The 72,089-nt window shown below is 43.6% G+C and overlaps 1 protein-coding gene across 2 annotated transcripts; it reads right to left on the bottom strand.

Moving 5' to 3' along the window:
* Positions 1–26,233: 26,233 nt before the first annotated feature.
* Positions 26,234–28,235, bottom strand: C1H11orf87 (chromosome 1 C11orf87 homolog). Of its 2 annotated transcripts, none has more exons than XM_063444908.1 (2): positions 28,097–28,235; positions 26,234–27,282 (listed from the first exon to the last, which is right to left on the bottom strand). In XM_063444908.1, the coding sequence occupies exon 2, from the start codon at positions 27,239–27,241 to the stop codon at positions 26,684–26,686; it is 558 nt and encodes a 185-aa protein (XP_063300978.1). In that variant the 5' UTR covers positions 27,242–27,282; positions 28,097–28,235; the 3' UTR covers positions 26,234–26,683. The 2 variants fall into 2 exon arrangements, with proteins under 2 accessions (XP_063300978.1, XP_063300979.1); XM_063444909.1 differs by lacking the exon at positions 28,097–28,235 and adding an exon at positions 27,558–27,678.
* Positions 28,236–72,089: the final 43,854 nt, after the last annotated feature.

The following is a 72,089-nucleotide window of genomic DNA, read 5'->3' on the forward strand; positions in this document are numbered from 1 at the left end:
GAAGTGACGCGAATGCAGGAAGTCCTGCACCCCTTCCCCCATTGCCCCCATCCACTTCCGCTTCCTCCTCCAGTACAGAATCCACCCCCTCTCGTACTAAATCTCCCCTTCCGGAACCAGAACCAACCCCCATTAGATCTGAATATCCTGATTTGGCGCCACTTCAGACTTCAAGCTTCTTCTAGCTCGGCTCGAAGTGTTCTATTTACTAACTTTTCCCAAAACCAAGCTCCCACATCCTCATGCTTTATTACCCCCCGACCGGAACCTCTAACTGACGCCCCTCCACGTAGCCCCATACTAACCCGACAACTGACCGGTACCCAACAATTAAAACATTATCAGATGCCTCTTCGTCTGAATCCCGGGTCAGCCTATATCGATGCCGCAGGTCAAATGGCACATGCTGACCCAGTCTTCGTATATGTCCCGTTCACGACTACCGATCTCTTGAATTGGAAGACCCACAATTCCTCGTACACTGAGAAACCACAAGCTATGACCGATCTGTTCACCTCGATAGTTCAGACACATAACCCGACATGGGCTGATTGCCAGCAGATATTAATGACTTTGTTTAATAATTAGGAAAGGACAAGGATTAACCAAGCGGCCATTAAAGCGCTAGAGGATAGAGCCCGTGCTTTGAATCAAGCCAATCCAGCAGCATGGGCCGCAACACATTATCCTAACACCGATCCCGATTGGAATGTAAATGGTGCAGATATGGTTCAACTCAGAGCCTATAGAGATGCTATAATTGCTGGCATGAAAGCCGGAGGAAAGAAAGCTATTAACATGTCGAAGACAGTTGAGGTGATTCAGAAAAGTGATGAAGCGCCCAGTGTCTTTTATGACCGATTATTGGAGGCATACCGCTTGTATACCCCCTTTAATCCGGAAGACGCAGATAATTCCCGAATGGTGAACTCCGCCTTTGTCAGCCAAGCTTACGGAGATATTAAGCGCAAGCTACAGAAGTTAGAAGGGTTTGCAGGTATGTCTATCACCCAACTAATGGAGGTAGCGAATAAAGTGTATATGAATAGGGAAACAGAAAGTAAGAAAGAGGAAGAGCGCAAGATGCGTAAAAAGGCTGATATGCTAGCGGTAGCGATCGCAGGCGTAGATAGACGGGGCCCAGATAGAGGCGATAGTAAGTGGAATGAGGAACCTCTGAGTAGAAATCAGTGCGCATACTGTAGGGAAGAAGGGCATTGGAGAAATGAGTGTCCGCGAAGAGAACAGTATGAGAGAGACAGACCTAGGACAGGTTACGGAAACTTTAGAGGCAGAGCGAGAGGTAGAGGAGGCCCCGGAGGGAGCAATGGTAATAGAGGGAGTAATGGGAACAGAGGAAGTGTTAGGGAAGATAGGTATTTTCCAGCAGCGCAAAGGTCCCGCGATAGAGAAGGTAGGGACTTTGTAGGATTGGCTGACACGGTCATGGAGGACTATTGATACCGACCGGGCTCCATCCCCCTTGGTCGAGCGGAGCCTATGGTCGATGTATCAATAGGGGGAAAAAGGAGTGCGTTCATGATCGACACTGGTGCTGAACATTCGGTGGTGACTGACCTAGTTGCTCCTCCATCTGGAAGAACTATTACTGTAATAGGAGCAACTGGAAGAAGTGCTGCAAAACCGGTTCTTAAAAGTCGACTCTGTACATTGGGAGGCCACGTAGTAAAACATCAATTCCTTTATATGCCTGAATGTCCAGTCCAATTGCTGGGACGTGATATGCTATCTAAGTTACAAGCGCAGATTACGTTCCTACCAAATGGAACAACATCCTTAAAGTTTAATGGACCTTCAGGTATTATGACATTATCCGTACCAAAGGAAGAAGAGTGGCGACTTTATACAGCGTTGACTAGCCAAAACCCTAGGAGTGATGAGTCCTTATTCAACATACCAGGAGTTTGGGCAGAGAACAACCCACCAGGACTGGCCCGCAATATTCCACCTATTAAAATCGAACTAAAACTTGGGGTTTATCCAGTGAGCCTAAGACAATATCACATCCCGCAGAAGGCTAAGAAGAACATCCAATCTTATCTGGATAAGTTCATACGGTATGGTATCCTGAAATTCTGTACTTCCCCCTGGAACACCCCATTGCTGCCTGTTCAAAAGCCCGGTACAGATGAGTATCGACCTGTGCAGGACTTGAGAGCAGTCAATGATGCGGTTGTTAGTATACATCCAGTTGTGCCCAATCCATATAACCTGCTTGCTTTAATTCCGGGCGGGGCTACTTATTTTACAGTCTTAGACCTCAAAGATGCCTTCTTTTGCCTCCGAATTGCCGCAGAAAGTCAATGTATCTTCGCTTTCCAATGGGAAAACGCTGTAACGGGCTCAAAACGCCAAATGACCTGGACAAGACTGCCCCAAGGGTTTAAAAATTCACCTACCCTATTTGGTTCAGCTCTAAGTCAAGATCTACTGGATTTCGAGTCTATCCCAGGAGAGTGTGTACTGTTACAATATGTAGATGACTTGTTGATAGCAGCAGTTACAAAGGAAATATGTCAGCAAGCAACGCACGATCTACTACACATTCTCTGGAAGGCAGGATACAAGGTGTCTAGAAAGAAGGCTCAGTTGTGTTTGCCAACTGTCAAATATCTGGGATTCCATATCTCTGAAGGTCAAAGAATTATGGGGCCAGAGAGAAAAGAAGCTGTGTGCCAAATACCGATACCCAAGAATAGAAGACAAGTGCGAGAATTCTTGGGGGCAGCAGGCTTCTGTAGGATATGGATTCCCAGCTACGCAATAAAGCAAAACCTCTGTATGCAGCTATCAAAGGTACAGAGCACGACCCCTTCTTATGGACTCAAGAACAGCAAACGGCATTTGAAGATGTGAAGAAGGCTTTGATGAGTGCCCCAGCATTAGGTCTACCTGATCACACACGACCATTCTACCTGTATGTACATGAGCAAAGAAGAATGGCTGTGGGAGTATTGACACAGTACTTGGGATCATGGCAAAGACCTGTTGCCTACATGTCTAAGCAACTGGATGCAGTGGCCAGCGGACTTCCACCTTGTCTAAGAGCCGTAGCTGCAGCCGCCCTGCTAGTAGCTGAAGCCGATAAACTCACTCTAGGTCAAGAACTTTATGTACGAGTCCCACATGCAGTACAGACGTTGTTGGATTACAAAGGAAATCATTGGTTTAGTAACAGCCGTATGACCAAGTATCAAGCAATGTTGTGTGAAAACCCAAGAGTGCATTTAAAGACTGTAAACACCTTAAATCCAGCTACCCTTTTGCCACAACCTACTGAAAGTCAACATGATTGTTTGGAAGTAATGGATGAAGTATTTTCAAGTAGACCCGATCTTCGTGATTTTCCCATCCAGAATCCCGATGTTCAATATTACACCGACGGCAGTAGTTATGTGAAAGAAGGGATCCGCTATGCAGGATATGCAGTAACAACAATAGACAAGGTGATAGAAGCTCGGCCACTGGCAAAAGGAACATCAGCACAAAAGGCAGAATTGATAGCACTGACACGAGCGTTACAATTGGCTGAAGGTTTAAGAGTGAACATCTACACGGACTCCAAGTATGCGTTTTTAACCACTCATGCCCACGGAGCTTTGTATAAAGAATATTGAATTCAGAAGGCAAAGAAATCAAGTATGCAGCTGAAATCCTACAACTATTGGAAGCAGTGTGGGAGCCGAAAGAAGTCGGTATTAAACATTGTCGAGCGCATCTGAGAGGAGATGGTGATGTAACCAAAGGAAATCGGATGGCAGACAGTACAGCTAAGCGTGCCGCTGAATCGGGAAGACAGGAGTATGTGGGGCATATAGCTGCTCTTATACCAACTCCACTGTCTCAATGGACTCCAGTTTATACAGCTCAAGAAGAGGAGTGGTTAAAGACTGAACCTGGAAAGTATTTGGAGAACAAATGGTATCAGCTAGAAGATGGAAGAATAGTCATTCCAGCATCACTAGCGGTAGAAATTGTCCAAAACTATCACAACGGGACACATTCTGGGAGAGACAGCACAGAAGAATCTCTCAGAAAACATTTCTACATACCAAGATTGTCCAACTTGACTCAGGCCATTGTACGAAGATGTGTAACGTGTGCTAAGAATAATGCAAGGCAAGGACCAGTAAAGCCACCAGGAGTCCAGTTTATGGGGGGACTCCCCATGTCCGATTTACAAATTGACTATACAGTGATGCCTGAATCGGGTGGACATCGTTACCTGCTGGTAATTGTGTGCCCCTATTCAGGCTGGGTAGAAGCATGTCCTACTCGTACAGAGAAAGCAGGAGAAGTTGTGAGATTCCTGTTACGAGAAATAATACCCCGATATGGACTACCCTGCTCTATAGGATCGGACAATGGTCCAGCTTTTGTTCATCAGTGCCTACAACAACTGACTCATATGCTTGGTATAAAGTGGAGGCTTCATACGGCATATAGACCCCAGAGTTCTGGTAAGGTAGAGAGAATGAATAGAACTATTAAGAATCAGTTGGCTAAAATGTGTCAGGAAACCCAACTTAAGTGGAACGTTCTCCTGCCCATAGCTCTATTGCGAATCCGCAGTACGCCTACCAGAAGGATGGGCCTCTCTCCTTTTGAAATCATGTATGGGCGACCACCTCCCGTACTTGGTAACTTAAGGGGGGATTTGAGTCAGTTGGGAGAAGGAATTACCCGGCAGCAGGTTGTAGAGTTGGGTAAGACTATGGAGGAGGTACAGAAATGGGTACAAGATAGATTACCTGTGAATATTTATCCCCCAGTTCATAGTTACCACCCAGGAGACCAAGTGTGGATTAAAGAGTGGAATAATGTACCGTTAGGGCCCAAGTGGAGAGGTCCTTATGTTGTTCTTTTGTCTACCCCTACAGCGATAAAAGTAGCCGAAGTGACTCCGTGGATACATCACTCCAGGGTTAAACCAGCAGCAGTCGATTCTTGGCAAGTTACAGCAGATCCAGAGAATCCCTGCAAGATCCGGTTAAAGCGCACGACTCAGTCGGAGTGACGAGGAACCTTGTGGATTACAAATTTTATTGTTTCAGAGATTTGGTAAGTGAGTGAGAGGGCCATAATAAAGCCTGTCCGCTCACCGACGTATAGTATATAAGCCAGGAAAAGTCTCGAAGGGACTCCTGTGAAGACGAGCAGAACTCCATTCCCTGCAGCCCTTACATCCTGGAAGCTGAGGTGCCTTCGCACGGACGAAGACTGAGGATGACGACGAAAGATGTGTTTATGATAATGTTTATTTATGTGTATTTTTATATTCAGGAAGGTAGAGGTACCGACACTCCTAGCTGTGAGGTATGCATTAAGACTACAAGAACAGGTAACCATATTTCCCAAACCCTAATTTGGCATTCACAATACGAGTGTAAAGGAGATGTATCAAGATGTAGATACCTAAATATAGAATATAGTGTGTGCCATTTAGGAGTAGGAGAACCTAAGTGCTTCAGTCCAGAGTATCAACCCCGTACAATTTGGTTGACTCTCAGGAATGGAGATCCACAGGGGACCCTAATTAATAAGACGGTATTAGAATCCGTACATTCTTCGGGTGTTCTGCTATTTGATGCGTGTAAGGCGATATCAAGTGGTAGAAAGCCGTGGAATGTATGTGGGGATCTTAGATGGGAGAGGACGTATGGGTCTAACGATAAATATATTTGTCCCAGTAGTAAAAATAAATATGTGAGTCCTAGATGCCCAAATAGAGATTATAACTTTTGCCCATATTGGTCTTGTGTGGGGTGGGCAACTTGGGGACAGACACTAGACAAGGACATGATTGTGACTAAGTTGCCTACCAGCCCATATTGTAAGTCTATGGAATGCAATCCAGTCCATATACTTATAAATAACCCCGACAAGTTCTTAGATACATATGGTAATTTATTTGGGTTTCAAATATATGGGACGGGTTTAGATCCTGGGACAGTATTGTTTATAGGGATAGAGACTGATACGGTATCCTCCCAGACTCATCAAGTATACCATTCCTTTTATGAAGAGATGAGCATAGATAATAAGATCCCCCATAATGCTAAAAACCTGTTTATTGATTTAGCCGAAAGTATTGCCGGTAGTCTTAATGTTACCAACTGCTATGTGTGTGGAGGTACTAACATGGGAGACCAATGGCCTTAGGAAGCAAAGGAGGTAATGTCCGGTTCTGAGGCAGTTGACCAATTAATATCTACACAAGCCGATTATCATATGGGTGTTAGAGGTAAATCTGAGTGGAGATTAAAGACCTCCATCATAGGTTATGTTTGCATAGCAAGGAAAGGAATGATGTATAATACTTCTGTAGGAGAATTAACTTGTCTAGGGCAAAAAGCTTATGATGATGATACAAAGAATACAACTTGGTGGTCGGCTTCAAATGTCTCAGAACCATCTAACCCGTTTGCTAGATACGCCAATTTAAAGGATGTGTGGTTTGACCTATCCATCACATCTACCTGGAGAGCCCCAGCAAATTTGTACTGGATCTGTGGTAAGAAAGCCTATTCGGAGTTGCCACAGGACTGGGAAGGGGCATGTGTGTTGGGTATGCTCAAACCATCCTTCTTCTTGTTACCTATTGAAACAGGTGAGACTTTAGGTGTTAAAGTGTATGATGTGAATCATAGGAAGAAAAGGGGACCCATAGAGATAGGCGCCTGGGAAGATAATGAATGGCCTCCCCAGCGTATTATAGATTATTATGGGCCAGCCACGTGGGCAGAAGATGGTACCTTTGGTTATAGAACCCCTATTTATATGCTCAACCGTATTATACGATTACAGGCGGTGGTTGAGATCATTACTAACGAGACATCACAAGCGCTCAATCTTCTAGCGAAGCATAATACCAGGATGAGGACAGCAGTATACCAAAATAGATTAGCCTTGGATTACCTTTTGGCAGTAGAGGGAGGTGTATGTGGGAAGTTTAACCTGAGCAATTGCTGTCTTCAAATAGATGACGAAGGGCAAGCAATAGCTGAGCTTACTAGCCATATGGTTAAACTAGCGCATGTGCCTACTCAGGTATGGAAAGGGTATAATCCAAGCAGTTGGTTTGGTAGCTGGTATGAGTGGTTTGGAGGGCTTAAGGCAGTGGTAGGTGGAGTCCTACTGATTTTAATGTTGTGTCTACTCCTGCCGTGTCTTATACCCTTAGTAGTTAGGTCTGTGCAAAGCCTGATAGAAAATATAGCAGAGAGGAAGGCTGCTGCACAGATAATGGCAATTTATAAATATAAGGCTCTAGATCAGGGAGAACCAATGCAGGAAGATGAGTGTTGAAGATTCACATCATAAGATAAGTCTGGTCTGGTTCAAGGTAACTTGCGGTGTATGCAAACCAAGGTTAAGTGATGCCTCAAGTAATTGTGAAATATCAAGAGGCATCAAAGGGGGGAATGTGGTGGAATCTCGGTAAAAATAAATTTAGTAGGCCGAGATTACCACGTGGCATGTGTACGTGCATATGCTGACGTATCGATCAGTTGGTTGCACGAGGCAAGATACGATCAGTAGTGTACGGAGCATGTGCAAGAATACAGGATGTAGTATTCCCCTCCTCCATTGTGCTGGACAGGCCATGCGGTCAAGCAGGAAGTTAATTCTTATTTGTATTGATTGGTCAAGAGAATGTGCGGGTGGAGCTTAATATGGGAGGAGTTATGTGCCTATATAAGGAGCCTGCACTATTGTCCGGGGCTCAGAACTTGCTGTATTTTGGTGACATTAGTCCCTCTGAGTCCCGATCAGTGATCCAATAAAGAATCTCTTCCTTCCTGAAGAAACCTGTGTCCATCTCTCTGTGCTTGGCTTCCATCAATTTCTCCGGTATCAACAGTAGTGTACATTTTTAAAAATAAATACAATTTTGACTGTAATAGATTGAATAGCAGTTAGTTGCCTGCCAGCGTGTGTGTCAGGCTCACAGCGTATACTGTGCCCACTTGCCCAGTGCCACCACTCATATCTGGTGTCACCAGGGGCGGACTGAGCACTCGGGCAAATCGGTCATGGACCAAGGGCCCGAGGCTCTGGGGGGCCCGCCCCTGCTGCAGTGCAGTAACGGCTGAGCTGGGGAGTTAATCTCCCCAGCCAGCCTGCACTCAGCAAGGGGCCCACACAGCCATCCGCGGGCCCCTGCTGCTACTAATTATCTCCTCCGTGCAGGGCACACTGAGGGACAGCTAAGGCAGGGCCGGCGCGTCCATAAGGCGGCACAGGCGGCCGCCTTAGGGCGCCAGAGGAGGGGGGGCGCAAAAATCCGAATCCCCTGCCTCTGGCTGGAGCCTTGGATTTGTAATCTCACCTCTCTCCCTGCAGCCAGCACACAGCAGGAGCCTGGCAGTGAAGTCAGCCGTCCTCCTCTGATGATGTCAGAAGGGGGCGGGACTTCTACTGCTCCCAGACTCCCCAGCGGTCCTGATTGCAGCTCCAGCCTCCAGTGCAGCCTGTCCCAGCCGACCACCAGGGGTAAGGCTCTCCCTCCTGGCCCAAGGTAAGCCTCTGGGATGGGATGGGATGGGATGGGATGGGAAGGGGGTGGGGGAAGAACTTTTAGCATTTTTGTATTTTTTTTTTTTTTTAAACAAAACGTTTTTTTTTTCCCAGACCCTTTCTACAGCCCCTGCCCCCACCATACTATCCCTGCCCCCACCAAACGGCCCCTGCCCCCACTATACTATCCCTGCCCCCACCATACTGCCCCTGCCCCCACCATACAGCCCCTGCCCCCACCATACAGCCCCTCTACAGCTCCTCTATTTCCCTCTACAGCCCCTCTATTTCCCTCTACAGCCCCTCTTTCCCTCTAAAGCCTCTGCCCCACCATACTGCCCATGCGCCCCCTATACAGCCCATGCCCCCCTCTACAGCCCCTGTCCCCACTATACTGCCCATGCCCCCCCCTATTGCTTTTGTGCCCCCCTCTTTATCCCCTGTGCCTCCTCTATTTCCCTCTACAGCCCCTGCCCCCTGCCTCTGCCCCCCTTTCACACGCCTCTACTGCCCCTGTCTACTCCCTCTACCCACCTCAACAGCCCCTGTCCCGCCTGTACTTCCCATTTAGCCCCTACCATACTGTCCCTGTGACACCACTTTATTGCCTCAGTGTCCCTCGTTACAGCCTGTGCCCACACCATACTGCCCCTGTGTCCCCCTCTACTGCCCCTGTTTCCCACCATACTGCCCGTTTCCAACCACATTGCCCCTTTGCTCCCACCACAGCCCCTATACTCCCTTCTACAGCATCTAACTCCCTTACTTCACATCCCTTCCACTCCCTTTTACCCCATAACTCCAGTACAGCCCCTTTTCCCTTACTACAGTCCTTACCCCCACTACAGCCCCTCTCCCCCAATTGCTGCCCATATCCCCCACACTACAGCCCCTGTTTCCACTTGCAGCCATCAACCTACTTCGGTCCCTAACCCCCTACTACAGCCCCAATTCCCCACTACATTTCCTAAGCCCCCAATTACAGCCCCTAACTCTCAACTACAGCCCCTGTCCCCCTACTACAGCCCTTAACTCCTTAATTAGAGTCCCTATTACCCCACTAAAACTCACTACCACCCCCCCCCCCCCCCCCCAACCAAGATTAGGTTCTGGATCTGCCCCTGCTCTGTATACCTGTCTGCATGTCTCTGTATGACTATGTCTGTCTGTGTATGAAGACTGCATCTTCATGTCTCTGTATGCCTGTTTGTATAACTGTGTCTTTATTTATCTATATGCCAGTGTCTGCACGTCTGTGTGTGTGTGTCTGTATGACTGTATGTCTGTGTACCTGTATGTGTTGATTGTATGACTGTGTGCCTGTATGGCTGTGTTTGTTTGATTGTGTGCCTGCATATTTCTGTGACTATGTGCCTGTATGTGTGTGTAGCTATATATCTATGTCTATATGGCTTGGGAGGGAAAAGTTACACAAAGGAGCCTGAGGGGAAGAGAGACACACAAAAAACAGGCTGAGGGGAGAGACCCACAGAAAAGGGCTGTGGGAAAGAAAGACACACAAAGGGGCTGGGGGGAAAGGAGATACACATGGGGGTTGTAAGAGACATACAAGGGGGTATAAGACACACTAAAGGGGGGTACAATACACTACATGGGGATTTCAAAAGGCTGGATATGAGACACCGCTAAAGATACATCTTATTCGTGTGTGTGGGGGGGGGGGGGCAAAATTCATCTTCGCCTGTGTAGCCAAAAATCCTTGCACCGGCCCTGAGCTAAGGGGCCTTCCAAAGACCCCACTAAGCTGCCCCTCAGTGTGCCTGTCTCCAAACACAGCCTCACTGAGCTGCCTGCAACTGCTCAGGGCAGCTCCGTGCGGCTTGTTCTGCAGGAAGTGACATCACCAGTCACAGTGCAGAGTGAGCTGTGCGGAGCTGCCCTGATTAGAGTTACAGACAGCATGTCAAGATCCTGTGCTGGAGCTGTGAAGGACTTTCCAGGAGAGGATGTCTGGACCACCAGAGAGGTAAGACTTGTAAGGGGGGCTTTAATTTTTTTTTTTTAAATCATTTTTTTTATTACAAATATGTTAATGATATTTCCCCCACTACTGCCCCTACCCCCTGCACCCTCTGCCACCACAACCCCCCTGCTCCCTCTGAAGCCCCTACCCCCCTACTCTCTCTGAAGCCCAACCCCCCTGCTCCCTCTGAAGCCCCTACCCCCCGCTCCCTCTGAAGCCCCTACCCCCCTGCTCTCTCTGAAGCCCAACCCCCCTGCTCCCTCTGAAGCCCCTACCCCCCCCTGCTCCCTCTGAAGCCCCTACCCCCCCCTGCTCCCTCTGAAGCCCCTACCCCCCTGCTCCCTCTGAAGCCCCTACCCCCCCTGCTCCCTCTGAAGCCCCTACCCCCCCTGCTCCCTCTGAAGCCCCTACCCCCCCTGCTCCCTCTGAAGCCCCTACCCCCCCTGCTCCATCTGAAGCCCATACCCACCCTGCTCCCTCTGAAGCCCCTACCCCCCTGCTCCCTCTGAAGCCCCTACCCCCCTGCTCCCTCTGAAGCCCCTACCCCCCCTGCTCCCTCTGAAGCCTCGACCCCCCCTGCTCCCTCTGAAGCCCCTACCCCCCTCTCCCTCTGAAGCCCTACTCCCCCTGCTCCATCTGAAGCCCTACCCCCCCTGCTCCCTCTGAAGCCCCTATCCCCCCTGCTCCCTCTGAAGCCCCTATCCCCCTGCTCCCTCTGAAGCCCCTATCCCCCCTGCTCCCTCTGAAGCCCCTATCCCCCCTGCTCCCTCTGAAGCCCCTATCTCCCCTGCTCCCTCTGAAGCCCCTATCCCCCCCGCTCCCTCTGAAGCCCCTATCCCCCCTGCTCCCTCTGCAGCCCATATCCCCCCTGCTTCCTCTGCAGCCCCTATCCCCCCCTGCTCCCTCTGCAGCCCCTATCCCCCCTGCTCCCTCTGCAGCCCCTATCCCCCCTGCTCCCTCTGCAGCCCCTATCCCCCCTGCTCCCTCTGCAGCCCCTGCTCCCTCTGCAGCCCCTATCCCCCCTGCTCCCTCTGCAGCCCCTATCCCCACTGCTCCCTCTGCAGCCCCTATCCCCACTGCTCCCTCTGCAGCCCCTACCCCCACTGTAACTCCTTCCTTTACACTTACAACTCCTATCATGCCAAGACACTTTAAACTTACAAATCCTATCATCCATACCCCCAGCTCCCTCTGCACACCCTACCCCACTGCACCTTCTGCTGCCCCTACCCCATGCTCCCTTTGCAGCCCCTACCCCCTGCTCCCTTTGCAGCCCCTACCCCCTGCTCCCTCTGCAGCCCCTGCTTCCTCTGTAACTCCTTCCTTTACACTTACAACTCCTATCATGCTAAGGCACTTTACACTTACAACTCCTATCATCCCTACTCCCTCTGCAGCCCCTACCCCACTAAACCTTCTGCAGCCCCTAACCCATGCTCCCTCTGCAGCCCCTACACCCCACTCCCTCTGCAGTCCTTACACCACCCCCCCCCCTCCCTCTGTAGCCCCTACCCACTGCAGAGATCCTACCCCACTGCTACCCCTGCACCTTCGGCTGCCTCTCACCCTCTGCTGCCCCTCACCCCCAGGCACCCACTACAACTCCTATATCCTACGCATCCACTACAGCCTCTATACCCTATGCACCAACTGCAGCCCCTACACTCCCTGCACTTACTACAGCTTATTTTTCCCGTTGCAATCACAACAGCACCTATTACCCTACCCCCTGCTCCCTCTGCATCCCCTACCCCCCTGCTCCCTCTGCAGCTCCTACCCCTCCCCTCTCTGCAGCTCCTACCCCCCCTCTCTGCAGCACCTACCCCCCTGCTCCCTCTGCAGCACCTACCCCCCTGCTCCCTCTGCAGCACCTACCCCCCTGCTCCCTCTGCAGCACCTACCCCCTGCTCCCTCTGCAGCACCTACCCCCTGCAGAGATCCTACCCTCTGCTACCCCTGCACCCTCTGCTGCCCCTGCACCCTCTGCTGCCCCTCACCCCCTGCATTCACTTTAGCCCCTACCCCCAGGCACCCACTACAACTCCTATATCCTATGCACCAACTGCAGCCCCTACACTCCCTGCCCTTACTACAGCTTATATTTCCCTTTGCAATCTCAACAGCACCCTTTACCCTATGCACCCACTACAGCCTCTCTTCCCCCCGTGCCATCTGCAGTCCCTTCCCCCTGTACCCTCTGCAGCCTCTTCCTCCCAGCACCCTCTGCAGTCCCTACCCCTTTGCACGCACAACCATAAAGGAACGCTATAGTTACCAGAACAACTACAGCTTAATGTAGTTATTCTGGTGAGTATAGTCTGCCCCTGCAGGGTTTTTGCTGTAAAGGCTGCCTTTTCAGTGAAAAAGCAATGTTACCTTGCTGCCTAGGAACATCTAGGTCAGGGCTGTCCAACCTGCGGCCCCCCAAATGTTGCTGAACTACAACTCCCACGATTCCCTGTCTGTCTTTTTAATGGAAAGAATCATGGTAGTTGTAGTTCAGCAACATCTGGGGGGCCGCAGGTTGGACAGCCCTGATCTAGGTGCTTCCTGTCAGTGTTGCAAAATGTGCAGCACTGACATTCCGCATCTCCATGCTCCGTCTGGAGACGCTGAACACTTGTCATAGAGAAGCACTGATTCAATGCATCTCTATGAGGAGATGGTGATTGGCACAGCGTAGTGTTTTGCCGCACATGCACAATAGCTTTCCAGTGCTTTCCTATGGTAGAGCATTGGGCTGGCTGAGATCATCTAAAATTGTTGAACTGTGCCAAGGAGTTTGGTCGGTGATGGGGAAAAAAGGTGAGTAAATCCCGTTTTTAAGGGGGGCCAGAAACCGATAGCGTCAGGAATACACTTTTGTATTCCTGACACTATAGTGTTCCGTTAAAGGGACACTATAGTCACCCAGACCACTTCAGCTCAATGAAGTGGTCTGGGTGCCAGGTCCCCCAGGTTTTAACCCTTCAGATGTAAACATAGCGTTTCTGCGGCGCTGCATGCGAAAATCACATTCATCATGCAGAACGTCAATACGAAAGCTTTGAGAAATTCTTTTCTATGGACTGTTTGAATGCACGCACGTTTCTTGCCGCGCATGCGCATTCCGCTGCACTTGGAAGCTGACGTCGGCGGGGGAGGGTAGGTCACCAGCACCGAGGGAGCCCAGCGCTGGATAGAAGTGAGTGGCTGAAGGAGTTTTAACCCCTTCAGCCCAGCGGGAAGGGGACCCTGAGGGTGGGGTGGACCTAAGGGTTATATAGTGTTAGGAAAACAAGTTTGTTTTCCTGACATTATAGTGATCCTTTAAGGTAGGTTGTAACATTTAACACTTGATGATCTGTAATTTAAGACGCAACATTTGGACCTCATACAAACACATTGCCAACATTCAGAAATACCCCTTTATACAAACTGCCATGCTACACAAACACATAAAAAAAAAACCTACCCTATTTATAAAACTCAAAACATGTATTCAAATATACTATGAATTCACATATCCTGACACTACACACAAAGACATACATATATTCACTCACACTAGCGCTTAGTTAATATACACAACATACATTCACTTTACACGTACATATAATCAAATACACGGTACACCTACACCAGCATATATATCGGTCTGCTTGGGGCCCAGTTGCTAATTTTGCCCGGGGGCCCAGGCCACTGTCAGTCCGTCCCTGGGTGTCACAATAGCTTGCATTTAACAAAAAAAAAAAACTTTTTAGACAGTAATATAATAGCAGTCAGTTTCCTTCACTAGTGTGCGTTTCAGGGCCTGCCCAGTGCCACCACTCACTCATATCTGGTGTCCCAATAGCTTGCATTTAAAAAAAAACTAAACTTTGTGGACTGTAATATAATAGCAGTCAGTTTCCTTCACGAGTGTGCATTTCAGGGCCTGCCCAGTGCCACCACTCACTCATATCTGGTGTCCCAATAGCTTGCATTTAAAAAAAACTAATCTTTTTGGACTGTTATATAATAGCAGTCAGTTTCCTTCACGAGGGTGCGTTTCAGGGCCTGCCAGGGCACAGTGTCACACCAGTGCCACTTATATCTGTTGTCACAGTAGCTTGCACGCATAGTACCACTAATCGGAAAAAAAATGACAGGCAGAGGCAGGCCACCCCGCAGGGGCCGTCGTGGTCTTGGTGCTGTGATTCCCTTTGGCCCTAGAATAATGCCCAGTGTTCAGAGGCCACGTACCCTGAACTTGAAAAGTTCTGAGGACATAGTTGACTGGCTAACACAGGACACCCAATCTTCTACAGCTTCCGCTCGGAACCTTGACGCACCATCCTCCTCCAGCTTAGCTTCGGGCACCTCTCAAGTTACCACTCGCCCGCCTGCCGCCACCACCAACACTAGTACCACAGCCACTTCACTTGATCTGTCAGAGGAGTTATTTACACATCAGTTGGAAGAAATGAGTGATGTGCAACCATTATTGCCAGAGGATGTAGATAACAGGGATATGTCTCAGTCAGGCAGCATTACACACGTACGGTGTGATGATGATGATGTTGTACCCGCTGCTGCTTCCTTTGCTGAGTTGTCAGATACAAGTGAAGCGGTTGATGATTACGATGCGTCCGTGGATGTCACGTGGGTGCCCACTAGAACAGAAGAAGAAGAGGGGGAAAGTTCAGATGGGGAGACAGAGAGGAGGAGGAGGAGACGAGTTGGAAGCAGGGGGAGGTTGTCGCAAGGAGCTAGTGGCACAGTCAGACAGCATGCATCGGCACCCGGGGTCAGCCAGACAGCACGCCAATCAACGCATGCTGTTGCACCACCAGAATGCCGTCATTGCAGAGCACATTGCAGTCTTTCATTTTTTTTTGTGTGTCTGCCTCTGACTGATACCGGAGAAACTGACGGAAGCCAAGCACAGAGAAGTGGACACAGGTTTCTTCAGGAAGGAAGAGATTCTTTATTCGATTCACTGACCGGGGCTCAGATGGACTAGCGTCACCACAACAAACAGTCTGAGCCCAGAACTGACTGTGTAAATGCATGATATAGACATATACCTCCTCCTGTAGTTAACTCTACCCACATATACTCTTTACCCAATCAGCTGAACAAAGCCTAACTTCCCTTACCTGTTAGACCACATGGCTCACCTAGAACAATGGAGGAGGGGAAGTGTTTTCAGTTCCTGCATTCCTGCACTTGCTCAGTACACTGTTGATTGTATCTTAGCTACGTGTAACTGACTAACTGATACACCAACATACGCATATGCCACGTGGAAATCTCGGCCTACTAAATTTAATTTCTACCGAGCTTCCACCACATGACAACAGCGATGCAATTTGCAACCTGTGCCAAAAGAAACTGAGTCGTGGGAAGTCCAACACCCACCTAGATACAACTGCTTTGCGAAGGCACATGATCGCACATCACAAACGCCTATGGGATCAACACATGAGTACAAACAGCACACAAACTCAAAGCCGCCATCCTCCTCCTGGTCCAGCATCTTCAGCCAAGTTAACCACTGCTGTCCTCCTTGCCCCCTCTCAACCATCCGCCCCTCTGTCTCTCGCCTTGAGCAGTTCCTGCTCATCTGCCCACAGTCAGGTGTCTGTCAAGGACATGTTTGAGCGTAAGAAGCCAATGTCACAAAGTCACCCCCTTGCCCAGCGTCTGACAGCTGGCTTGACTGAACTCTTAGCCTGCCAGCTTTTACCATACAAGCTGGTGGAGTCTGAGGCGTTCAAAAAATTTGTAGCTATTGGGACACCGCAGTGGAAGGTACCCGCCCGAAATTTCTTTGAACAAAAGGCAATCCCCAACCTGTACTCGATTGTGCAAAAGGAAGTAATGGCATGTCTGGCACACAGTGTTGGGGCAAGGGTCCATCTGACCACTGATTCCTGATCTGCAAAGCATGGTCAGGGCAGGTATATCACCTACACTGCGCATTGGGTAAACCTGCTGACGGCTGCCAAGCATGGAATGCGTGGCTCTGCAGACGAGTTGGTGACACAGCCACGACTTGCAGGCAGGCCTGCTGCCACCTCCTCTACTCCTCCTACTCCATCCTCTTCCATAACCTCCTCGGCTGAGTCATCTTCTGCTGCTGTGTCTTGCTCCACATCAACGGCACCCCCCCAGCTCCCCAGGTACTGTTCCACATCCGGATACGGCAGTGTCACGCCGTCTTGGGGTTGACTTGCCTGAAAGCAGAGAGACACATCGGACCAGAACTCCTGTCCGCCCTGAACACACAGGTGGATCAGTGGCTGACTCCGCACCAACTGGAGATCGGCAAAGTGGTTTGTGACGAAGAAAGCGGAAGAAATTTGTTGGCGGCATTGCATTTGGGAAAGTAGACACATGCCGTGCATGGCACATGTGTGTAATCTGATCGTAGAACTCTTTGTGCATAAGTACCCAGGCTTACAGGACGTACTTAAGCAGGCCAGGAAGGTGTGTGGCCATTTCAAGCGTTCCTACACGGCTATGGCGCACTTTTCCGATATCTAGCAGCGAAACAATGAAACAACATGCCAGTGAGTCGCTTGATTTGCGACAGCCCGACAAGTTGGAATTCAACACTCCTAATGTTCGACCGCCTGCTTCAACAAGGAAAAGCAGGTAACAAGTATTTGTATGACCGGGGTGCTAGGACAGCCTTTGCGGAGCTGGGAATTTTTTTGACACGTTACTGGACGCTCATGCGCAATGCCTGTAGGCTCATGCGTCCTTTTGAGGAGCTGACAAACCTAGTCAGTCGCACCGAAGGCACCATCAGCGACATCATACCATTTGTTTTCTTCCTGGAGGTTGCCCTGCGAAGAGTGCTAGCAGACTACCTCGCCTTAACTGCAGATATCGACACTCTGAGAAGCAATGAATCCCTTGACTACTGGGTGTGCAGGCTTGACCTGTGGCCTGAGCTATCCCAATTTGCGATAGAATTTCTGGCCTGCCCCGCTTCAAGTGTCCTGTCAGAAAGGACCTTCAGTGCAGCAGGAAGTATTGTCACTGAGAAGAGAAGTCGCCTAGGTCAAAAAAGTCTAGATTACCTCACCTTTATTAAGATGAATGAGGGATGGATCCCGAAGGGACTGACAGTGGGCGATATATTCGACTAAAAAAGGCCTGATGAGGGTGACTACTTAACACACCACTCCTATCTGGTGGCACATTAGATTGCACGCACATTGCCCCAAATTTGAAGTAGGAGGACCGACCAAGCATATTTTTCCATCTCCCGCTTCCTAAAATCGATGCCTTATATACACGTCCCCTGATAGGGGACGTAACAGGGATTAAATTGATAGGAATAGTACTACTTAACACACCACTCCTATCTGGTGGCACATTAGATTGCACGCGCAGTGCCCCAAATTTGAAGTAGGAGGACCGACCAAGCATCTTTTTCCATCTCCCGCTTCCTAAAATCGATGCCTTATATACACGTCCCCTGATAGGGGACGTAACAGAGATTAAACTGATAAGAATAGTACTACTTAACACACTACTCCTATCTGGTGGCACATTAGATTGCACGCGCAGTGCCCCAAATTTGAAGTAGGAGGACCAACCAAGCATCTTTTTCCATCTCCCGCTTCCTGGGTGGAGGAAGAGAGACCTTCCATGACATCAGTGAGGACAAGGAACTGGACATGGCTAGCTTGGTATCCAACCTTGTGCAAATGGGGAGTTTGTGGTTGTACAAATGTACTGTTTGCGGTTGTTTGCGGTGCGTTAAACGGGGAGTTTGGTCTTTCACTGTGAAGCGGGCGTAACCCTTACACTACCTGATCGATACAACATTATACCTGATGTTTTAAAGCACGTTATTCCAAACAATTTAGGAATGTTAGGTGATTTATGCCCTTTATGGATTAAAACCAGACTCTGCATCAACTATGTAATTTTCCATGGAAGTTTTGCCATGGATCCCCCTCCGGCATGCCACAGTCCAGGTGTTCGTCCCCTTGAAACAACTTTTCCATCACTATTGTAGCCAGAAAGAGTCCCTGTGGGTTTTAATATTCGCCTGCCCAGTGAAGTTTATGGCGGTTCGCCCGGTTTGCCCGTTCGCGAACATTTGCGTAAGTTCGCGTTCGCCATTCGCGAACCGAAAATGTTATGTTCGCAACATCACTAATTGTAATATTGCTCAGAATAAAATAGAGCTCTTCATAGGATATGCATTTAGATACACAGTTTAAGTAGCTATGATCAAGGTAATTCAAAAAGAAAATAAAGTATTTATTAACGTGATAATTTAGCATCCTGTTTTTCTATATTTGCCACAAAATAATAGTTTAGAATAAAAGGAATGGCTCTTCCTTAGGTGAAAACACCCATTTAATAATATAATGTTTCCAATGCAACCTTTTACTTAACTTTAAAAGAGAAATGAATGGCATTGGAGCACAACATGATTTATTTAAAAAATTAAAATTGGAAATAAATTGTGTATAAGGTCAAAAACTAATGCAGTGACATGTGAAAATGTACAGGTTTTATAAGTAATAAAACTAATGTTAAAGTATTTAGTCAAGAAGGGTACAATACAGTTTTTGACAGTTTTTAAATACTTGGTCCCCAAAACAGCAAAATGTACTAAGCCAGTGTCAATTTTCACTAATTTTGGCTTAACATATTAAATTCCCTGGCTATTCCAAGCAATGTACAGTTTGGAAAGTATCAAAACATGTATTTTTCCAGAAAAATAAAACAATGATCACAAAAGACAGACGTGTCTTTATATAATATGATCATAAAAGATCTGACTTGTATGTCAAATTCCACAAGTAGCCACAACTCTTCCAAATAATCTGTGTTAAATTGGCAAGCTGATTTCATTACTAAGTTGTAAGTCACGTTATTTATTGAAAGCTGTTAAAAGTTCATGAGATTTATGAAGACCAAAGGAACAGTGAAGATTGCTAGATTAGTGATTTGCTATTTAATTGTAATGTTACAGTGAGAACTCTAGAAACATATAAAAAAAACATATATTGTTTGGCAAAGTAAAACATATACACTCCTGTTAGTATCTTCTATTTGCTACTGTCCTTAATTCAGCCACTCTTGCCTTTGATGTGCCATTAGACAACCTGGAAAGAGAGGATAGCACTGTATCTGGCTCCCCAGCTGATCTCTCAGAAAAAAATATTCTTAAGTAGCCTCTTAAAAGGATGCAAATGCCCAGTCATCCTCTAACTACAGTGCCAAGGTTAACAAAAACACTTCAATGTAAACGTAACACAACACCCTGGTATACTGCCAAATCGGCATTCAGCAACGTTATCATCAATAGTGCCATTACATAGTACCCAGAAAATAGTAAAAAAGTGCTTTCCTGCTCCTATAAACCTTTAATATAATGGACCTCTCCCTAAAATCGGCCTAATTAATAAATGAGCTACAAGTTAAATATGTTATATCTTGAGTGAATGCCCTGCAGGGATCCCATGTATCTTTAGCTTTTGCATGCATGTTGCAATAAAAAAAAACACTTCCAATCTCCAAACAGTTTCAAATAAGTAAAATATTCTTACCAATGAAATAGATACCCTTTGAAAAAAAAAAGAAAAACAATTAACAACCATAGCTTTACATTTATATAAAAGCACAATAAGCCCACCCTCACAGCAGAAAGTTGTGTGAAAACATCTTCAGCTTTATAGATGAGGGGTCAATGTGATTGGTTAGGCTGGTCAAGTGCATTGTATCTGAAGATAGGATCAGAACGATGGAGTCTAGGCTCCACCACCACCACCACCACCATGCCACTCTTCTTTAATAAGCGAGATGGTGGCCTTTACATTTTCCAAACCCAGCTGTACAATGTTTAAACATAGGGTGTCTTGGGTGCTGCCACTATTTTAATATAAATATTCACTCACTTAACACTTGCCTTGGTGATAGGTAAGAACATGGGGAGCCCTCCTGTCTACTAGAAGGTACAGGAGACCCCAATGGCTTTGAATTTTATCAAAAATCCTAACTCATAGTACATCACGTTTCAAATTGTAGGTAGTCCAGCCTTTCTATAGTATAAGTCCTTCCACATTCTGCTAGTCACTGTATTCCACTTTGGATAGTGTAAATACTACAGCTTTTTGTGAATAGTACCTGTGGCTATGAGGTTTGAACAAATTCTAGAGTTAAATCCCTGTGCTATTTTACAAAATAGCATAATTTTACCCAATGGTTGTCTGACTGAATTGGAAATACCTTTTGCATATTGTAATATGTTAAATTAGTATGAAATACAAAGAAATGATATATAATTTCATTCACTGGAAAGCCATGTTTGTTTGTGCGCCAACTGGCACGGAGAACCTCTAACGCATAAATGGATACATTATTATCATTGTTATTATTATTATTATTATTATTATTATTGTTATTATTATTATGTATACTCTTACCTACTTAAGTAATACATAGAATATGAACATATAGATAAGGAACAATCTCAAGCTAGTGATATGGTCTATATTTAGCACACTGTAAGTTCAATTCTGCCTTTTAAATAAAAGAAAAGAATGCATCAATATTATATCAAAGCAAGAGTATCATGAGGAAAACAATTACATTTTTCAAATACGTTGAGATCATTTTCATCATTTATGCCAGAGAGCTAGGACTGTCTCTGTGATCAGTTACCCATACATTGTGGCTGTTCCTGTTGCTCTTTAGCTTTTTTTTGATCAATAATGATAATCCACATGTCATTCCGCTATTTATCTCTTAGTTTATATTCACATTGCTTCTGCTGTGCACAGAGGACATGACGTGATCGAAATATTGTTTTCTTTGTGTTATGCAACATATACTGTGCTTAATTTCAATGTGAGTTTTCTCTTTTAACAGCAAACTCTTGTGAAAATAAACCTTTGATGTGTTCTAGAGGATATTGATTTAACCCCTTAAGGACAGATGACGGATATATTCCGTCATGATTCCCTTTTATTCCAGAAGTTGTGTCCTTAAGGGGTTAAGCAACTTTGTAAAGTGGTCAGTGGTCATAAAAAAATAAATCTTTAGTTCACAAGATACTTTTATTGGTTAATAGTCCACTCTCAATCAGTCTTTCCTTCTTTCCTTAGTCTTCTGCAGGCAGTAGTCGACCTGTGTAAATGTTTGAAACATTGGCAGCAGCCTGATATGGACTGGGTCAAAGAGGGGCTCAAGTCTCTCATCACAAAAAAAGATTATCTGGATAGGGTGGAGGAGTACAAAAAAACAAACCCTTTTTAAAATGAATGGTTTGCCCATTACCTGTTTTCAAAGCAAGATATATTAATATAATCAAGACAATATAAAAAGATAACATTTGTGTGTTCCTCTTTACATTGCACCTTTTTCTGATCCATTTAACTAAAACCAAAACTAATACTTGCAGAAACGGTGCTCTCAGAGGAACAAGGAAGAAATGATGAAGTGGGGAAGGAGAATAACGACATAAAATAAAATTTATATAATTAGATTAAAATGATGAACGATGGAAATATAGATACATCACCCCTACGCTACCTAAACATACTTCACTACACTACATATTAAAGGGACACTCTCACTTTAAACTCACTGCTCAACTACAGAAAATAAATAAAAATCATTGTTTAATATGTATACCCCAATAAACATAAATACATTTAATTATGCATTTTTTTTTCATTGAGGGTGTATCTGACAACAGCTTGCAAAAACTGCTGTTCTCTTGTCTGAAGGATTTGCAAGTCTTCTCCTTCTAACCCCACCCAGACTTTCTGTGGTTGTCCAATCAAAGACTTCCCAGTATAGCTCAATGGGAAGTCTTTGCAAGACAGGTGCTCTTAGCAATTGTTGCCTCTTTAATTTAGCTCCACTGAGCTAAACAAACCAGGAAGTAACATATATACTGTTATCCGACTGATAGCCAGGGGGTGTAACAAGGTTAATTAATATGTGTCAATTTCTATAGAAATCTACACTTTTTGTAAAATGAAGAATGAGGACACACAGTTCATACACAAGGCACTTCAACAAGCTAAAATGTTTTAGGGGTCTGGTCTATTACTTTAATCCCTACATTGTCCTAACACAACACTGTCATTGAGTATTAACCCCTATAAAATCTTAATTATTTTATTAACTGAACATAAAATATCATGTCATTTAAAAGATACATATCTATGAAGCTTAGATTATGGGAAAATAATGCTGTTGAAGGGTTCTGGAGACATTTTTATGTCACTTGTTCTTCAGACTCATGGTTTTTTTTGATGTCTCCAAAACCGCCTGCTGGCATCCTTTTTCCATAATATGCTTTAGCTTTAAGTATAATATATGTATTTGTGTATATATGTGCGTGTGTGGCTGCCATTTCTATTATCAAGAAAAGTAAGGGTCCATCTAAACCACCATGGATGTGAGACCCCTCATAAAGCCTAGATTTTGGGTGATACTGTGCGAGATTGATTAGATAGATAGCTAGATACGTTAGATAGATGAATACATTAATAACACATTATAGTGAGATTTGCCAGGTTCCAAATTACATCACCTGTGGCACATGTCAGATGAACTGATCCATTCACGTCACCACATAATGACCTAATGGGAGTTATTAAACTAGTTCAATTCTGGGTCGAAGTTCCATCATGGAGCAATTAGTGGGGACATTTTATTGGTTTCCATGGTGATTGCTTCATTTTTAGAACTTTGCCCCAGGAATGCTTTTGGCAAAAAACCCTTTGAATGACTAAAGCCATGGCAGTTTTTAAATGCCTATTCAAATAGATTGTTAAATAGGTTATAAGCTTATTTCTTATTTAAGTCCATGGGAATACCAAAGGTTGTTTGTTTGTTTTTTAAATCAATTCAAGCATACAACATCCTATCAATGACAATGAATTAGTCATTATGCAGAGTAGCACTTGTAAATACTGGTTGTTAAGAATCCTTTCGTTTCACACAAGAAATACAACAAAATTGCATCTAATTGTCTTGGATGCCAACTGGGCTTTGTACATATTAATAACTAAATTAAACAAACCTGCCCTAGGGCCACATGGAACTAGCAAACAATAGAACTGGGCCTCTGTAATATACTCACATTAATTTTCTTAAACTGACACCCATCACGTTTTGAAACCAATTGTACAAATAAAAGAAAGTACAAATCAGGTACACTTTATTTGTTTTATATTATAACATAAATGTAGAAAACAATCTAAAAAACATAGGATTGAATGATGTATTTGTGTTTATATATCTATGTGCCTGCAAATATTCTATACATATATAACAAATATATATATATAAATGTATATGTAATATATGTGTACATAATTGCACGTTCATGGATCTACACTTTACTACTGACTAATTATTTTAAAGAACCAGATTGATTACAGACTGCTTTACATACAAGTCATGTGATATTTGTGTCTTTTTGTAATATCTCATAAGCTGATAGAGTCATTGAAGACAAGGAGTGATATATCTACTTTCTTACATCCTTTGTCATATCTTACATTATTACCAGCCTACCAGCTTGTTCTGTAATGTAACATGTGTTTCTCCACTTACACAACATCAGAGCATTTAATGTGTAGCTTTTCTCTAGAATCTATAGCATTGAAACCTCTTTCATTTTTAAAAGAGGTGAGTTCGACAAATTCAAAAGCGTGCAAATACAAAGACTCCAAAAAAATTGCCATGCAGTAAGAAAGGCAGTATTGAAGGTAACATTACAGCCGCACACAGAACCCCTCTCTGATTTAGACGTGACGAAACTTGGAATCAGCCGTTCCATAAGACTGTGAGTTTAGGTACAATTGGAGACAATCGACCACAGCAATCAATTAGTATGGATTTAACCCAAAGCCTTAGGAGATTTGTTACTGAGGTACTGTTTTTGGCTTGTAATTTACGAGTATCATCCTCTTCTCATTTTCTAGTACCCATCCCCATCTGACAATCCACAGCTGATCAAATCTGAAGTCAATGAAATACGACCATTGATTAACCAATATAACAGTTTAAGCAGTAATTACGTCAGACACTATTGTATAGAGAGAGAGAGAGATATACACACATTGGTATCGTGTGGTCTTCATTTAGCTACTTGCAAAAAATTTCCAGTGAAAATTAAATATGAGAAAATGCATTTTGCAATCTAAGTTGACTACATTGTGCATAAAGGAAATTTTGACGAATTTGTTTTTTAGTATTTTTAATAGTGTGTTTCCTTGCAGTTGTCTACTAGTCATTACCCTAAGGCAGGGATAAGCAACCTTCGCCACTCCAGATGTTGTGGACTACATCCTCCATAATGCTCTTGCACACATAATGCTGGCAAAGCATCATGGGACATGTAGTCCAAAACATCTGCAGTGGCGAATGTTGCCTATGCCTGCCCTAATGGATGGTTCATATGTTACAGTCCATTGAACTCACACAGCTGGCTAAGCATCTGGGAGCTTAGTATTGCTTAATCACATCATCGACACACCACATTCGCTTGTTGATCATTTCCATGCATTCACATCCTCACTGTGAAACTAAACCAGTCCAATGTAGTCATTGCATTAAGTCTAAGCTGAGCAAGGCAAATCTTGATCAAAGTTCTAAATTTAGAACATCCAGCACAACATTGCAGTAGGCGTATCTGTAGATAGTTGGCAAACCACAGCACTTCAACCTTAACATTTCTTTAGGCTTGTCTCAACATATATGGATGCTAACCCTAAGATTTCTAGTGAAAGCAAAATAAAATTTTCTTTGTTTCAAAATCTATGGATATCAGACATAAGCATTGTCTGTTAATTTCCAAACGACTCTTAAAAAAAAAAAAAAATATATATATATATATATATATATATAGATGTATTGTCAAGAACTGATTAAGATATAAAATTTATTCTTGTAACAATAGAAGCTAGGTCATGCTACTGGATTTAATTTCCTGCGAGATCTCTCACGTCAGTAGGCATGAAACAATAAACATACATTAAAGAGTGCATAGTACACAGCTATGTTTTGCTTCATCATCAATATATAAGTAAAATAAGGGCACAGGTTTTTTGTTTTTTTGTTTTTTAGTTTAAACAGAAGAACAACAAAATATAATTTAGGATTGGTAACTGCACTTCAGAACTGCACATCATCCAAAAATTGTTTACAAAAAGACTGTATCTGCATGTATAGGTACAGTTTATATAATAAGTTATGCAAAGAAAAACAGAAAGTAAACTTATAATGTAAGATTATACCTTAGCAGTGTTATTCAATATTGTCCTCTGGACCCAAGCCAGAATTCTAAAACATCCCTGCTTTTTGTCAGGTGATTTAATCAGTGGTCCTGTCACTTTGATTGAAGCACCTATACAGTGGAAGGAACAACCTTAAATCCAGACTTCTTAATGGGTTCTAAGGACAAGGTTTGAAAAACACTGTTAACACACCGTGTGGATAAATTTCAGCACCATCACATATGAACAGCTCCCTTCACCAATCATACAGTATTGCAGAAGTAAGCAAGGTGCATCGCTTGATTAACTGTTAAAGCCCCACAAGGCAAAAAAAGATGTTTCTATTAAAAAAGATTACCAAGCATTCTGAAACGAAATTAAAAGATGGCATATGCTGTTTGTTCTTTTTCCCCAAAAAAAAGGGTTGTCATTTTTTTTGTTTTGTTTTGTTTTTTAACAGAAAGAAATCCTCTCCATATTACAGTTCCGTATTTTTAGCACACAAGATCCAGCCATCTCTCTTCCAGTACATTGTGTTATGTTGTGCAATATTTGTCATTTTGGCAAGCTCATGTTTGTTAAATCCCTTATAATTGGTATATAGGTAAAGGAGATGATGCGGCTATCCTGTACGCTTTGTATATACAGCAAGGGTGAGTGTCCTCAGGCAAATTACAATATATTTGGTAGCATTTGTGCAGACTTGTCTCCAGAAAAAAAAAAAAGCATTACAAGGAATCCTTTTTTTTTTATTATTTGTTATCTCACACACTTAATGGTAGCAACGCAATATGGTTTTGTAATCATGCGCTTGACTCTTGTAAATATATTTTGCTCTTGTTAATTGAATTGAATTTATTTCTTTTTTCTCAGAGACAGTGTCACCAAATATGTACAAGAACATAGCCTTCTCTGTCATTTTGGATCATGACAACACTACAGACTGCAGCAGGTCCTCACTGGTTTTGTTCAAAACAGAAGGTTCTATTTGAGAATGCTCAATAATCCTGGAATCCAGGTTTAGGCTGGTGGATTCCTTCCTCTGAATGATTGGAGAAGGTGAAGAGCTACTGTCCTGGGGGGCACTTGGTTGTCTATTCTCCTTTCCATAGAAATGACTCCTCTCTGCCTTAGGACTGCAGTGGTCCCTCTCATACTCCTCCTGAGCCTTCTCAATCTTACGCTTTTTCATCTTGCTCTTGTGCATGTGAAAGGTGCTAAGTGATAGGACAACCAGGCAGAAAATGACCGTGGCCAGAACAATTAAGACCAAGGTTGAGGAGAAGGACTGGAACAGAGGTTCCACTTCTGTCACACAGTTGGTGGTGCTATTGGATGGAGATGTCCTGTTCAAGAGGCAAGGTGACATAGACAGCCTGAGCTGTTTGGAGAACCTTGGACTCATGGAGAAAGGTTGTTGATACCAAAAAGGAGAAGCACCTGTATGTTTTTCCACTGGAACTGAGATTAGATAATATCTCATAAAATCACAGAAGTTGAAGTTGGCTGGAAAAAGGCAACAACCTGTGAATAAAGTCAGAGGGGAAAACTGTTTAAATTATATAAATAGGCAATGAGTAACAAAAGACATCTTCTTCAAAGGATGGTTTGTCGACAAGTCCATTCAGCAGACCCTGGAAGTATGCCATAAATGATATGGATCCCATGTTAGAAAGCCCTGCTGTTAAAAAGGAATCTGGTACACAGTAGGTGAGGGAGAAAAAGATAAAAGAAAAAAAAAACTGTAGCTTGGGTAATCTTTAATTCAATTACTGAGCTCAGCAGAGGAAGAGACAGACTTGCAGATGCCAACTTGGAAGTAGAATTAAGACCATAACTGTCTGCCAGAGCCAGTTGCTCTATTCTATGTTCAGCCAGCCCAAGATCCACTAGAGAAACACAAGTAAATCACTGTAAACTGGTAACAGAAGAGGCACTGACTCCCAAAACAAATCAAGCCCATATCAAGGAAGGAGAGGGGGTGGGGGCATTTTTCACCCTATGAGTGCCAGGGGGGCAGTACTGCTTTACCACTCTGACACTTGAAGAGTTAATACCTACAGCTCATCAATCACCTTCTCCCAAAGTCAACAACACTGATTTTGATGAATGACTTACAGAGCCTCATCCCTCTATGTGCCCTTGAGAGTCACATCAGACAATGATGTAGGTACCCCTTGAAATGCACTACTTGCCTAGGTGACTGGCACAGCCTGGGTCTAAAGGGGCAGTAGGTGCTGGCAGTCCTTGGCACTGGGATGCTTATATTAATTAATTTTATTTTTAATTGTTTTTTGGTTTTTGTTGTTTTTTGCAGTGATGGAGCTCTGGCACTTACCTACTGAGGATGTCACTGATGCTGCGGTGAATGCTGCTGCTGCTGTACCGCTGGCTGGCTCCCGGCTGCAGACAAGGCATTGAATGAGGCTTGGGAGCTGCAGCCTATTGCCAGCCTGAGCTGCGCTGACGTCATTCTGCCCCTCTCCGCCTGGGCTCCAAGACCCCGGCGCCCGCAGCAAGCCCTGCACCCAGGACTGGGGGAGGAGAGGGGGGGAGGGAAGCCCTGTATGGGTAAGGGGAGAGCACCGCGGCTATCCGGATAGAGTGCAAGCTCTGCGGGTCCAGCCAGCCCTGACATGGGGGATACCTGCCAGAGAAGTGCTAGGGGGGGATAAGGGGGGTAGCCTTCTCAAACAAGGGACAGATTGCTGCACTAGCCTGCTGCAGCGCATTGCTGTGCACAGCTCGGCTAGAGCAAACCGACATAAACACATATTAAGGAAAAAGGAGCATGCTACTAAACAACGGTCTATGGGAATCCTCGCTCAACTGGGGCTCCCAAACTGCATGCACCAAGATTTTACATAAACTCCATCAATAGGGGTGTCAGACATCTCTGTGATAAAGCAGGATAGCCTTTAAATGGCTAGGAGGGGATAGCCTTTACATGGGGGGGGTGGGGGCTGTCTTTATATTGACGGGATAGCCTTTACATGGGGGGGGGGGGAGGGGTGCTGTCTTTATATTGAGGGGATAGCCTTTGCAATAGCGTATAGCTTTTATATTGAGGGGGTATCCTTTACATTGGGGGATAGTCTTTATATTGAGGGGGCATCCTTTACATTGGGGGGATAACCTTTATATTAAGGGGGTATCCGTTACATTGGGGGGTAGCCTTTATATTGGTGGGGTATCTTTTATATTGATGGAATACCCTTTATATTGAGGGGGATAGCCTTTATATTGAGGGGATAGTGTTTGTATTGAGGGGATAGTCTTTACATTTGGAGATATAGCCGTTGCATTGAGGGGATAGCTATTACATTAATGAAGGAGATAGCCTTTATATTGAGGGGGTTTCTAATCTATTGTTAGGAGGGCATACCATTTAAAATATTTGGAGGGGATAGCCTTTAAAATATGACAGCCTTTGTTAGGAGGAGATTGTTTTTACATTGTGAGTAGGGGATAGCCTTTAAAATATGAGGATGGGATAGCCTTCACATTCAAGTGATAACCTTTAGATGGCTAGGAGGTGATAGCCTTTACATCATTAGAAGGGAATAGCCTTGTACTGATCTCCATTATACTCCCATCTAGGCTGGGAAAGGGTTAATTTGGCAGTGTTTTTTAACATACTTTGTTATCAGCTTTCAGAATCTTGCCCTAAACAGTGGGTGGAAATGTAACATTGTAACCATTTGTAGATGCTGAATCCTGGAGACTGTTGGGTTTATCAGCAAGACTTCGAGTGTGGAGAATTGACAGATAATGCATTATTTTTAACCCTCAAGGCTAAAGCACAAGTGTCTGAATACTAATTAGTGTTGGAATTAGCAAATAACAACTTCAGCTGAATCCTATAAAGGACATACGTTAATTAACAATTAAATTGTTACACTGCTTTGACCATTCATCGTTATTATTCCAACATTAAGTGCATTGATTTATCATGGGGATTAGATGCATTTGTAACTACCTCCTTTTATTTCACAATGCATTCATCTAGAAGGGACATTCCAGAGGCTAGAGTTGATTTGTAACACAGTCTATTGATAACACATTAAAATTATCCAGATAATACATTTCCAAACACAAAAATATAATGTAAGTCACATTCGAAGTTCTTGCATTTTCTTCTTCAGTGAGCTCTCGCCAAACTAAGACATAACTCAGCCGGTCATGCAGACTTAAGTAAAACTATCGTGTTAGTAACACAAACCTGTATCCTAACTCTATAGTTCATTAGTAGCTAATTAGATTTAGCCTCTTCCCCCTTCCCCTGGTTTAATAAACTAAAATAAGTGAAAAAAAAAGCATTGAGAGGAGACTTGGGGACGGGGTGTGTGTATGCGATGAGTGCCGTCCTCGTCAAATCAAATGCTTCTAATAGACAACCATTGAATTCATTGCTTTCCTATGAGCTGCATCTGGTCGCATGGCCAGGTTTCACCTGGCTGTTGCTCAGAAATAGGGATTTACCATTAGGCAGACTAGGCACCTGCCTACAGGCACCTGTTGGGGGCAACTATTTACAACAGTTATTATGTGCTTTTTTAAAGCTTAGGTTTCCTCATAAGGGGAGACAAGCACGGCTGCCATCATTAATTTTGGGGCCCCTTACACAGCTCAATGCCTGGGCCTCCAGGGCTTGCTCCTCGGGCTGCTTACAAGGCCCACCCCCAGATTCTACCCAGAGGGCCAATCCCCAAGTCCACCCACAGGGCCAACACCTGAGTCTGCCCACAGGGCCAACATCCGAGTCTGCCCACAAGGCTAGTAAAGTTGATTTAGTATGTGTATATACCCGATGCAGTATGTGTGTGTGTAGTGAATGCAAAGTGTGTTTGTGTATTGGATGCAGTGTCTATGTTTGTGTAATGGATGGATTGTGTGTTTTGTAGTGGACGCAGAGTGTGTGTTTGTGTAGTGGATGCAGTGTCTGTGTAATGGATGGAGTGTGTGTTTTTTAGTGGATGTAGTGTGTGTGTGTGTGTGTGTGTTTGTGCAGTATATGCAGAATGTGTGTTTGTGTAGTCGTGTTGGATAGAGGCTGTGGGTGGGTGAGCAGTTTTGTTAAATGTATTAATCAGCTTATCCCCTCCATCATAGGAGGGTGATTGTTTGCAAATAACCCTTTAAACTCCACATGCCTGTATGCTATACAACCATATTTCACAATCCATAGATGTAACTCTTTCCAAACCATAATCAAACACCTTCCTTTTCCCCAAATTTAAGCATTCATAGCCTAAGCCTGAAACTAAAACCTTTACTTTAATCCTAGGTTTAACTCCTCTCAAAAATAAACCCCTCTTTAACCTAAACCTCCCCCCCTTCACCCCCCCACCCCACTTATATTACTCTAATAACATCTTTCAGTATTTTTAATCCTACAGGTATCTACATAACTGCATATTATAAACCAAAGTAGGAAAGAATATGGAAAAAAAAAACAGGCTGTTTTTTCTATATCTTTACTTAATTGGATTGTAATGTATTTTATGTAGGGGTTACCCCCTTTGTAGTCTCTCCAGCCTGACACACTCTCTCTCTGAATCTCTCTGACTTTACTTCTTATTTTAGATAGCTGCGCACACTCACTATACTCAAAGATTCAACACAATACATTATATGTAGAAATATGCACACACATACATATATACATATGCTACTGAAAATGAGGACAGAAATCCCAGTGTCACTCAAAATTGTGGGATACACTGGGAGGAAGCACAAAAGTATTGTAAGTGGCCAAAAAAAAAAACACCTTAAACTTTATTCTCAATGATACAAAAAATAATGGTCCACTTAAAAAGAAAATATAAGCAGTATTAAAACAGGGGTATAAGAGGTGGCTGGTGTTCACCTCTGGACAGGTAGGGAAGAGAGTATTTACAAAGAGAGGTCTGCATCCTTAAACTAAACTCATTCAAACCTCCCCTGTACACACACTGTGTCTCAAAATACATGTGCAGTTGTCAAATGCAAACACATCATGTTTTTTTGTGGGGAGGGGCGCAGGTTGCACCTTTAACTACAAAACTGCAATGCTTTACATTGCATGATTAAAACTACAAACCCACTGCACCCAGACCACTTCATTGAGATGAAGGAAGCGATTTGGGTGTATTAAGTGGTCCTTTGTATATCTTTAACAGCGCTAAATGTATCCCATATGTAGTGAAATATGGGTAGAGCAAGGGGTCCTAGCAGTTCGCTTACTAGCTTTCTTTTGCAGCCAGTAGCAATGCACTAAAACCTCAAATGTATTCTATCATGTATAGCAGTATGTTTGAAAAATTTGAAAACCACTGCAGTTTGGAAGGGGAGGGCAGAAAGGGTGGCATTATGAACCAAAACATAATTATTCTTGAAAAACAAACAAACACAAAAACTAAGGAGATAAACGCACAGGACAACTAGTCACATAGTAACATTCATTGCATCGAACAGTTGAGTGCCTGTAGTGTTTATGGCATATTCTGAAGAATACATGTACCCAGTCTTGCTAATAAAGTTTTCTTATAAACAAGACCATAAATAGGACTGGGAGAATATGGAAATGAGCAATTGTAAAAGAACATTTGGACTGTCCAATGTTTAAAGGAATACTCCATTGACTTTAGTTTTCAACAATTAGGTATAACCCCAAAGAAAGCATGCATGTATTTTTTCTTCTTGGTTTCTTTAGGGTATATGTAAAAACAGCTTGCAAAAGCTGCAGACCTTATAAGTAGCTAAAACAGAGCTTAGTTAGTGGTATATAAGTGTGTGTGCCAGTCCTTATACGTGTATGAAAGTGTGTGTGACAGTGTGTGCCTGTGGGTGTGTGGCAGCATGCATCTGTATACTTGTGTGGCAGTGTGTATCTGCTTGTGTGGCTATGTGTATGTGTGTATGTGCATGTGTCTGCTCCCCCTGGACACCATCTATGCCACCTTCATGTAACCAAAAGGCACACACATAGGAAGTGGCTGAAGTAAAATATTTACATATACTGCAGTAGAGGTGTGCGTTTGTGTCTGTACTCTTGGGAGTATGTATATATGTGTGTATGTGTATGATTGTTTGTGTGTGTCTTGTAGCATGTCTATCTGCCTGGGAGTGTGTATCTATAGGTGGGAATTTTTTTGTGTGTGTGTGTGTGTGTGTGTGCGTGCGCGTGCGTGAGTGCATGTGTGTTTGGGAGTATGCATGTCTGTATGTGTGTCTGGGAGTAAATTATTTCTGTAATTTTTGGTGATTATATAACTGTGTGTATCTGCGCACATGAAGTCCATGAACTAATGTTGGCACCAAATTTTACATTCTAGAATCCTTCCTGGTCAGTTCAGTTGCAAAAAGGCTCCATGAATAATTGCACAAAAATAGCAATATAGCATTCAACATAACTTAATGGAATAAAAAGATGGACATCGGGGGGCGGGGCTTGGAGGCCATGCTGAACGATCGCAGGTTGCATGAGCTCCTGCTTCCAACCGACTGAGCTGCAATCTGTGTCACTCTAAAGGTGACCTACAGCCACATAAAGGCCACCAAATGCAAGTGGACAACGGGGTGCACAAATCGATACCCATTAAGCGACGTTTCCACCGGTACGCACCCGACACCCCAGCGAGGCCTACTAGCATGGCGGGCACAGGGGAGACGGCCGCTCTCCTGCCGCCAACGACGGCGATAACTTTGACCCAGAGCCCTCGTTCCCCCCCCCCATGGTCCGACGGGGGTTATCGCGGACCACCCTTTTACAATCTCCCTAACGAAGGGCACCCAAGCGACAAGATCTCCGAACCGAGAAAACGCTACTGAGGCCTACAAAATGGCGTCTAGCCCACACGCCGTAGCCATGTACAGCGCCAGTGAAGAAACCGAGCGCCGTCTCAATGGCTTATTCAGCGCTCTATGGGAGAAGCTGGAGGCACTCTTCTGGCCAGCAACACAAGGTACGCCACCAGACAGCACACCGCAGGGCTCAATAGGGGAAGCCTGAAGGACGGAAGTAATTCCCCTCCCGGACCCCACTCCCAAGACGAGCAGGCATCCACACCGGGCCGCTCCAAAGGTGGCAAAAGAGAACTCCACAGAGAGCAGACATGGCCTGAAAAAGTCCATCATGGGGCAACCAGCAAGCAAACACCATAGGCTACACCGCCTACTTACCAACTCCAGGCGCAAGCCCCGGAGAGACAAATCCTTCCGAGACAGACCCAAAATGGCGGACACAGCGGACCGACCGCGCAGCAACCCAGGCAGCCCGCGACCGAGCCAAGCAAGGAGATCTGCAACTGGGACTACCCAATACTCATACAGTCAGACAAGTAAAACATGGCGCAGGTTTACAGCGTTACAACCCAGCGAACACCTTACCTACACCTGGCATCAGGGCCGGCGCATCCATAAGGCGGCACAGGCGGCCGCCTTAGGGCGCCAGAGAAGGGGGGGCGCAAAAATCCGAATCCCCTGCCTCTGGCTGGAGACTCGGATTTTTAATCTCACCTCTCTCCCTGCAGCCAGCACACAGCAGGAGCCTGGCAGTGAAGTCAGCCGTCCTCCTCTGATGATGTCAGAAGGGGGCGGGACTTCTACTGCTCCCAGACTCCCCAGCGGTCCTGATTGCAGCTCCAGCCTCCAGCCTCCAGTGCAGCCCATCCCATCCGACCACCAGGGGTAAGGTTCTCCCTCCTGGACCAAGGTAAGTCTCTGGGAGGGGGTGGGGGAAGAACTTGTAGCATTTTTTATTTTTTTTTTAAATCAAAACGTTTTTTTTTCTTCAGCCCCTGCCACCACCATACTCCCCCTGCCCCCACCATACTCCCCCTGCCCCCCACCATACTCCCCCTGCCCCCCACCATACTCCCCCCTGCCCCCACCATACTCCCCCTGCCCCCCACCATACTCCCCCTGCCCCCCACCATACTCCCCCTGCCCCCCACCATACTCCCCCTGCCCCCACCATACTCCCCCCTGCCCCCACCATACTCCCCCCTGCCCCCACCATACTTTCCCCTGCCCCCACCATACTCCCCCTGCCCCCCACCATACTCCCCCTGCCCCCCACCATACTCCCCCTGCCCCCCACCATACTCCCCCTGCCCCCCACCATACTCTCCCTGCCCCCCACCATACTCTCCCTGCCCCCACCATACTCGCCCTGCCCCCACCATACTCTCCCTGCCCCCACCATACTCTCCCTGCCCCTACTATACTCCCCCTGCCCCTACTATACTCCCCCTGCCCCCACCATACTATCCCTGCCCCCACCATACTATCCCTGCCCCCACCATACGGCCCCTGCCCCCACCATACGGCCCCTGCCCCCACTATACTCCCCTGGCACCTCTATAGCCCCTGCCCCCTCTATACTCCCCTGCCACCTCTATAGCCCCTGCCCCACCATACTACCCCTGACACCTCTATAGCCCCTGCCCCCTCTACAGCCCCTACCCCTCCAAACTGCCCCACCATACTACCCCTGCCCCCTTTACAGACCCTCTATAGCCCCTGCCCCACCATAGTGCCTCTGCCCCCTCTACTGCCCCATGTGCCCCTCTACAGCACTTCTATTTCCCTCTATAGACCCTGCCCCCACCATACTGCCCCCTTTACAGCCCCTGCCCCCACTATACTCCCCCTGCCCCCACTATACTCCCCTGCCCCCACCATACTCCCCCTGCCCCACCATACTACCCCTGCCCCCACCATACTACCCCTGCCCCACCATACTACCCCTGCCCCACCATACTACCCCCTGCCCCACCATACTACCCCCTGCCCCCACCATACTACCCCCTGCCCCCACCATACTACCCCCTGCCCCCACCATACTCCCCCCTGCCCCACCATACTCCCCCCTGCCCCCACCATACTCCCCCCTGCCCCCACCATACTCCCCCCTGCCCTCACCATACTCCCCCCTGCCCCCACCATACTCCCCCCTGCCCCCACCATACTCCCCCCTGCCCCCACCATACTCCCCCTGCCCCCACCATACTCCCCCTGCCCCCACCATACTCCCCCCTGCCCCCACCATACTACCCCTGCCACCTCTATAGCCCCTGCCCCACCATACTACCCCTGCCACCTCTATAGCCCCTGCCCCATCATACTACCCCTGCCCCCTTTACAGCCCCTCAATAGCCCCTGCCCCCTCTACTGCCCCATGTGCCCCTCTACAGCACTTCTATTTCCCTCTACAGCCCCTGCCCCCTGCCTCTGCCCCCCTTTCACACGCCTCTACTGCCCCTGTCTCCCACCTCTACTTCCTCTACCCGCCTCAACAGCCCCTGTCCCCCCTCTACTTCCCATTTACCCCCTACCATACTGTCCCTGTGACACCACTTTATTGCCTCAGTGTCCCTCGTTACAGCCTGTGCCCACACCATACTGCCCCTGTGTCCCCCTCTACTGCCCCTGTGTCCCCCCTCTACTGCCCATTTCCAACCACATTGCCCCTTTGCTCCCACCACAGCCCCTATACTCCCTTCTACAGCCTCTAACTCCCTTACTTCACATCCCTTCCACTCCCTTTTACCCCATAGCTCCAGTACAGCCCCTATTCCCTTAGCACAGTCCTTACCCCCACTACAGCCCCTCTCCCCCAAATTGCTGCCCATATCCCCCACACGACAGCCCCTGTTCCCACTTGCAGCCATCAACCTACTTCAGTCCCTAACCCCCTACTACAGCCCCAATTCCCCACTACATTTCCTAAGCCCCCAACTACAGCCCCTAACTCTCAACTACAGCCCCTAACTCTCAACTACAGCCCCTGTCCCCCTACTACAGCCCTTAACTCCTTAATTAGAGCCCCTATTACCCCACTAAAACTCACTACCACCCCCCCCCCACCCCCCACCCAAGATTAGGTTCTGGATCTGCCCCTGCTCTGTATACCTGTCTGCATGTCTCTGTATGACTGTCTGTCTGTGTCTGTATGTCTCTATATGACTGTGTCCGTGTGTTTCTGAATGTCCCTGTATGCCTGTATGTCGCTGTATGACTGTATCCATATGTCTCTGTATGCCTTGTTCTGTATATCTTTGTGTGACTGTCTGTGTATATATGTCTCTGTATGCATTGTTCGTTATGTCTCTGTATGCCTGCATCTTCATGTCTCTGTATGTCTGTGTTTGTATAACTGTGTTTTTATTTATCTATATGCCAGTGTCTGTATGACTGTATGTCTGTGTACCTGTATGTGTTGATTGTATGACTGTGTGCCTGTATGGCTGTGTTTGTTTGATTGTGTGCCTGCATATTTCTGTGACTATGTGCCTGTATGTGTGTGTGTAGCTATATATCTATGTCTATATGGCTTGGGAGGGAAAAGTTACACAAAGGAGCCTGAGGGGAAGAGGGACACACAAAAAACAGGCTGAGGGGAGAGACCCACAGAAAAGGGCTGTGGGAAAGAGACACACAAAGGGGCTGGGGGGGGGGGGGAAGGAGATACACATGGGGGTTGTAAGAGACATACAAGGGGGTGTAAGACACACTAAAGGGGGGTACAATACACTACATGGGGATTTCAAAAGGCTGGATATGAGACACCGCTAAAGATACATCTTATTTGTGTGTGGGGGGGCGGCAAAATTCATCTTCGCCTGTGTAGCCAAAAATCCTTGCACCGGCCCTGCCTGGCATGTTGCCATGTCTGGACTGCAGGCTCTCTGGACACTGACTGCATCATGGGGCGATGACCTACCCCGAACAGGCAAGGGCTGACCAGGCTCCAGGTCCCCCCCTTCTCAGCAAATAACCACCATAGGGGCTGCTGATATTCTCTTTATATTGTTATTTTCTCTCTATTTCTCATCTATAATTATTATTCTTCTCGGTGTAAGCATGGGTAACAGAACAGGCATGTAATGCAAGTCTTACAGATATTAGTTTTGTTTAGTAAGAATCTACTATGTATTGCCAACTTAGCCCATAGCTAGCTTAGCGTGTCCTAACAAACATTCGTTTAACTCAAAACACGCTTGGTTACCCTAGCATATTAGGTTTATATACGTCCAAATCAGCCTGTAGTTCGTTCTGTTTGTATGTTCTCTTAAAACTGCACCTGACTCTAGCGATCTAGTAATCAGTTACCCTAAACGCTAACACGTATACGCTAGTAAAGAGTACCGTTATCCAGTTAATTTTCTTTTACTATTATTTAACAATCTATGTACACTCTCAAGAACAAGTCATGTTCCCAGCATATGTTTCCTCTATATCTGTTTCTCCATGACATGTGTAATAAGCTACCATATTTAAAATCAAATGTGATCCTGAACTACTGTTTTCAAATAATATAAAAATGTGCCTGTATATCAAATACCATAACATGTCATACCAGTGTTACCTACTATACCGGAATGCACAACCAAAATAAAGAATTAAAAAAAAAAAAGATGGACATCTGGATGAAAAGTATCCTTATAGTGCAGATTTATTACAATATTGTGAACATGGCATCCTAAATAGAGGGGGGACAAAAAAACAAAAAACGAACTAAATGAAACTGGGAACTGAATGCGTTTCACGTCACTACTTTGTTGAGAAAGTGACCAGTAGTGATGTGAAACGCATTCAGTTTATATGGTTCACAATATTGTAATTGTAGCGGAGTAGAGGTATGATCCAAGGTATCTCCACTGGTAGACAGGAACAGCAATCCAAAACAAAGGACCCGACAGGTAGCGTAGTTACAATCCCTTCCCTCCAAGAACTAGACGACACATAGCTTGGAGGTCAACTGTCAGCTTTATTCACACATTGGCTTTTATGTCTTTTCCCATGCAAGGGAGGTAACTTAAAGTATCCAATCACATCGTGGTCACCTCCTCTCCCTCTCCTCCCCTTAGATTAGCAGTTAAACTCATTAGTGAGAACAGAGTTTTCCCCAGTTTCTGGATGTCCCCTAAATACAGGGGGTACGGTGACAAATAAGGGGTCCCCTGGTAGGTCTGTTCTGGGTGAGAAACATACTCAAAATTCACCCAGATCAGACCAGGGGTTCGGGAGTTACAGACAGTTAAAGTTTTGACCGACCGCAGGGATTCGGTAACCGAAAACAGCTCCATGGATTCTGGCCCTGCGGTCGGTCTATTTCAGTGAATAAAAAGTACCGAACATTTTAGCAATCCGGCTCTAATTCTGCGTTCGGATGAATCCCCTAATCTGGGGGATTCATCCTACCGAATGGTGGACCGTTCGGTAGTTTGAATCGTACGTTTCTGGGGTCCTGGAGGTCTGAGCGGTGTCTGGGTAGTCGAGCATCCAATTTTAGTTCCAGACGCTCGACGACCAAACACCGCTGTTCGGGAGTTAAGATGGCCGCCGCCACGTGTGTGTTATGCGAACGGCGGCCACCCACGAACCCAATTACGGATCGTTGCAACATTGTTGCCTTCCATTAAGGGGAGGCACACGACCACAGCAGGGTGGTCTTTCATTCGGTACTTTAATTGGTTCCCGAACCGGCTAGGAGTTTCTGGTTCGGGGACCGATTATATTAACATGCCGTTCAAATACAATGTAACCTTCAGTGACATGCAGTTCAAATACAATATAACATTTCGGGTAACAGTCTCTTGTGGCTGCTTCTGCCACAGTAATAAATCTGCACCACAAGGATACTCGTTCTCCGGATATCTTCTTTTTATTCCATTAAATTCTTTTGAGTGTGGTACTGCTATTTACCATTGCTGCCAGCACCAAGAACTTGGAACACATTTCCTGCCATGGTGGAGAGAGCATTTTGTTTCCTGCTGTTTTTGTGACATTTCGTATACTTATTTTCATTAGTTTTTATCAACAAATTGAATTTGCTTTTTTTTTTTTCTTTTGCCCTTATATGTAGTAGCGGCACATCCCTCTCCCATGAATATTTCTGTTTATGCCAAATGATACGGACCCTCCATGAGGTCTATTTCCAAAACCAGGTATTTTAGACAACTGACATAGGAATTGGCCATTTTAGGACAATAATGGCCAAAATAAAAAAAAAATAACTCAGCTGCTTTTCCAGCTTGCCTAATTAGTGTAAAGTTTGCACTTATTTTGGGGCGAAGTCTCCAGAATTCCTTCTTTAGTCAATCACCCTATAAGAAACTGCAGTGTACTCTAATTATGTGGTACAGGCAGCGGTGGTTAGACTTTGTTAAAGTGACTAGTGGACTATTTTCCCATGGTTCTCAGCAAGTCTTAAGGCTATGCATCATGGGTAATGTGGCTAACCAGAGCATATTGGAAACTGTAGTCCACAATAACTGCAGTGGCAAAGGTTAGCAAAAAGTCAACATCAAGGGTAGACAACTGCATGATATATAAAGGAATCCTTCTACTAGTATGAAGGGGTGATTCTGCATAAAATTAATCTCAATGTTTCATTTATCATCTGGCACTTTGTGGGTTAATGAATCTTCTCATTAAGTAACATGAAACACCTTGTTAAATCTCTATTTGTCATTGTGCTAATTTTAAAGACATCACAGCATATGTCCCGGAGAGCCGGTGCTTTACGGCACTTAGCGTTTAAGCCAGGGCTGTCCACCCTGCGGCCCCCCGGATGTTGCTGAACTACAACTCCCATGATTCCCTGGTTATCTGTTTCATTGAAAGAATCATGGGAGTTGTAGTTCAGCAACATCTGGGGGGCCGCAGGTTGGACAGCCCTGGTTTAAGCAATACATCATATCTACAGCTTTGTATAGCTTGTATACAGCTTGTAATGAATGGACATTAATATCACAGGTGGCCAAGGTGCAGTCTCAATTGCAACAAATGGCAGGAATCTTCAGCCTTACATTCACCTACTGAACATGGTTAGCAATGGCTGAGTATATGATTAATTTGCTATTTCCAGTAAATTAATTCTAGCTTTATATTTTATGTGGTGCAATTCCTGCTAATCTGACTATACAAATTAGTTATAATATGAATTAGACTAAAAAACACAACTCAAACACAATAAGCATGAATACAGATCCAGGAAAAAGTTCAGACAGAAACAGAAAAGGAGAAAATAGAAGGGAGGAATGGGGGAAGGGGAGAAGGGGTTTCCACCTCCTGACATTAATACAATTAGGATTATTTCTTCACATAAAAATCTCAACAAAGTAGTAGTAATAATAATAATAATAATATAATAATAATACTGCACTCAGAAAAACTTGGTGAAAACATTTTTTGTAGAACAAATTTTCTTATAGTGCAGATGTATTTACATAATTAGAACAAGGCATGCCCGACATGATAAGTGGGGTGCATCCAAAAAGGGGGGGAAGAAACCCCCAAAAATATAAAACTTAATGAAAATGGGAAGTGGACACATTTCATGTCACTACTTGACACTTTCTCAGCATAGTCCCACAGGACTGATTCAGCTGTCTGCAAAAGGTTTGAGACATCCCAGAAACCACGAAAAGACTCCAAGCCACAAGCAGTAGATGTTCCTGAAGAACCAATGGATGCAGTCTGCCCCGCAAATCTGTTAGAAGAAGCAGGAATGACGGGAGTAGGAGTGGAGGTCGTAGATCCTGATACCATGGTTGGCTTTACCAAATGGCTGTAATCAGCTGTAAGCCAGCTGAAGAATTGAAGGGTTTGATGATGCAAACCAAGCCAAAATTCAGATGTCCCCAAAAATGTCTAACTTTGGAAAAAACGATGCAACACAACTGAAATTTCTAGCCATGCACAAGCCAAATATATAACAAAGATCAGCTACACCCAGGAGTGATCCTGTGAGGGTGAGGATCACCCAGGTGCTCTGTAAAAAGTACTCCTAGTGGAGATAAGTCTGATAGCCACTAGAAACATGTTTTCGAACACATATAAAAATTTAAATAATAATTTTATACTTTTAGAGAAGATCGTGTTTGGCTAATTCAATCATATTGAAAATCAGGCAAATCACTTTTATAAGTATTTGCGTCATTATTAATTACAAGTCTTTGTTCTTCAAGTCAATAATAAAACAATACAAGGGATATGTACCCTGACATAATGAGCTTAAACACGATCTGTGTGTAGCTATCGTTCTCATTTCCCTGCCATGAAGGTTTCTTGACCTTGCGTTTAGTGCAATGAGAAAGCACAGCGACTACTTTTCGACTACGCTTTCAGGATCATTTGTAAGACAATGAAGCATAAAGGAACACAGCAGTAATCTGTGCATTGAGGAGGCTGTGCTACCCATGTATTAGCAGTGTGTGTGTAAATATTGGGATTAGTTTTCTCTATTGGGAGCATTTCCTTATTTTTTCATTTTCCTTTTTCCAACTTCTTGGACATACTACACTATACACATATTGTATGACTCAGTTCTTTCCCTTTTTATGTATTTTAACATCTTCATGTTGGAGTTTTAAAGGTATACCACCTTGCCCCAACAGTGTGTATTATATGAATGGCATCACTTCAAAAGTAATTTACATTTTATTTGAAATGCATCAACAACAGAATCTGTTCAACCCTTGGGGGTAACAGGTTCAAATCCTGGCAGGGTTGACTCAGCCCTTCATCCTTCCGAGGTAGATGATATGATTACCATTAAATTGGGTAATAGTAACATGCCCTGGATGTTGGGTAAAAGTAACATCCTCAGGACATACTTGGAAACCAGAGTAATCTGAATGTACCTTTCCTGATTAAATACTTTGTTATTGTTAAAATGTGCCTGCTTTACTTTAAACAGATATCCAAGAGAGCAGGATTCCCATCTTCTGTGCAAAGGACACAAAGAAATATGCAGGTTATAATATATCTCTCCCTGTATCTGAAGCACTTGAGCAGCTACTATGTAGGTGTGAGCCAGAGGCGTAACTAGAAACCACGGGGCCCCTCTGCGAAAATTGGCCCGATTTCAAATGGCCAAACAGGGAAACCATGAGCAAAGTATAAAAACGCAAGTGTATACTTTCAGAAAAAAAAGATAAAAACTTGTAAAGTAGATATCAAGTATCCCTGCATTATTTTCGTCAGGGTCTGATATATTAGCGTATAAACAGAGACTCATTTTCTGCCACCAAAAATATTAATAGTAGTTGTTAAATTCACTGTATAAAGGGCATTGGCAAGGAAGATGATGGCCTATGTAGGAATAATACATACCAAAAATATCAAGAGTAAGGGGAAAAAAGACAATACCTACCTACATGCATTTTCACTGAGTACTCTGGTTAAAATCAATCATCTTTACATTATAAGGGCTCTGTAAGTCAGAAATATGCCTCCCAGTAGAGGTTCCCAACGTCGTCTTCAAGAAACGTTACCGTTTTGGAAGGTTGTTTCACTGGGGATTGTCGTGTGTTTTGGAGACTGGGTTGGAAACTCTTTGCTCTACAGCAGTTGTAGGCAACCTTTGGCACTACAGATGTTGTGGACTTCATCTCACATAAAAGTCTAAGAGCCATAATGTTGCCTCCTTTTGCTCCTCAGAATGCTCAGAACACTCCATCCTCTACAGCTGCTAAAACGCAGTCCTTTGCTTCCTCGGCCTCCTGAACTCCTGTTTAGTAAAATAGAAGTCATGCTTGAGAAATATTGAGTGGAATCCTGGTAGAAAAAAAATCCAAATGTTGCTCTGTCAGGTAAAGAGTGTTTTCACATCGTAGATTTTCAACCAGTAGCAAAATACCAGCAACTCTCTATTTCATTCAGAGTCATGTGGAAGACTCTTGGATATATCCCAAAAATAGTCAACTGACATGTTTTTCAAACGAATATAAATGAAAGGGACAGTGTGTATTTTTTTTAAAAACTAGTTACCTGTTGCCAAACCATGGGTATTGACTTGTTCCCCCCTAGCTGTAGTAAGAATATGATTCCCATAATTCACAGAGAGCTATAACTTGGCAGGGCATACACATATATATCGTAGGCTCAGCCATCTGGCAACGATGAATATTTAATCAATTAGTATTTCAGATTTCTATTTCCTTTTATTCGATTCACATTGTCAGCAGCCTCTACTGCTAAATAATCCTTACGTCGTCTCATTTATTAAGGATTCTGTAACATCCAGAAAAAACAACAAAAATGACAGAAATTATTTAAAACGACAGCAACACAAATACTGCTACTTCTGATGTAGCTCATGCATTTTCTAGCATTTGGTAATTAAACAGCCTGACTGATACATACAATGAAACAGTAAGGAGAGTCGAGAATTGACTTGCAAAATTACGACAAATAAAGCAAAGTATTTCCTCTGATGCTTTGCCAGCATTCTGGGAGATGTAGTCCTCATTAGCTGGAGTGCCAAAGGTTGCCTACCTCTGATTTAGAGGTTATTCTTTCGTATCCATATCGTTAATGTGCGTGCAGAAATGATCAAAAGAGATAGTGCCTTTCTGACCTGCTAAAGAATGCATTCGATATTATATCTCTAGATAAAAAAAGACGTAATATCAATTACCTAAAAGCCACAGCAAGTCTAAATTAAACTAAAACAAAATGATTAAAGTATGCTTATGAATTCCTTAAAATTACTTGTTGCAATAATTTAATTGCATAACTAAGCATTCCCATTTGTAATGGAAAAGAAAATGAACATTAATATAATTCTGCTTCTGTTCACTTTGTAGACTTATATCTAATATTGCACCATTACCAACCACTCAATGAATGCTATTTAAGTGCAAATTCAATTATCTTTCTAAATCAACCAGTAGATGGCACTGTACTAACAGTATGAAAATCATGGTAGTTCCTCATTCTGATCAACTATTTCATTGGTGGTAGAACAACCTTAACTCAGGGCTATCAAAGGGACTCTGCAATTATTTTTGTCAAGTAATATATAGTAATAGTCAACCTTAATATCCATTGCATTGTTTTAATTGTTACAGGATACTGGGTTAATTTGGCTAAATTACTGCTCATGAATTCAGGCCTCCAGACCTCTCAATGGTATTGATTATAAATTTATTCTCACAGTGCTTAATAAATAGCTTAATAACGAGATTATAACAAGTTTATAACTTATACCGTTAACCTACAGCAGGAAATATCTGTAGAGTCACACGGATTGTTATAAATTGAAAAAAAAGCAAAAATGAGGACAGAATTTCATGACAGAATTTCACTTTTTTTTTAATGCCTCAATTTAATATTGGTGTATATGTTTTTCAAATGATTCAATATTTTTAAATAAACTTTTAAAATGAATTCATATTATGATAAAAAAAACTTTAATATGTTTTTTTTTTAAATAAAATGCTATATTTTTATATATGATATATTTTTTGATACTTTAATATTTTCTTTTTAAATCGTTTAAAAAAAGCTTATACAAAAATATTAAATCGAGGCCTTTTTCACTAGTCGATGCTACAGTTTTACTGATGTATAAACTTGTTAAGATGTTAAAGGAACACTATATCGTTAGGGATACAAATGTATACTTATAACATTATAGAGCCACAGACACTGTTTAGGTGATTAGTCCCCTTTGCAAGGAGTTAAAAAGTTGAGTTTATTACCTTTTCTCTCTCGTGGTGCCTGTCTCCGAGCTCCATGGCTCCTCCTCTTTAGCTGAGATCACTGACATTATGCTCTCAGCCAATCCTTTGCTATCCTGTAGGAAAGCATTAGGAGGCTAATGCAAATTACCTAGGAGACCATCTGATTGCAATAATGGAGTTTGCTCCACCATTTTGGCAGAAGTACCACTAGTGGCTCTCAATATGACATCCACCAAAGGCAGGGTAACCCTAGAATAAAAACATTGCCTTTCTTGCATAACAATGTTCTTTTAATTAGAATTGACAGGTACACCAGTTATTACCTAGAATTTGTAATTCCATTCACAGTTCCCCAGAATTCCCAGTGTAGTGAACAGACCACCAAAATAATTTTTAACTGAACAGTTTAAAACCTTTGGAAGATAAAACAAAATTTGAGATAATTGTATCTGATACTGAATCGTATTTGTTAGCTTTTTAGTTAATCTGGGGACATGACAACAATTTAAAGGAGAACAGAAATGAGATCCTGAGTTCAGCCTTCGCTCCATGCTTGATGGTATCTGATGGACTGTATAAAGCACTGCAGGTTTAGTCCACCATCCCAATAATGGGTACGCTCATGCTATGATTCCTTATCCATTAAAAACAGCGCCCAATTAAATAGAGCTCATCAGCTCCATCTCCCCCAACTTTCTAAAAGTTTAAAAAAGTGTTTGTAGATCAGACTGGAACACAAATACATTGCAAAGATTCTTCTATAAAGGATGCAAGGTAGTATTAGTATTCCCTGCGTGGCAGATATACTTTGTGGTAACTGTGTTTATGGACTTGTAACATAATCAAATTCAGGCAGCATGTTTAGGAATATGCATTCCCCAAAAATGACATCTCTCAGTTCGAAATTCTGGAATTGTCCATCAGCCCTGCATTGCATCACACTCCCTTTAACCCCTTAAGGACACATAACATGTGTGACACGTCATGATCCCCTTTTATTCCAGAAGTTTGGTCCTTAAGGGGTTAAGCTGTAACTGTACTAATTACTATAGTGTCCCTTTAAATTATAGGCCAAAATAGCTGAATTTTGACAAATTCACATTAATAACTCCGTTCTCTTATTTTTTTCAGATTGAGTATTCTGACCTAATATTCACAGTTCCCTTGCATTTCATGTTTAGTGAATAATCTCTTAAAGACTGCGTGGTTTAAGTAATTCTCACTGTTTTACATATTTTTGTTAATTGAAACTGTAAAAACCTGGGAAAACAAAAGAACAATATCTGCTACTGAATAGGAGAAATTTGTGTAGAGCGAAATTCATATTACTCTAACACAATAGTAGTATGTGATGCTGACGTCTGCTACTATAAAACCATTATTAGTTTTATATCGTGCTGGGCCTTTTATATGCCATGATTGTACTATACCAAACATTCTAAAATGAATCTCTAGAAAAGCAACAGTCATTGTGTATTTATGAATAGATTGAATTTGACAGAACATTTTAAGTGATTGGCTATGAATCATAAAATTTCATTTTCTAAATGAATAACTATGGGACACACATTTGGTGGTGATGCAGTTGATCTTTTAGTGATGCAGTTGAGCACTCGGAATCTCGGAAATGTCCGAGATTTTAAAAAATAGTTCCGGGTTGTAAGACGCATGCGCGCGGCAGACGCGCATGCATAAACATTAAAGACCGTAGCCTGGAAGGGACAAAAAACATAGGGCGGAAATCGCCTGAACATCTGGCATATATAAAGAAATAAAAACTAGTGTGGTGCCACCAGAGTAATGCATACACTGCACAACAAAAGTATGGGAAATAATCAACAGAATAAATATAAAAATAAAAAATTATTATTAAATATAAAATAAATAAAATAAAGTAACTATGCATATGAGAAATGAAATGCATATGTATAAAAAAATGAAATTCATATATAAATTTTTTTTTATGCATTGCCCGTAGAATATATATATAATAAAGTTAATGTAACTCTCCAAACACATAAAGAATAATCTAACCTGTATACAAATATATTAATGTGCATGTGTATCATACTCTGCTGCATCACACTAATAATATATACCAACACCCACTTAAAAGTATAATCATAGATATAACATCCATAATATATAAAAAATATTACCAATACTAAACGTAATCATGAATAAAAATTATATATGTACATGCATATTATAGAGAACATGCTATTAAATGAGACCTTGTAGATCAATTTCTTGGTTAAGTCCTGAGTATAAGGTTTTGAGATTGAAAATCCAAAAAGCTTCCTTTTTAACCAACTCCTGCATTTTATCTCCTCCCTGTAGGTGCAAATATCCATTTTGCTATCTATCCTAGCTGTTCATATAAGGGTTAATTTGAACCAAGATTACGTTTGGCATTTTATCTCATATTCTCGGAAATAGGATTTATATAAAATCCTAGTTACGGGAAAAGTACTGATTTCGAAATGTTCTTGTTAGTTGTCCAATATATCGGTATTTGTAAATATCTGGTTTTAATCAAATATGTGATACGTTATATGACGAAAGATTATAACTAGAAACAGCTGTTTATAACTTGTGAAAAACAAATTATGTCACTAATGCTCATGGCCCCCACCGACATGAGAATGGGGTATAAATGCATATGACTGTATAATAAAATTTGAATTGGTTATAGAACACATCTCTTGTCTTCTTGACTGATTCCCAGGATCCTGTCTATCACAGAGGGTGTGGCTCTAACAAAATATCCATCTAACTAAGAGAGTTTCGTGTATAGCTGATTTTATCACCAACAACTTGGTACCAGAAGTTGGGTCAATTAAAGGAGGAAATCAGGTAGGAGGATTCGGTGTCTTTTTTGACCAACCAACCAACACTCCCCTCCAACCCAATTGGACCACATCAATTCCAAAGGCTTGGAAGGTATTCCAACAAAATAGGGGACAAGAATTGCAGTGTTTTGGTACACTGTGGTCAAGTTTGTTTTTCTTTATATTATTAAGTGTTCCAGAATTCTGATGTGTAATTTTCTGGATGTGCGGCCCACATATTGGGCCCCACAGCCACATTGTAGCAAATAGATAACAAAAGAAGAAGAACAATGAATATGTTTTTTTATAGTGTAGGTTTTTTCGGTATATGTTCCCACGAAATTGTTAATTTTCCTTTTCTGATGTTTACACGTAGAACAACGGCCACAACTATAAAAACCCTGTATTGTGACTTTGAGAACATTATTATAAGAAGGTGTTATAGGCAGGGCCGCCATCAGGGGGTGACAACCGTGACAGTTGCTCTGGCAGTCCTGGGCCCCACTTTCCTTCTCTGCACACATAGATAGCGAATATCGCTATCTATGTGTGCAGCCCCGGGCCCCCGGCTTCCCAGTTACCGCAGAGGGGGCCCAGGCAGCACACAGCTTCTCTTCTTCTCGTTTCTGCTAATAACTCTCGCGAGACCCGGTTGCCATGGCAACGCTCCGCGGGTCTCGCGAGAGTTATTGGAGGAGAGAAGAGAAGAGGCTGTGTGCTGCCTGGGCCCCTTCTGCGGTAACTGGGAAGCCGGGGGGCCCCACCATGCCACCGGACCACCAGGGATGGAATCTCCCCCTCCCTAGACACAGGTAAGCAGGGAGGGGGGAGAAACAATTTAATTATTTTTTTTTTTTTTAATTATGTTAAAATGCCCCCCCCCTCCCCCACACCCCAGCACATTTACACACACACACTGCATACACTGACACAACACACACACACACACACTGCATACACTGACACAACACACACACACACACACTGCATACACTGACACAACACACACACACACACACTGCATACACTAACACAACACACACACTCTGCATACACTGACACAACACACACACACTACATACACTGACACAGCACACACTGCATACACTGACACAACACACACACACACTATATACAATAAAACAACACACACACACTACATACACTGACACAACACACACACTCTGCATTCCCTACACATTAACACACACTCTGCATTCCCTACACATTAACACGCACTCTGCATTCACTACACATTAACACACACTCTGCATTCACTACACATTAACACACTCTGCATTCACTACACATTTACACACACTCTGCATTCACTGCACTAACACACACACTACATTCATTACACTGACACACTGCATTCACTACACACTAACATACACTCTGCATTCATTACACACTAACACACACTCTGCATTCACTAAACTATGCACACACTCTGGATTCACTATACTGACACACACTCTGCATTAACTGTACACACAGCATCCACTACACAAACATCCTGTATTCACAGTACACACACTACATCCACCACAAATTGAAACATTCTGCATTCACTATACACAGACACTGCGTCTAATACACACACTACATGCACTACAGACACTGCATCCACTAAACACATTTCATCTAGTACATACAAACACTACATCCACTACACAAACACACACTACATCACTGTACACACACTACATCCACTACTCAAACACACTCTGCGTTCACTATACACACTGCATCCGCTACACAAACACACACTCTGCATTCACTGCACAAACAGTATCTAATACACACAAACACTACATCCATTACACACATTCTAATTCACTTCCACTATACACACCACATTCAGTCCCGCATCATTGTCAGCAGACTAGGTAGGGCGTGGGTGGGCCCGGGAGGGAGGGGGTGGGGGAGGGGGGGCCCAGACCTTGTGCTTTGTCAGGGGCCCCAAAATTTCTGATGGCAGCCCTGGTTATAGGTAATAAGCTAGGTGCCAACTTGTTTTTTAAATCGGTTGATTTCTTATAAATTACTGTTAGAAAATCAGGTAGCATATGTTTTAAAATATCATCTCTCTTCAAGATATACCAGTGTTTTTTAAGTATTTTTTCTACCTTTTTTGCTTGGGAATTAAATTGTGTTATAAAGGCAAATTCAAATCTATTATTAGTGTCTTTATTTTTATTTTTATTACCATATATGAATTTATTTTGACATTTATTTCGAATAGTTGTATGATCATTTTCGCTCCCATTTTTATTTTCCAAAAGTAGTGATCTGTCAGAATTTAGTATCTCCATTTCTGTTTTCTCAATTTTTTCAATATTGTAACCCTTATCTGCATATCTTTGTTTAACAATTGTGGATTGTTCCAAAAAAACTTGGTTATCTGTACAATTCCTTCTGAGCAGGGTAAACTGGCTCTTAGGGGTATTTGAAAGCCAAGGGGGATAATGAGTACTTGAGTATTCAATTGCTGTATTACAGTCAGTAGGCTTAAAACATTTTTGTTTTTTAACTGATTTTGTTCTATGTATATAGTCAGGTCTAAAAAGTTTGTGGTTGAATTACTAGACACGGAAGTACATTTTAAATTGTACTCATTATCATTGACTTGACTTAAAAACAAATCATAAACCTTTTATCTCTGCCCATAAAATTCCTTGGATCTGTGGACAGCACTTACTTTAACAGCTAACCCTGAACCCTGCAAGCCTAAAGTGCCATCTCTAAAATTAAAAAGGACAAACTAAGCAATAAAACCACTAAGGCTTTCTGAAGTAGTTTTGTTGACTACATTCTCTGTGTTCCATATCTTGATTTTATGTCAAACTGTCTAAAAGTGGTATGTCAAAAATCTGGGCTCATCATGACACTTGGAGACCACATGCGCATTGATAATATGGAATTAAGACTTCTGCATACTTTTCAATTTCATTCACCCTTAATGTCATTGAAAGGCTAAGGGTGCCCAGCTACACCTCCACAGCAGTCCCATCTACTTAGTGCCTTCCTGATTGAACAGAAAATGCACCTGGTAATGAAGAAGTATTAATTCCACATAATCACTGCCTCCGGGGAAGGGTAATAGGCTACGGGTGACTGTGGGAGCTGCAATGTTTGTCAATGTGGTTTGGAATAGTTTGATGTAAAACTGGAGGATATCACCCATAGGCAACATAACTCTAGACATCTCTAGACATCATTACTACTACTACTGTACGAGCTGCAGTGTTTATATTGCTTAGAGTATGCCTTAAACACTGAACTAGCGTAAACTATAATGAAAGAGCTGGCAGGGTCCTTAAAATAGGTTATTAAGCTGTCAGTTCTACAAAACACTATTTTCTGTTTGATGTTTTAGAGCCAAATAATCTGTATGAGTTGTGTCCACCTATGCTTGAGGAGGAATAAGAAGAGGCATCATGAATCTTCAGATAGGACACGCTGGGAATTAAGGCAAAGAAAAGAAAGGCATCTGTCTTACTGTTCATTTTCAACAGCCCCCCCAAAAAACACAGAGTTCAATCTCGCTGTTCTCTCTGTAGAAGCGTCTCTACTTACCAGGAAAGGTTAAAGGAACTTAACATGTATAGCGTGGAGGAAAGAAGAGACAGGGGGGATATGAAACATTTAAATACATAAAGGGAATCAACACAGTAAAGGATGAGACTATATTTAAAAGATGAAAAACTACCACAACAAGAGGACATAGTCTTAAATTAGAGGGGCAAAGGTTTAAAAATAATATCAGGAAGTATTACTTTACTGAGAGGGTAGTGGATGCATGGAATAGCCTTCCAGTTGAAGTGGTAGAGGTTAACACAGTAAAGGAGTTTAAGCATGCGTGGGATAGGCATAAGGCTATCCTAACTATAAAATAAGGCCAGGGACTAATGAAATTATTTAGAAAATTGGGCAGATTAGATGGGCCGAATGGTTCTTATCTGCCGTCACATTCTATGTTTCTATGTTTCTACTTATAGATCTATGCTAACCACAGCAATATATGGGGCAGTGGGGGATGCAAGACACCGAGGGGTCACAAGAAATTACTACAGCATTAAGCCTGATGACCTTTTTCATAACTAATGCTGAAATTCAATGATTCGTAGTCAGAGCAACAAAAATGTATAAATGAAATCTATGGCAACAAATTATAAAACATTGACACAACATGTGTATAGCACCACTGTCCTTGTTTAGCTCTTAGTAAAGCTTTATATATATGGCTATTTTTACATATCTCTTTCTTTTTTATTATTTTATACAATAAAAGTTTAGTATAATATCACTTCAGATTATACACTTACAAAAAGAAATAAATAAAATGTGAACCAGTAAAATGCACTGAAGATTTAAAAAAATAAATAAAAGAATTGACGCAGATATGATAACTTTTCATTTAACCCCTTTTGGATAATGGTCTATGATGCATCCAATAAGCTTTGCTTTGGAGAGAGAATGAAGATCTGGGAACTAGGTGAAAGAATGTAGTCAATGGCTTTAAGGCCTTTTATAGCTAAACGGTGTCCTGAATCTGGTGCTTTGCAACAGGCGTATCACTTACACCCTCTCAGCAGGCAGTTTGTATATTAGGCCTAAGACTACGAGTGCATTTGTGGAGTTGAATGTTGGTTTTTCAAGATCACTCCCTCCCTGCACCATCACTCATAGTGTGGCTTCACACGACCATGGTAAAACCTCTTCCCAGTCTGACAATGAGCTACTAGCAGCATGGATAAAGGGGGGAGGTAGAGATATTACTGAGCAAAGTATACCTGCCACACTCTGCATGCTGCTTACAGCAGGGCAAGAGAAATTGAACATCCTCCACCACAACCACTCTATGATATGAGTAGAAGGGAGAGTTAAAGGACAGGCAATTAGTAAAGTGGTTTAAGAGAAACATAATGGGTAAGGGAAGGGTTACGAGACACACAAGAGGATAATAAATGGTTAAGAGACCCACAAGTGGGCAAGTTGGGGTTAGGAGCCACAAAGGGACGAGGAGTGCAAAGAGTGATGAAGGGGGCAAAGCTGCACACACAAATTTTAAAATTCAAGGGGACACCCAACCCACAATTAACACACTAGTGACACTGTCTAAGCTAGGAATGAAACCAGTATTGGTGCAGGAAGAATTTCCAGGTACATCAAATCAACATGAATCGAACGAAGAGAGCATCTCACTTAAGTTACGATATCTTTAACTAATGTGTACCAAGGTTTTCTCAAGTTCTTTATCACTAGTAAATAAATTCTGATATACAAATATCGCTAGGCAGATTTTCTCTTTATAAAAAAGAAAATGCAGTATTACATATATTGCATGCTTTAGATTTTTCTGAGTATTCTTGACCAAAAATAATTCAACATCTTCTTTTTACACCTTTCGATAATTCCACATAACAGGAATTAATCCATCAGTTCTACCATTCGTATCTCAGCTTTTACTAGTTTGAAATTCACTTTCCAGACAATTCTCAGTTTAGTGAATAATGCCGTCTGAATTCTTTATAACACGGAATCAACAAATCTTGCTTAAAGTTCAAATTCACGCTGTGAATTTCCCATTCCGACACATCCTAAATTTGCTCAGTTGGAACAAGATCCGCTAAGCCCTGTCAAAGCAATAACAAATTAGTCATTTATGTGAGAGAAAACTGTTAGAAGCTACTGAAAAAAAAATATGTTTATTGGAAAATATTCTGGATACAGGTGCACAAACTCCAAACCCAACAAAGCTCTTTATTTTGAGCACAAATGTGCTAAACACTGGACTATTATATTCTGCACTTAAATGTAAATTAGATTAAACCAATTTTTATGACAGCTCTAGTTTAAAAAAATCCCCATATTAATTAGATTCTTGAATTATGTTGTGTGTTGCCAAAATCGCCCATTTGCTAATTACGGTGTGGTTTTGATTGCATACATGACATAATTGTGTTCATTAGTTCATTACTGTCGTTAGAGCTGATTGCATTATCGACTTTACAGTAATATGTTTTGATAGCAGTGATGTTACTAAACAGTTCTCATTATGGGCAAAATGTGACAGCATGCTTTAGAGCTGTCAGTAAAGCTGACATATTAATTTGGATTCAAGCTTGAATGTGATGATTTGAGAGTCTATGGTGGAACAGTTAACAATTTCTGAAATGAGATAAAAAAAAATAGGTGATCAGCGCAAAATGAAAAATGGAATATACATACGATACAAGTGCAATTCCTAGTATATAAATCTATGGATACAAAATAAAAGACAAGTTATGGTGCAGTACAGTAGGTAAGTTAAGAGGAATATTTATAGGTCAAGTGCAAACTCACACTTTGTAGAGCTGTACCAGCTCTGTTTAGCAGGCCTGGACGGAATAATCCCCGTCCATGGATATATGTAGAAAGTATTCCCAGCTTGATTCCAAAGTTATGGAGACATCATGTAAGAAAACACAGTAAAAAATTCCAATGGTATGGTACATAAACTACATAAAGTATAAATGGAGGAAATTATTCTACTTACGTAACCTAGAGCAATGTCCTGCTCTGGTGTGGAGAGCGTGAGGTGGAATAATCCCCACCCAAGGATATATGTGGGAACCGGATAAGTTGTAGCAGCTGTATAAATGGATACTCCACAGATAGGTATGTATAAAAGGTACTTTATTTATATATATTAAAAAAAAAAAGGCTGAACTTAACAGCAATAAAAATAAGTGTAAAATATGCTATAAAAACAAATATGTGGGGGGGGCGGAGCCTAACTGTCAATGGAGTAGGACGTGTGTTCCCTCAGCTCTCTCACCCCGGGCACGAAATCCGCATCCATCAGCCTCCACAAAAGTGCTAAACAGGTGCCAAACTACCCACAACCAAAGATAACACTTACCCTCATGGGGGGAGCAAAAAAGAAAAAGGATTCGACACCATCCGTGGCCACGATGTTCCGGGCAAAGGAAGACAGGCAGCCATCTTGGGCCCAGAGCCAGGGAAACTCCGGTTCAGACTCTGAAGAGAGCGAACACGAGAGCACCCACTCGACACCCCTCACCAAAGAGGACCTGCGGCTAATGCTGAAAGAAACGTCGGCAGACATCAAAGCCTACACCACAGCAGCTCTTGAAAAACAAATTGCAGGCCTCAAAGGCGACATAGAGGCACTGGCCTCACGCACCGGCGACACAGAAAGAGCGCTTAAAGAAACACAAACCCAGGTGCTAGATCACAGCAAAGACATAGGGATGCTGAAAGACAGAATCTTATTTCTAGAAGACGGAATGGAGGATCTAAATAACAGATCTCGCAGGCAAAATATACGCATCAGAGGCCTGGCGGAATCTGTCCTGCCGGAGGCCATACTCCCCACCATCACAGCAATATTCCAGTCCTTACTACCGGACACCCCAGGACCAGACATCTACATCGAAAGAGCCCACAGGGCATTGAGGCCCCCATTCCCTAACTCAAACACACCTAGGGACATCATCGTCAAATTGCTACATTTCCCGGTGAAGGAACAGCTTATGAAAGCAGCGAGAGATCACCCACCAACTTACCAGGGACAACAGCTCCAATTTTACCAGGACTTGGCCCCTTCAACACTAAGAAAACGCCGGGATCTTAAGCCCCTCACTACGGCCCTACTGGAAGCCGGCTGGCGATACACGTGGGGGCACCCCTTCCGAATCACGGTAAAAAAAGGGGATCAAACTTACTCCCTCCACCAAGTCTCTGACATGCGGGACTTCGCGACACATCTGGGATTACAACTACGATACCCGACGACAGACACCCGAATTACCGCAAACGAAAGCCGAAACCGACGAACTGATTCCCGCGTAAACATGGCGCGCACACAGTCAAAGAAGAACGCCTCAACGGCCTCGCAAGATCATCCACAAAAGGACACCTGAACAACAGCGCTTGGTGCGCATAGGACTCCTTCATTTTATTCTACCTGAGCCCAGGCACCCACGCCAAGGACCGGGCACAAGGACTCCATTAATAACTCCAAGATCGGTAGTATCACTGTTATAACATGCTGTTATACCCCAATATGGGGTTAAGGTTTAATGTTCACATATAGTTATGTTTATGCTCAGGCCCACTTCTGACACAACCGAGCCAGTAAGATTGCCACCACAGGGTATACTTAAGGCGGGGGGGTAACGGGGAGAAGATGGTACCACCCCGACTAAATGAGGGGTAACATGCCGGTACAATATTGCTATACACCAACCCTGGGATACTGTTCAACAAGGTTTATACTAAGAACTCCAACTGACACCAATGAATCAATACGGTTGCCACCACAGGGTATACTCAAGGCAATGGATGCCGGAGGGAGGCGGGCAACACCCAGACAACACACTAGATGGCTTACCAGTTAATATACAGCTATACCCCAATACCAGGCTAATATTTATCAATGCTCAGGTTAATAATTGCGACTGACGCAATCAAACCCATACAGTTGCCACTACCAGGTACACTTAAGGCAAGGGGTGCCGAAAAAGGGTGGACACCACCCCGGCAAAACGCAGGACAACACACCAGAGAAATACTGTCATACCCCAATGTGAGACCACTATACACAAAGGTCTATATTACTGCTCATAATGATCACACTCAAACCAATACGTAAGACACTACAGGGAGCTCTATAGCAAGGGGGTGCCGGGGGGAGAAGGGCACCACCCCGGAGAAACGCAGGGCAGCATACAAACCCCACGAACCAACAGGGGGTTAACCCCCGACACCTGACACGAAGCACCCACTTGCTAGATTTCTAAGGGGTAACATGCATTTATAAAGTGCAGCTGCACGACAAACACCCAAACTGTAACAGGTTGATGACCCCCACAAAAAATGGGGAACCTGGGAACCGGGCAGTAGGGACCGTCCACCCCGCCACAGCCTACACAGGACCTAAACACCCACCCTGAACACATGATGCTAGGATGCTAAGAACCTACTATATATGTGATGTTTAAAAGTTTCGATGACATGTTGTTTATGTTTATGTTTACTCTCGTTAAAGTTATGTTACCAATGCTACACCATTACTTCATGAAAACCTGACACCCTGAAGACAGCACACCAGCATGCAAACTGGGACTTACAATGAAAAATAGTCACAGACAGGTTAGTCAGCAAAGCCTACAGGCCATAACTACGAACACACCAAATCGCACCCGACTGCACACACACCCGACAGCCATAGCACGACCACCCACACGAGAGTTCCACCACCATGAGGATAGCAACAAACGTTTATAACCACCACAAACGTAAATCCCAGAACTTATACGCCGACTCAACAAAGACCCCACCCCAGACAGGACAAAAACACACACACAAAAAGCATAACTCCAGAACCCTACCATACAAACAACCCGGAAGACTACCCGGCACCAACACAGCACATAATCATACAACCCGCCACAAACACACCGTACCCGTGGAGATGACACCTCGTGCCCGGGGAAGAGGGGAAGGAGACACACGGTCACACTACCTTCCTCCCCACAAACTCTAACAACCAAACACAACTATCTACACTTGACACACACCAAAACATACAGGCAACAACAAATCCACATACACAAAACTCAAACACCAACAACACCGACCCACACCGCCCACTCGATGCCTGGCAACTGACTGGTAAGACCAGGCCCCACCCAACACCTTCCCCCACCCACCCCATTGGTTCATCCTTCCTAACCCCACACAAACACTCCCCCAAAACAGCGCTTCTCACCCACACCCCCCCCATCCACAACCCACACACCACAACCCAAAACAACCCCCCGCGGACAGATAACCCACACGCTAAGGTCTACTGCAGCACCAACCAGCATGCCAGCCACTCTGACCTGCCTATCAATCAACTGCAAAGGTCTAAACAACCCCTCTAAGAGACACCAACTTATGAGATGGGCAAATAGAACCAAAGCCGACGTACTCCTACTGCAGGAAACGCACTACACTCGAGCCAAACAGTTCCCCCTCCTGAGCCGACACTACAAAGTTAACCACTTTGCCAGCTCTCCGCAAGAGAAACATAACGGGGTAGCCATAGTGCTAAGAAAATCCTGCCCCCTCTCTATACAGAAGACTGTAGCGGACCCTCAAGGCCGATACCTCACAGTTGCAGGGAAGATAGGCACACAATCCTATGCGTTCACCACCCTATACGCGCCAAACGCCCCAACCAACGCATTCTGGCACACAATACAGGCTCACCTAGCCCTCTTTCCCTCTCACCACTCCATAATCGGTGGCGACTTCAACGCCACCCCATCACCAAAAGTAGACCGACGCCGCTCACAAACCTGCAGACAAAATAGACCACCAACAGCGAACGCAGATAAACTACTCTCAGCATTCATTTCACGCACACGCCTCATAGACACATGGAGAGCTCAACACCCCACAGCTCTAGACTACACCTTTTTTTCGCACCCACACCAATCACACTCCCGCATAGACCTCTTTCTCGCATCTCCATCACTAGCACCCATGATCAAAAACACAGCAATAGGCCCCATCACATGGTCTGATCATGCAGACATAACACTAACGCTCAACCTACCCGGAACGGCGAGACCCTGGACGTGGCGCCTAAACCCACTCCTCCTACACAATCCACAAATCAGACAAACTATTGACAAAGCCATAACGGAATACTTCCAAATCAACAAAGGCACAGCAAGCTCCGAAGGTAATCTATGGGCGGCACACAAAGCCGTAATCAGAGGAGCCTTAATTAACCAAGCAACAATACACAAAAAAAAGCAGGTAGCCCATCTCGAACAAACATTACAGACCCTACGAACCCTGGAGGCCAAACACAAAATAGACCCAACACAAGAACTCAACGAACAAATTAAAAAATGCCAGACAGAGATAAAAGAACACATGGCGAAAGACTCAGCCAAAGCGATACTCTGGACAAAACAATTATACTACGACAAAGCTAACAAAGCCGACACACTACTCGCCCGCAGACTCAAAAAAAGAAACGAACACAAACAAATACATAAAATAACAACTTCAAATGGGGACACCACAGAGGACCCAGACAGAATCGCCAGAGTCTTTCAAGAATACTTCAGAACCCTATATGACCACACCCCTGAAACACGACATCACCCAACGCTGACCAAAACACTAATAGACCAATACCTAGCCCAAATACCACTACCCTCCCTAACAACAGAAGCGGCACAGACCCTAGCCAACCCCATAACACCAGAAGAACTCGCAAGAACGATAAAAGAGCTAAAGCCCAACAAAAGCCCAGGTCCAGATGGGTTCACTGGGCTATATTACAAGACATTCGCACCCAATCTGATACCACACCTGTGCACATTATATAACACCATACTACAGGGAGACCATCTACCGAATGAAATGCTACAGGCGAATATATGCCTCCTACCTAAACCCAACAAAACTAATCTCGACCCAGGACATTACCGACCAATCTCACTCCTAAATGTGGATATTAAGATATTCACCAAAATCCTAGCAGACCGCCTAAGCCCCAACCTAACCACACTAATAAACCCAGATCAAGTGGGCTTCATACCGACACGACAGGCAAGTGACAACACGAGACGAACATACAACCTCATCTGGTCAGCCCACAAGACACACACCCCAGCCCTCTTCCTATCACTAGACGCCGAAAAGGCATTTGATAGGCTCCTATGGCCCTTCCTATTCGCCACACTAGAAAAATTTGGACTCCCACAAAAATTCATGAATGCCCTGCACGTGCTTTATGCCTCACCACAAGCACACCTCCTCCTCCCACTCACACGCCCTCCAACCTTCACAATCCATAACGGTACTCGCCAGGGATGCCCACTTTCCCCAGTACTTTTCGCTCTGTCCCTAGAACCACTCCTACAAATCCTCAGACTTCATAGGGACATAAAAGGAATGACGATACGAGGGGAAGAATACAAAACGGCGGCGTACGCAGACGACCTGCTCCTAACAATTACAGAACCAGTCACATCCCTACCACCACTCTTAGACGCCCTGCATGCCTACGCCAAGGTCTCGGGATATAAACTCAACATTAACAAAACGGAGGTACTACCAATACACATAGACCCCACCACTAAAACAGCTATACACAACATATATCCATTCGACCTTACTCTCAATCACATTAAATACCTGGGTATAACCATCCCGGCAGACCTTTCCCTTTGCTATGACCTGAACTACACACCTACAATTCAAAACATCACCCGCGACATAGATAGATGGCAAGACATGCCGATATCCTGGCTAGGACGGTTGGCGTCTGTCAAGATGAACGCCCTACCGCGACTTTTATACCTATTCCAAACTCTTCCGATCCCAATACGCCCCACAGACTTCAAACAGCTGCAGTCAAAGATCGATAAATTTATATGGGCCAACAGACGCGCTAGAATAAAAAGACAGACCCTATATGTACCCAACAAACAAGGAGGTCTGGGCCTCCCGCACCTCACTCATTATTATCAGGCTGCACAGCTGGCACAAGCACAGAACTGGCACGTTCCACCAGGGGCAAAGAGATGGGTCGACCTGGAACACAATATTTTTGGCAGGGATTTCCCCTCAATGTATATATGGCTGCCCAAACCAGCGAGACCCCCCCTCCCTCAAACATCACCCGCAATCCTAAACACTATTAAGGTATGGGATAAAATCGTACACAAACATGGCCTGACAACCCAAATTTCCCCGCTAACCCCCATACTCCGGAACACTCAATTCCCACCGGGCATGACGCCCAAAGACTTTACCCGCTTCGAAGATAATGACCTCACGAGACTACAACACTTTTACAAAGACGGCCGCCCGATTCCATTCGCAGAACTTCCACAAAACACTCCTTTTCGCACCTTCGACATGTTTCGCCACATACAAATAAAAAGCTTTCTAGAAACCCCGACAATAACTCAGGGAGGGACCAGAAAGCAGACACTCTTTGAAAAACAATGCCTACAAACCCCAGCACGTAAAGGCCAAATCTCAGAGATATACTCACACATAATACAACACACCAAAGACGGAGCACTCACGTACGTGTCGGCTTGGGAGAGGGACTTAGGCCCGGCAGAAGACCCATCAGACTGGGCCGACATTTGGGAAGCTATAGCTACCATCTCAATTTGCGTCAACCATAAAGAGCAGGCTTATAAGACCCTCATGAGGTGGTACCTCACCCCCTTAAGACTCAAGCAGATGGGCAGGTCAGACAACGACTCATGCTGGAAGGGCTGCGGACAGAAGGGAACATACCTTCACATGTGGTGGGAATGCCCCCACACAGCGCAACTATGGCACCAAATTGCTACTATGGTTTCACAGATCTTGCACACTAACATCCCGCTGGACCCATGGATATGGCTCCTGTCCAAACCCCTGGCAGACACACCACGGGCCCAAAACAAACTCATCGCCAAAATAGCTCTGGCCACCAGAAGAGCAATCGCAGAAAAATGGGGTAGCCCAGATACCCCAACAATGGACACAATTAAGCGGAAAATCAAAGACACTATAAAAATGGACGAAATGTCCGCTTTAATCCATGACACTACAAAACACCACAACAAGATCTGGGACCCCTGGTTCTATGAATTCCCAACCCTGCCATAAGAAATAAGAAGGGAACAATCCCCACCCGCTGGCGAAACACACACACCCACCACCACCTTCAAAACACAACCCAACCCACCACTCACAAAACCCACAAAACCCCTCTACGGAGAGCGCTTAATTGATAAAGACCTACACCCGAAACCGCAAAGACATTAACCAAGGGCGCACTCACACCGAGCCCACACATAAGAAAGGAAGAGAAAGTGGACTCACGAGGAGGACCACTACACAACAAACACCCTCCCACTAACCAGGGGAGATCAACACAAAAAAACCCATCCCACAGGACACACAATGACACCTCAAAACACCTCGAAACGAAACTCCAACAAGAACCAACACCCACACACACGATCAACCGTCACCACATACGACTACACGCACAACCTTCCAAAAGGCTACAAAAACCCACCACAGACGCAACGACAAGCAAACATCAGACTCACACCCCCCAACCCAATCCCTCCAAAACCCACAGACACTACAGAGAAGTGCTACAACCGAATTGCCTAAGCTAATCCCCCACAAACTCACACACACACCAGATGCCAGACAAACCCGACCCACAAATCAGTAAGAGGATACGACATCAGAGCAAAGACAAAAGGACAAAATATTAGGATATCCAATCCCCCCCCCCTTCTTCTTTTCTTTTTGTACCCCACCCCAACCATTAGACAAGGAAAAGACGATACGAAACACATATGTAACACTGGGCCAATGAACAAACGCCCAAAAACTAACTCTATAAACAATTGTATTGTATTTTGAACAACAAGAACGACCACTGCAAATAATGTATGAAACAAACTGTTACAGACATGTAAAACTGTTAAGCTTGATAAATGGTCATGTTGAAACATACCTGCTCTGTGAAACAGGTACTAATTATGCATCCCCAAGTTTTCTTTTCTGTACCCCAACCCCAAACAACAAAATCTTTCAAAATAAAGAATTTATAAAAAAAAAAAAAAAAACAAATATGTGGGTAAATAAAAATAAAAATCCTCACTTAATGCGTTTCGACGAAGCTTTCTCAAAAGTGGATGCTGCGCTGTTGAATGGCGGCTTTTTGAATGTTTCCGGGATTTGATTTGCGGGTCCAGTGTTCGTACAGCTGTTTCCGGTTTTATGAGAGTTGGTGATGTAAGTTCCGGTTCCTGAGTTGAAAGGTAGTGATGTATGACTCGGAAGTGATATATGAGGAAGTTGTGTGGGCACCGTTTTGGATGAGGGTGATAGTCCAACGTATACATATAGTTTTGCTGCAAAGGGGGAGCAGTTGTATATTCGAAAGATCAGAATGAGTAGGTCAAATCTAAGCAGTATATATACAAATACTTTAAAAAGCATGATTATATATTACAAATGATGAATATATATAGAATACTTTATATATTTTTTTTATATATTTTTCCTTTAAGAGTTATTATAGAGAAACGGCTTCATTGCATATACAATATTATTTCTATTTTTTTTGTAGTTAAAAAATAAAATACAAATAAAAACTTCTTATATTTAAAGAGACATCATCCCAATTTTGTTTTATAGATTTTCAATAATACCTTAACTATTGCATTAAAGTGAATTGTGCTTATTATGAAGGTTACACGTGCATTGTGAAATGAATAATATAGAGGGGAAAAAAAGGTAGGGTTATAAAAATTAAGCAGAATCATTTTCTCTCTTTTTTCTATATTATTATTGACTTCCTAAATATTGCCCTTCCTAAATTATTGACATAATAATAGGAAGGCCAGGAAATGGGGTCTCTGCGGTTATTTTTCCTGCATCGCTCCCCTAATTGACTAGTTGCTATCTCACATGGGGGCTTTCTCTGTGTGTGCATGTTTGGCACATATTATTATTTCCATTTATATAGCGCCAACATATTCCGTAGCGCTTTACAATATTATGAAAGGGGGATTTAACTATAAATAGGACAATTACAAAAAACTTACGGGAACTCAATCGCGCTTACATTCTATAGGAGGTGGGGTGTAAAACACATTAGGACAGGAATTTGCAATCAAATAAGGTGGGCTGCCCTTTAGGAGAGAGCAAGAGACAGGTATGTGAGGTAGAGGTTAGTCTTGGAGGCCATAAGCTTTCCTAAAGAGATGGGTTTTAAGGCACTTCTTAAAAGATGCAAGACTAGGGGAGAGTCTGATGGTGGTAGGCAAGCTGTTCCATAGGAAGGGAGCCACCCGCAAGAAGTCCTGCAAGCGTGAGTTGGCCGTACGGGTGCGGACAACGGACAGGAGGTGGTCATGGGCAGAGCGGAGAGACCGAGAAAGGACATACCTATGGATCTGTGAGGAGATATAAGAGGGGCTAGCGTTGTTCAGTGCTTTATAGGTGCGAATTAATACCTTGAATTGACTCCTATAGCATACAGGAAGCCAATGTAAGGACTGGCAGAGGGGTGAGGTGTGAGAGAACCGACTAGAGAGGAAAATCAGTCTGGCAGCAGCGTTCATTATGGACTGTAGCGGTGCAGTACGGCTTTTGGGAAGACCAATCAGGAGAAGGTTACAATAATCCATGCGGGAAATTACTAGAGCATGGACAAGCTCCTTGGTAGTCACCAAAATACAAAAAAGGTTTCAGGCCCAATTGGTGTTGCCACCCCTTGGGTCCTCTACCTTTAAGAGTGCAGCGCTGTGTTTGGTTACAGTAAATTACCTGTGGTTCAAAGACAGGTACCCTTTGCGTTCTCCAATATAGTGAATATACAAAAGAAAACAAAAATATATACAAATGATTGTGCAGTATATTAAACACTGTGGTTGGAAATTGAGTGAGTTCACAATTATGTCTACACTCACATTTTTTAGAGCCTTTTCAAGTGAATTAGGCTCTAAACTTGTGCACGTCTGTGTCTTTAAAGGTAGATCACACGACCCCTCTCTCCAAGTTGGATGGTGTATTCTCCTCTCCACTCGGTATATGAAAGACACAGAATTAACGAGCTAAGTGTAGCATCCTTTGTAGTTTTTGTGAGTTTTTTAAAAAATGAGATTAAAATGCTCACCTTGTTTAGAGCCTTTTGGTAACTGGCTCTAAGTATGCAGACCTAGTGTCAATTTGTGGGGTGACACTGCCCCTTCCCTGGAATCACTGGTACTGGATACAGTTGGTAGTAAAAAATAGGTGAATTTATTACAATGTATAAATAATCAATATAAAATACTTTCTAGAAAATAAAAAACAGATAAGAACAAATATATTAAGAGTATTAGTGGTTTCCAATAAAAATATTCAGTCCACTTTAAAAGCTAAAACGCGTTTCGCCGGTAAAACGGCTTCCTCAGACAAGCTGACTGAGGAAGCCGTTTTACCGGCGAAACGCGTTTTAGCTTTTAAAGTGGACTGAATATTTTTATTGGAAACCACTAATACTCTTAATATATTTGTTCTTATCTGTTTTTTATTTTCTAGAAAGTATTTTATATTGATTATTTATACATTGTAATAAATTCACCTATTTTTTACTACCAACTGTATCCAGTACCAGTGATTCCAGGGAAGGGGCAGTGTCACCCCACAAATTGACACTAGGTCTGCATACTTAGAGCCAGTTACCAAAAGGCTCTAAACAAGGTGAGCATTTTAATCTCATTTTTTAAAAAACTCACAAAAACTACAAAGGATGCTACACTTAGCTCGTTAATTCTGTGTCTTTCATATACCGAGTGGAGAGGAGAATACACCATCCAACTTGGAGAGAGGGGTCGTGTGATCTACCTTTAAAGACACAGACGTGCACAAGTTTAGAGCCTAATTCACTTGAAAAGGCTCTAAAAAATGTGAGTGTAGACATAATTGTGAACTCACTCATTTTCCAACCACAGTGTTTAATATACTGCACAATCATTTGTATATATTTTTGTTTTCTTTTGTATATTCACTATATTGGAGAACGCAAAGGGTACCTGTCTTTGAACCACAGGTAATTTACTGTAACCAAACACAGCGCTGCACTCTTAAAGGTAGAGGACCCAAGGGGTGGCAACACCAATTGGGCCTGAAACCTTTTTTGTATTTTGGTGATTATCTTTGTATGGTGGGCTTTTGAGGAGTACCCACAGAGTGTTTTTCAGCAGCTAAAACCCACTGTTTATACCTACTACTTAGCGCCACATATTCCACACCTATTGTGTAAAAATCCAAGCTCCTTGGTAGTATCTGGTGCAAGAAAGAGGCGGATGCGGGCTATGTTTTTAAGATGGAATCTACAGGATTGTGCAACATGCTGGATGTGAGGCTCAAAGGTGAGGCCAGAATCAAGTATGACGCCAAGACAGCGCGCTTGCAAGGATGGAAAACATTACTTTTTTTTATCTACTCCTCCATGACGCTATGTGAAGAGTCCTTCTAATAGCAAGCCTGAAAATATTGTTACAATTTCCAGGTTGAGTGCATCAAAGCCGCACCTCTCATAGTACCATAAAAGGCACAAAGGAATAGTGTTTTTTTTATGAACAGATACAGATATTCTCTATGGGTTTAATATTCTTTGATGCTCTGCCACCTATTAATGCATCTGTGCCCCCAGGCCAATTATACATGGACTCTGTGTGTCCAGTGACCCTTAGGAACGATTCCTTACACTACATGCCTGAAAAGACAGGAAGAAACACATCGAGAGTTCTCTATGCTCGGACTGCTCATGAGGATGTTTTGTCTGTGTGTGAAATGCTCAGTTTATAAATGCAATTGCATATGGCTAGGTAGAAAAGTCTAGTTGCAGTGGGAGGTCAGGTGCGCACAATTCTACTGTCACAGTGGAGGAGTAAATTGGAATTCTGGATTTTGGCTCACCATTATTTTCCATTAAAGGCACATTTGCAGGCAATTGCCAAAAACATTAGAAACATCGCATTGACAGAAAAAATATAAAATGATTAATTTTGAGCATAGGATGCAGCTTATCCATTTTAATATTTCATATAGTGTTGTATTCTACTTGAATTTATGTTTTAACTTGTAGCTATTCATCTATACTCTACAGATCCTAGCTTGTGAGTGTGTTGGTCAAACTAAGCACTCACTTACCATGATTGTAATGATGAAGATTATTTCATTTGTTTAAAAGGACACTCTAAGCACTAAAACCGCTACAGATTATTGTAGTGGTTATGAAGCAATATTTTTTTTGTTGAGCCCAGTACCTCCATTTCTTGTCAAAACTCTTTAGAGCCGTTCGACAAAAATAATTTCTCCCAAGTTTCTTAGCTGCTACTCAAAGAATCTGAATTATTTTCCTTCACTGTTTTTTAGACAATGTTGTCCTACATTGGAGAGCAATGATAGTTCTCCCAGTGCTGTAGTGGTTATGGGTCTTTGAATTTATCTTGAGCATGCCCCATTAGATTCATTTATTTTTATTGATCAGCAGAGATTTGTATTTCTATTCAGATCTATGACAAATTTATTGGAATTGCTTCTGAGAAAGAATGGGATTAAGCACAACCTATTCCCCTAACATGAGCAAATCAATAGAGGGATTAAAAGGATTTAAATAATGTTTGTCCCTATTCTGTAACATAATTTGCTGATAATTGTATCAGAAGCATCCATTCCATATAGGGCCTGTTACATTTTATATGTAAGAAAAATAATAATTATATGCAAATAGATTTTCACATTTACTAATTTAAGTAAAATCTGAAATGCAGTCAATAAGAACCAAGCATGCAGAGGTTGCTGGGAGAACCCTGATTCTTGTCAAATCACTTAAGAACAATAATTTGCAGTGGTCATAGTGCTTAGAGTTAAAATTCACTTACTTATCACATCATGTACAGAGGTTTATCTTTGTCACCATGTTTATCATAATTGCTCCTAGCTGTGTTTTTAAGCAGTAATGATTTAATTTGATGAGCGGCCATTAACTTATGGTAAAGAGGGTAACCAAGTACCGTAATTTTTTAAATTTTTTTATTCTAAACTTTTTTAATGTAAGTATTTTTAATATATATATATATCTTTACATGTAGCTCATAATGAATTACATTTCGAACATCATTACTTTGTTTTGCATTAAAACAGATGGTAGTTTTCATTAAATCGCTTTGTTTGCCTGCTGTATATGTGTTATATTTGTGTGATTTGATTAACCATCTGTCATATTAATGTGTGCTCCATAAACATTCCAAGGCATTTATCATGTGCCAAATGCTACAGTGATGATATCTTGGAAGCCAGTGATCATTTCACTAATGGTACTTTAAAGACAATGCTGCCCCATATGTATTATATTAGCACTCATAGGCAGTGGTGTATTAAGGATTTGTGCTGCCCTAGGCAGGACGGTGCTCGGGCACCCCCTAATTTAAATTTTCCCCACCCCTTCCTGTCAAGGCCGCACTTTGACTGACAGATGCTTACTCACTGACAGACGCACACTCACTGACATACCCACACACTCACTGATAGATGCATACACTCATTGACCGACACACACTCTCATATACACTGACAATGACATACACACACTCACTGATTTGACACACTGGTAGACAGACATACACTATTACTCAGACACACACTGACAGACTCACACTCACTGACAGACACACGCACTCACTGACCGACACATACACACTGACTGACCGACAAACACACACACTCACTGACAGACACACACTCACTCAAATTAACTGACACACACTCACATTCACTGACACACACTCACTGACACACACTCACATTCACTGACACACACACACACATTTCCCCCACTCACAATTATTATTATTTATTTTTTTAAATTGAAATCCATCCAGCCTCCCTACTTTTGGGATAGCTGGGTGGATTTTTCACCTGGGGTTGCTGGGCAGGGAGGCGGCCGGACGTGCAGGCGGGTGGGCGGCGAGTGAGCACTTTCCCCTGAGCTCTCTCTGACGTCATATTCCAGCTCTCCAGGCGCGAAACAACTGGCCGCCTGTCCCGGGGGAGCCCAAAGGTGGCCAGCCGGCCAGCTCTTGGGCTCCCATAAAACTAGGCAAACAAGCTATTTGCCTGGGCATTTGGGGGCGGCGTTTTTTGCCGCCCCCTGGAAATTGCCGCTCAAGGTCAAATGACAATTTACTAAACAGAGCTCCAGTTCAGCACTGTCAGGATCGGGACAGGGATCCAACACGCAGAGTACAAACAGTAGCCAGATACGTATACCGGACCTTAGAATGGCCGGACTAACGTAAGTAGCACAGTATAGAATGGTCAAAGACAAGCCGAGGTCGAGGGTAACAGAAGACAGGTAAGCGAGAGACAAGCCGAATCAAGGGTAACAGAGATAAGCAGAGTAAGGTAAACAAGCCGGGTCAAAACCAAAAGGGATAATAGAATACACAAGCACTGAGTGACTAGAACAAGCTAGAACCACGACAGGGCAATGAGCTAATGAAAGAAGCTCTGTTAAATACCCTGTTCAGAGCAGTAACCACGCCTCCGAGGCGTCTTGATTGGTCCTGCAGCAATTGACTGACAGGTCGTTCCGGAGGATTGTCCTGATGACTACTTCCTGCCTAGATGCTGTAAAAGGCAGTCACTCCCTCGCGGCCGGCCTAGCATGACCGGATAGACCGCGGGGAAGGGAGCCATCAGACCGTCTGGATGGAGGAACAGCTAAGTCTCTACCTCTTTCGGAGGTAGAGACCACAGGTACCCTGACAGTACCCCCCCTCTCAGATACGCCCACCGGGTGTAATGAACCGGGACGAGATGGGAAGCGAGAGTGATACGCCCTGCGGAGACGGGGAGCATGAACATCCTCCTGAGGTACCCAACTCCTCTCCTCAGGACCATATCCCTTCCAATCAACCAGATATTGTACTCTCCCCCAGGAGATTCGAGAATCAATAATAGAGTTAACCTCATACTCCTCCTGACCCTCCACCTGAACGGAGCGAGGAGGGGCTATTGTGGAGGAAAATCTGTTACATATGAGTGGTTTCAGCAATGAAACGTGAAACGAGTTCTCGATGCGTAAGGTATTAGGAAGAGCTAAACGATACGCAACTGGATTGATACGGGTCAGCACCCTGTAGGGTCCAATATAACGAGGAGCAAACTTCATGGATGGCACTTTTAAACGGATGTTCCTCGTGCTCAGCCATACCCTATCACCTGGAACAAAGACCGGAGCCGCCCTTCTACGTTTATCAGCGTGTTTCTTAACCAACATAGAGTTGTGCACAAGGATTTGTCGAGTTTGATCCCACAACTTCCTCAAATTGGCAACATGAACATCAACCGACGGCACCCCCTGGGAAGGAGAATCCGAAGGAAGAATAGACGGATGAAAACCATAATTCATGAAGAAGGGGCTTGAATGAGTAGAATCGCAAACGAGATTGTTGTGTGCAAACTCCGCCCAAGGAATCAAACCGACCCAATAGTCCTGGTGTTCTGAAACGAAACAACGTAGATATTGTTCAACTTTTTGGTTAGTGCGTTCAGCAGCTCCATTGGACTGAGGATGATAGGCAGAGGAGAAATTCAATTTGATGCCTAGTTGGGAGCAGAATGATCTCCAAAAACGGGAAACAAATTGGGAGCCTCTGTCAGAGACAATTTGGGAAGGTATCCCATGCAACCGGAAAATCTCCCTGGCGAATATCTCCGCTAATTCGGGTGAAGATGGGAGTTTAGGTAAGGGAATGAAGTGAGCCATTTTAGTAAATCTGTCTACCACAGTGAGGATGACAGTCTGCTTTTTAGAGATAGGCAAATCAACAATGAAGTCCATAGCCAGACAGGACCAAGGCTTTTCAGGAACCTCTAAAGGGTGCAGAAATCCGCATGGAAGCGAATGGGGTAGCTTGGTCTTGGTACAAACTTCACATGCCCCGATGAATTCTTTAATATCCTTGCATAAGTCAGGCCACCAAAAATCGTTAGAGACCAGCGCATAAGTCTTGCGGATACCAGGATGCCCAGCCACCTTGCTGTTATGGAGACAGCGTAGCACCTCCAGTTGGAGAGCGGCAGGAACGAAGTGTCGATCCCCAGGAGTCTGTTTGGGTGCCAAATGCTGAAATTTCATGATCTCAGAAAGCAATGGAGAGTGAATCCTGAGATTCGTGTTCGCGATGATATTCCCCTTAGGAACTATGGATGACAGAAGTGGTTCAGTTATAGTGTATGGTTCATATTGACGAGACAAAGCATCGGCTTTAGAGTTCTTAGAACCAGGTCTATACGTAAGTACATAATTAAAGTGAGTGAGGAACAAAGCCCAGCGAGCCTGCCTGGCGGACAAGCGCTTAGCCTCCCCAATATAAGACAAGTTCTTATGATCCGTTAGGATAGTAACAGGGTGTAGTGTCCCTTCCAGTAAATGTCTCCACTCCTTTAAAGCCTTAATGACCGCTAACAGTTCCCTCTCCCCGATGTCATATCTGCTCTCAGGCCCAGAAAATGTTTTAGAGAAGAAACCACAAGGGTGTAACGGTTTATCCACCCCTAACCTTTGAGACAGAACAGCCCCAACTCCTGTCTCAGAAGCATCGACCTCGAGCAGGAAAGGCAGAGTCGTATCAGGATGAACTAGAATGGGAGCTGAGGCAAAAAGTTCCTTGAGAGTCTTAAAAGCACAAAGAGCTTCCTCAGACCAGAACTTAGTATCAGCCCCTTGTTTCGTCATATTGGTAATAGGCGCAATGATAGAGGAGTAACCCTTAATGAAGCGCCTATAGTAGTTGGAAAAACCAATAAACCTTTGGATAGCCTTGAGTCCTTTGGGCAAAGGCCAGTCTAAAATAGATTGGAGTTTACCAGGATCCATTTTAAAACCTTCCCCAGAAATCACGTACCCAAGAAAGTCTACCTGAGACTGATCAAAACTGCACTTCTCCAATTTGCAGTATAGACCATGTTGCAGAAGTTTGTGTAACACCTTTCTGACCTGTCTATGGTGAGTCTCAATCTCCTTAGAGTGTATTAGTATGTCGTCCAGGTAAACAATAACACAATCATGCTGAAACTCCCTAAGTACCTCATTAATCAACTCTTGAAATACTGCAGGAGCATTGCATAGTCCAAATGGCATAACAGTGTACTCGTAATGGCCATACCGGGTATTGAATGCCGTCATCCACTCGTGACCTTGCTGGATTCTCACCAAATTGTAAGCCCCTCTGAGATCTAACTTGGTGACGATTTTGGAGCCCTTAAGACGATCAAAAACTTGGTAATCAGTGGGATGGGATAGGCATTTCTGACAGTTATTTTATTTAAGCCTCGGTAATCGATACAAGGTCTCAGCGTGCCATCTTTCTTTTTAATGAAAAAGAACCCCGCCCCAGCCGGAGAAGAAGACCTCCTGATGAATCCCTTT

This window comes from Pelobates fuscus, chromosome 1 (assembly GCF_036172605.1).
Source record: "Pelobates fuscus isolate aPelFus1 chromosome 1, aPelFus1.pri, whole genome shotgun sequence".
Taxonomy (NCBI): Eukaryota; Metazoa; Chordata; class Amphibia; order Anura; family Pelobatidae; genus Pelobates; species Pelobates fuscus.

What these genes read in the sequence shown, in the direction of transcription:
- C1H11orf87 (XM_063444908.1), bottom strand. Translation starts at nt 27,241, where the DNA reads ATGAGATATTATCTAATCTCAGTTCCAGTGGAAAAACATACAGGTGCT.